Raw genomic sequence first — 52865 nt, 5'->3', positions numbered from 1 at the left:
GTTCTTAATTTTTTCAAGTCTCTTTTCTTATAATTCAAGAATATTATAGACTTCAAACTGTTCTATTTGTATTTTACTTTGAATAAAGATAAAATAACATATTCAGTATGTTTATATTATATGACGATAATAATGTTATATTAAATTTGAGAAATTTATAATTATAAAATATTATTTTCGATTTACTATGTTAAATTAAAATGTAAGCCCGTGCATCGCACAAATTTAACACTATATATATATATATATATACCAAAGATAGGGAGACTCGAATCCACGACTTTTTAGATGAATATGAAAAAAATTATGCCATTTGAGTTATAACTAATTGACTAACAATATATATATATATATATATATATATAAGCCAACTCTATTATAATCACATTTACTATTTTCCATTTCCATTTAGAAAAGTATAACTCTTCTACAAGTCAACATAAGCCAACTCTATTATAATTTAAACTTTATAAATAAATAAAAATTTAAAAATCAAAATTCAAAATTCAAAAAAATTCTTTCTTCATTTATTCTAATCACATTTATAATACACAATAAAAACAATCCGTAAAAAACTAATTTCTTTTTATTTATTTGGAAACAGTCAAATCCACTGTTAGCAAAACCGGACCGGACCAGCTGGTTCGACCGGAAAACCAGTGAACCAGATTCTAAATTGGTCCGGTCCGATGATCTGACCGGATGAGGCAATGAACCGATGCGAACCGGTCAAATCCGGAGTGAACCGGTCAAAATCGGTCAAACTCGGTAAGACCGGTTCGACCGAACCGCTTGAGTTTCAAGATTTTAAATCTTGAAGCTAGGGTTCGAACCCCCCTCATCCAGAAAAAACATGATACTCACAACCACCAGACTGTTGAGCTTGTTATCAATATATATGCAAATTAATATATATATATATATATATATCTTTCAGCAAATAATTTACTTCTATTTAATTTATTTTAATTTTAGTTATAAACTCATTCATTCTTAAATTAATTATATTTTTATTTAACAATAATTATAAACTCATTTATTTTTTTTATAATTATATAATATCTATTAATATTATTTTTCAATAAATATTTGTAGTATATAATAGTATAATAGATATAAAATAATTAATAAATTATTAAAATTCAAAAATAATCGTTATTTTAATATAAAAAATAAAAATATTTATGATAGAGTAAAATTAACAAAATACTTATTGTTCCTGTTTCATATTGTTTTAGAATAGCTAGATATTTTTAAAATGTTAGTGAAAATATGTATTTTAAATTTTAATTTTAAATTTTTTACTATATTTTATTTTTTATTTATATAGGACCGGGTCAATCGGTTCAACCAGTGACCCACCGGTTGAACCAATGACCCAGTGACCCAATGACCTGACCGGTTCGATCACCGGTTCGGTTCTGACAACTATGGTCAAATCTCTCCCTCCTCAAACCCGCCGTCTCCACGTATTTTCGACGCCGCCGCCCACCGACCACCGTCGCCTCTTTCACGCGCTGCGCGACCTCTTCCACATGTTCCGTCACCGTTCTTTTTTCGTCAACGTCGTTGCCCACCGACCTGTTGTGCCGTAGCCACCGCCGGTCCTTCATTCACGACGCGCGATCAACTACTCCGATCCATGGCAACTCCTCCACTCGCCATGTCCAGCCTCCGTGGCTTCCTCTTTGCAACATGCCACCACGAGTCTCCACCGTACACGCAACACCGTCTAAGATGTCATCGCCATTCATCATAAGGCTCTTCTTCTTCTCCTCTCCTATTTGGTTTTGAATGATTTTTTTAACTAGTTTTTTATGTTTCTTTTTTCTAAATTTCGGATGATTCTTTTTTTTATGTTTTGTATGTTTTTTTCTTAGGATGTAGATGATTTTTTTTCCTATGTTTTGTATATTTTTCTTAGAATTTGAGATAATTTTTTATCTTATATTTTGGTGTTTTTTTAGTTCCGACGTTTTTTTTAAGAGAAATTAGGATTTATATAATAAATAATAAAAAATAAATTAAAATAAAAAGAGGTAATTAATAATCATTAATTTTATATTTTTTAAAAATATAATTTATATAATTAATAATTAATGACAATTAATTAATATAGAATGTAGTTTAAATATATTTATTAGCTTGTTGTTGACTATATCCTCTTAATTCTCCAGCAGAATTCTTCTCATTTTATCTTTTTTTTCCCTTATATTTTCTTATTAAACAAATCTACAAACGTGTTAAATTGAAACTGAAGTGCGTTAACAAATAAAGAACACGCGTCTTTCAAATTTTTCCTTTTTGTTTCTTTTTTCTAATTTAGGGAAACTAAAAGAAACAAGCACCTTAAGGAAAGAAAAAATCAGTTTTCAAAATTTTAAATATATAAAAAAAAAAAAGAAAAAAAATGCTTAAAATGGAAGGAATCGTAGCTAAATTCTTAACTCCAGCAGCAATAAGCAGATAGAGCCTTCAAGTTCAGTCACATGTTGAGTAGTTTTAAAAATGTTCAAAATCAGTTATCATAATATATTTATGTATAAATTAATATATATATATATATATATATATATATATAATTTAACTTATTTTTAATAATTTTATATTTTAATATATATTTTATATTGATAATTATTTCAAATGACTATTTTAATATATACATAATATAATTGAATTAGTTTATATTAAAACTTGTGGTACATTATTAGATACCAAATAATAATAAATATTTTAACATAAAATATATGTCTGATTTAATTCAAATAACATGATATAGTATATAATTTTATATAAATAAATTGAGTTTAATTAATTTTGATGCACTAATAGTATAAACCGTTTTATACAGTGTAATTGTATTCGTTTTTTTGGATGATCATTCACACTGTCAATATAAAATGTAGTTATTTCTATCGTTACGTAATTAAATGCATGTATAAAACTACTTTACATTGACAGTGCATCGAAATTAAATTCTAAATAAATTATGACATATATTTAACTATGGATTATAGTTTATGTTTTTTCTCAAAATTATATATATAAAAAGATGACTATAGAATTTTATATAAAAATATTAATATATAGGTATATATGTTGTTCTTTTCTATCCTAAATAAATTAAGACTTATCACATTGTAGTTCATCCTGATTTATTCAACATATAATAAAATGAACAAAGATATTATAATTTTAATATGACAAATGTAACACCCTACCACACAAAGCTTTACGCTTAAGTCGTAAAATAGAGGTGATGTGGTATTACGACCTCTAAAATAAAATAAGTACATATAATAGCAGAAGAGTTATAATATGCTAGGAGCCTTGAAGAAAAGGGGGAAATAAAAATCGCACAATAAAGGCGCAACGCTCAAGGAACGAGTTAACTTACGTGCTAAGAAAACCATAACTATCAAACATAAGCTAACAGAAGTGGGAATAGAGTGCCAAAGATACAAAATATCAAGCTCCTAACTCAGCCTGCGAAGTCAAGACTGGCCGGAGAATATTTACACATATATATACATACATATCCAAAACCCAAAAGTACATATACACAATCCTGCCTCTCCATAAACCTCTAAGAGGATCAAAAAGAATAAGTCATGCGGAGAGAAAACTAAGTACATATATATACATCATAGCATAACAAAATATCCCAGTAACCACTCCGCTTCAAGAGTCCAGACGCCTAACGAGATGCCTCTCGACCTGCATCTGAAAAATAACAACATAGTATGGAATGAGAACCGGAGGTTCTCAGTATGGTAAAGGTGCCACACACATAATATATAAGGTCCTGGGAATGCCAGAGGCAATCCTAGAACGCCGACACTCAGATTGTAGAGCTTAAAGTATTAAACAGAAGCCATAAAAGGTGGTTTCCTAGAAATATTTAATCCTAACTTAACTTAACCTTAAATTTAAGTCCCATACTGCCATTCCTCCATACCTCCAATTCCATCATGCATTTTCACAGACAAATAAACAGATAAAGGCAAACACAAGAAAGTTACAACTACTGCAGGTAACAAATACACATTTAGCATGGCAAATACAGATAGGCACACCCAATTAGAGCACAAGCAAGTAATTCAAGTAATATGCATATGATGCATGCCTGTCCTATGGCTGATGAGGCTCATCTGTCGGTTATCCAGCCAACCCGACAAGTCTGAATTGTCCTTAGACTGTCCCCCGACGTGCATCCCCAAGAGTCTATGCATAGATTTTTCTCAAATAATCAATATTGCTCAATGGGGGTAACATTCCCGGGAATTTATATAGTGCCCGGTCACACTTACGTCGTAGGGTCAACAGAGTATCAAGTTTTCAACCTGGTACACGTGGTGGCAAGCCACGGCACTTAATCCAGGGAATCTCGTATCTCAGATTATTCAAATTCATAAGCCATATAAATAATTCAATTAAAATTCATCAACATCCACATCATTCTCAATCACATCTCATTCATCATTATATGTCAATCATATTCAATCATTATCCTTCATTATCACACCTCTCATTCCGTCCATCAATAGTTCCAATTCAAAACATAATTCATTCTTTTCCAAATGAACTAAACTTAAAACATGCTCATTTTCTTAATAACTCAAAATCAAACCATATAACCTTTAAATCTAAATCTTTTTAAATAATCATATAAACAAAATCTCTAATTTTTATAAAATTTCGGCAGCATCTCCTCTAAAACTCGGACTTTGCCACCCTGTTTGGGTCCAAACCTGTATTCTTTTCAATTCAACATACCCTTTCTCATCATCATAACAACCACCACAATAAATCTACCTCAAATCAACAATTAAACTCATACAATATTCAAATCCAACAACCAAAATTCAACTAAGAGTCATAGTTCACAAATCCTAGGCTTTTAACACAAAATACCTCAAATCAATAATTCATCGAATCATTAGTTAATCAACAAGCACCGAACCAACAATATTCATCAACAATAACATTCAACCATGATTCTCTCCAAATTAACATAACAACATTCACCATCCAAAATTAATAACTAATTATCCAATAAACTTCAACCAAATATATTCATCGACAAATTACTAAACATTAAACATACACCTGCATTCCAACTTATCCTATGGTCATCTAGCCTAAGTTTTCACAGAACATTATATATTAAATGTAAGAAACCTAAACCATACCTTAGCCGATTTTCACGTAACGACCAAAGCTATTTATTCAAAACCAAAATAGCCCCTCAAAACTCAACTAATCCGCTTCCTCCAAGTTCCAGTATTCACAATTTCAAGCTCCAATTATTTATTTTCAACCTAATACACATTCATAATACATATATACCCAATTTAATACTCAAAGCTCAAATTTAATGAAATTAAAATAGAATTATCGTATCCTCACCTTACCCAAGCTTCACATAAGCAAGAGTGAACGTTTCTCTCAAGCTAATTGGATCCTAAAACATCAGAAATCAAAGAAATTCAATATTCCCACTTAAAATTCGAAAATTGGGGGAAGATGAAGCTGAGAGTGATTAAACAAGTTACCTATGAAATTGTTCCGATAGAAATGTAGAGCTCGACGCGGTGAACGCGTGGCCGCAAACGGTGCAGCGATCGGAGCTCGGACGGAGAAGTTACGGGGATCGGAAGATTACCGTAAGGTTTCGGGAGCTTTCATTCTCCCTGGAGCTTTCACGTTGTTCATACGTGAAAATGAGGAAGAAAGGGCTTTCGGCTCATTTAAAGTGTTGGTCCGGTTGGACCGACGGCCCGGTTTGGGTCCGGTTCAACTGGTTCGGCTTATTTGGTCCAATCTTGGACCGATTTCTTCGAAATTAGTGTCAAAATTCTCGTTTCGATGAGCTCTACCCTATTTTGATATAATATTCGCATTTCTAATCCTCCTTATTAAAAAATAATTTATTAACTAATTATCTACTAATTTAACCGGGGTTTACATCCTACCCACCTAATAAAGAATTTTGCCCTCAAAATTCAAATATAGTTACCTGAAAAGAGATGTGGATAGTCCTTTCGCATATCTGATTCGAGTTCCCAGGTATGTTCCTCGATACCTGCTTGTCTCCAAGCTACTTTTACCAATGATACTTCCCTTCCTCGTAATCGTTTAACACTGGTGTCATCAATCCTCACCGGAATTACTGGGAGTGTTTGATCTTCTCTCACTTGGATTGGTTCTGGTTCTAGAACATGACTTGCATCAGGAGTATACTTCCGAAGCTGTGATACATGAAATACATCGTGCAAATTCGAAAGGTATGGCGGTAAGGCAATTCTATAAGCCACTGGTCCAATTCTTTTCAGAATCTCAAACGGTCCAATATAACGGGGATTCAGTTTCTTGGTCTTAATAGCTCTTCCCACTCCAGTGGTTGGTGTTACTTTCAGAAAAACATGTTCTCCTTCCTCAAATTCCAAAGGCTTTCGCCTCTGATCAGCATAACTTTTCTGGCGGCTCTGGGCTATAAGCATTCGATTACGAATCTTCTTTATCTGCTCAGTCGTTTCAGCTATCATCTCAGGCCCTAATAAACTCTTTTCTCCAGTTTCATACCAACACAACGGAGATTGACATTTCCTGCCATATAGAGCCTCATATGGAGCCATTTCGATGCTCGCATGATAGCTATTATTATAAGCAAACTCTACTAATGGCATATACCGGTCCCAGCTTACCGGCTGGTCCAAAACACAAGCCCTTAGCATATCCTCCAAGGTCTGAATAGTTCTTTCTGACTGACCATCTGTCTGAGGGTGATACGCAGTACTCAAGCTTAACTGAGTCCCAAATGCACGCTGAAAAGCTCCCCAGAACCTTGATGTAAAACGGGGATCTCTATCAGATATAATAGTAGAGGGCACACCATGTAACCTGACAATCTCTTTGATATACATTCGAGCCAATTCCTCCATTGTGCAACTTATTCGGATAGGAAGAAAGTGAGCTGATTTCGTCAATCGATCTACAACCACCCAAATAGCGTCATAACCTGATCGGGTTCTAGGCAACCCTATCACAAAATCCATTGCGATACTCTCCCATTTCCATTGTGGAATCTCTAAAGGCTGAAGGGTCCCTGATGGTCTCTGATGCTCAATCTTAACCTTCTGACACGTTAAACATTTAGATACATGCAATGCCACATCATTCTTCATACCTGGCCACCAGAACATCGCTTTCAAATCCTGATACATTTTAGTACTCCCTGGATGAATTGAGAATCCACTCTTATGAGCTTCCTTCAAGATACTTTGTCGCAGGTCTCCAACATCAGGCACAATAATCCGGTTCTTGAACCTCCATAAACCATCCTGACCTTCTGACACTCTCCACTGTTTTCCCTGTTCAACTGCTGGTAATACCTAACGTAACGCTTCACTATCTTGATGAGCCTTCAGAAGTTCTGATTTAAAATCACTTGAAATCTGTAACTGACTCAAACACAAAATTCCAGATTCTTCTCTAACTCCCAAATTCAAACCTTGAAATGCCTTCAGTAACTCTTCCTCCCGTAGCATCATCCAAGCTGCATATAAAGACTTCCGACTCAAAGCGTCCGCCACAACGTTCGCTTTTCCTGGATGATAATTCAATTCAAAATCATAATCTTTCAGAAGCTCCATCCACCTCCTCTGACGCATATTCAACTCTTTCTGCTCAAAAAGATACTTCAAACTCTTATGGTATGAGAAAACATGAAACTTAACGCCATAGAGGTAGTGCCTCCAAATCTTTAAAGCAAACACAACAGCAGCAAGTTCTAAATCATGTGTCGGGTAGTTCATCTCATGCGGCCTTAACTGCCGTGAGGCGTATGCTACAACATTCTGGTGCTGCATCAAAACACACCCCAACCCTTTCAGAGATGCATTACAATACACTTCAAACGATTCACTTGGTTCAGGTAATACCAATACAGGTGCAGTAGTCAACCTATGCTTCAATGCCTGGAAACTCTCTTCACATTCTGGAGTCCAGATAAAAGGTGTATCCTTCCTAGTCAACTTAGTTAAAGGTAAGGCGAGCTGTGAAAATCCCTTAATGAATCTGCGATAATACCCCGCCAAACCTAGGAAACTCCTGATTTCTGTCACTGAAGTTGGTCGCTCCCAATTCATCACTGCTTCCACCTTAGCAGGATCCATAGCTATCCCCTGCTTACTCACCACGTGGCCAAGAAACTTCACTTCACTCTTCCAGAACTCACATTTAGATAGCTTAGCATATAACTTCCTGTCTCTCAGAATTTGCAGCACAGTTCGCAAATGATCAGCATGTTCCTCTTCAGTCTTAGAATAAACAAGAATGTCATCAATGAAGACAATAACAAACTTGTCCAGATACGGTCGAAAAATCCTGTTCATATAATCCATAAATACTGCCGGGGCATTAGTTAACCCGAAAGACATCACTGTATACTCATAATGACCATAACAGGTTCTGAAAGCAGTTTTCGGAATATCCTCGTCTCTAACCCTTATCTGATGATATCCGGATCGCAAATCAATCTTAGAAAATACACCGGCACCCTGTAACTGATCCATTAGATCATCGATTCTAGGCAACGGATATTTATTCTTCACAGTGATCTTATTCAATTGCCGATAATCGACACACAGCCGCATACTCCCATCCTTCTTCTTTACCAGTAACACTGGCGCTCCCCACGGAGAAACACTTGGTCGGATAAAATGCTTACCCAACAGATCTTCCAGCTGAGCTTTCAGTTCAGCCATTTCTAAAGGCGACATCCTATAAGGAGTAATTGAAATCGGACCGGCTCCAGGCACCAACTCAATTGCGAATTCCACTTCCCGGTTAGGTGGAAATTCATTAATATCATCCGGAAACACATCTGGAAATTCACATACAACGGGAATCTGCTCTAAACTCTGATCATCACCTGATACTCCCGCAGTTAATAACATAGTACCCTGACATTCGGTTCCAGAACAGTTTACTATCATAGAATTCAAATAGTAACTATTCACCACAACCGGTGCTTCTGACCCTTCCGGCATAAACTGTACTGACTTTTCAGAACAATCAAGTAAAACATGATTCTTGGATAACCAATCCAATCCCAAAATGAGATCAAGACCAGTCATAGGCAAACAAATCAAATCATGCACAAATTCACGCTATTGCACTCAAAAAGGAACTTGTGGACATTCTATCCTAGTCACCATAGCTTCATGAGTAGCATTATATACTTTCAAATCATAACCTAGAACCACCATTCTCAATCCTAATTCATGGGCCTTTTCAAATGCAATAAATGAATGACTTGCTCCTGAATCAAATAAAGCATTTAAGATTTTACCAGCCATTTCACAATTACCTCTAATCAGTGTCTCAGATCCCTCAGCACCAATGGTAGAAGTGGTGTATACTCTCCCCGGCTGCTGCACTCTACCAGTCTCATACTTCTTCTTCTCAGGGCAATTACTGGCTATATGCCCGGGATGTCCACAGGAATAGCACACTCCAAGTCCTAGTCTGCACGGAACTCCAGGATGATACTTTCCGCACTTCTGACAATTCAGATCTTGCTGTGGCTGCTTCCCAAACCTTTTTCCTTGACTAGCATTGGTATTCGGCCTTCTGTAATTACCTTGACCCTGAGTCTGCTGCGAAACAAAACCTCCACGTTTGAAATTCCTACCTCTCGGAGCAAAGTTCCTCCCTGAAGGCCTCTGAAAAGGCATCCTCAAACTCCCTTTCTCTGCTGCCGCCTTCCTCACACAATCCTCAGCCACCCTACTCTTATTCACCAATTCAGAAAATACCCTGATCTCCATTGGGGCAACGAAGCTCAGAATATCGCTCCGAAGACCTACCTCATATTTAATACACTTCCATTCAGCAAAATCTTCAGGCGCACCTTGACAGATACGAGAAAAGCGACATAACTCCTCAAATTTGCTAGTATACTCAGCAATAGTCATCTGTCCCTGCTTTAACTGCATTAATTCAAGTTCCTTGGCATTTCTGGATGAATTAGGAAAATATTTCTTATAGAACTCTGTCCGAAAAACCTCCCAAGGAATCGCAGCACCATCAGGCTGCAGGATACGTCGTGTTCCCTGCCACCAATACTGAGCTTCACCTTGCAACTGATAAGTTCCAAATTCAACCCATTGCTCTTCAGGAACCTGTTGTGCCTGTAATGCCCTTTCCATAGCCTGAATCCAATTATCTGCATCAGTGGGATTTGAGGTTCCCCTAAAAGTCGGAGGGCGAACTTTCAGAAATGTAGCAAGTGTCATAGGACCGTCTCCATCATTATTGTTCCCATGATTACCCAGTGCTTCAGCTGTTGCCTGCATAGCTGCAGCCATATTTCCCAAGGCAGCCATAAAGTCTACTGGATCAGTCCCTGTGGGTACAGGAGTAACGGTGCCTGTCCTACCTCTACCTCGCCCGCGACCGCGTCCGCGAGTCGACATCTGGTCCCTATACACACCAAACAAGTGATATTAAGTTGATCAGTCTCAATATCGCAGGTCTAATGCTTTAAGTTCCAAATGCATGCTCACAAACGTTTATGCCATATATATCAATCAGATATCCTAATAGCACATAAACACATATACAGAGAATGCACAGAAGCACAATTAGTCCGTCTTTCAGGCTCTATAGGAACGAACTGCTCTGATACCATTAATGTAACACCCTACCACACAAAGCTTTACGCTTAAGTCGTAAAACAGAGGTGATGTGGTATTACGACCTCTAAAATAAAATAAGTACATATAATAGCAGAAGAGTTATAATATGCTAGGAGCCTTGAAGAAAAGTGGGAAATAAAAATCGCACAATAAAGGCGCAACGCTCAAGGAACGAGTTAACTTACGTGCTAAGAAAACCATAACTATCAAACATAAGCTAACAGAAGTGGGAATAGAGTGCCAAAGATACAAAATATCAAGCTCCTAACTCAGCCTGCGAAGTCAAGACTGGCTGGAGAATATTTACACATATATATACATACATATCCAAAACCCAAAAGTACATATACACAATCCTGCCTCTCCATAAACCTCTAAGAGGATCAAAAAGAATAAGTCATGCGGAGAGAAAACTAAGTACATATATATACATCATAGCATAACAAAATATCCCAGTAACCACTCCGCTTCAAGAGTCCAGACGCCTAACGAGATGCCTCTCGACCTGCATCTGAAAAATAACAACATAGTATGGAATGAGAACCGGAGGTTCTCAGTATGGTAAAGGTGCCACACACATAATATATAAGGTCCTGGGAATGCCAGAGGCAATCCTAGAACGCCGACACTCAGATTGTAGAGCTTAAAGTATTAAACAGAAGCCATAAAAGGTGGTTTCCTAGAAATATTTAATCCTAACTTAACTTAACCTTAAATCTAAGTCCCATACTGCCATTCCTCCATACCTCCAATTCCATCATGCATTTTCACAGACAAATAAACAGATAAAGGCAAACACAAGAAAGTTACAACTACTGTAGGTAACAAATACACATTTAGCATGGCAAATACAGATAGGCACACCCAATTAGAGCACAAGCAAGTAATTCAAGTAATATGCATATGATGCATGCCTGTCCTATGGCTGATGAGGCTCATCTGTCGGTTATCCAGCCAACCCGACAAGTCTGAATTGTCCTTAGACTGTCCCCCGACGTGCATCCCCAAGAGTCTATGCATAGATTTTTCTCAAATAATCAATATTGCTCAATGGGGGTAACATTCCCGGGAATTTATATAGAGCCCGGTCACACGTCGTAGGGTCAACAGAGTATCGAGTTTTCAACCTGGTACACGTGGTGGCAAGCCACGGCACTTAATCCAGGGAATCTCGTATCTCAGATTATTCAAATTCATAAGCCATATAAATAATTCAATTAAAATTCATCAACATCCACATCATTCTCAATCACATCTCATTCATCATTATATGTCAATCATATTCAATCATTATCCTTCATTATCACACCTCTCATTCCGTCCATCAATAGTTCCAATTCAAAACATAATTCATTCTTTTCCAAATGAACTAAACTTAAAACATGCTCATTTTCTTAATAACTCAAAATCAAACCATATAACCTTTAAATCTAAATCTTTTTAAATAATCATATAAACAAAATCTCTAATTTTTATAAAATTTCGGCAGCATCTCCTCTAAAACTCGGACTTTGCCACCCTGTTTGGGTCCAAACCTGTATTCTTTTCAATTCAACATACCCTTTCTCATCATCATAACAACCACCACAATAAATCTACCTCAAATCAACAATTAAACTCATACAATATTCAAATCCAACAACCAAAATTCAACTAAGAGTCATAGTTCACAAATCCTAGGCTTTTAACACAAAATACCTCAAATCAATAATTCATCGAATCATTAGTTAATCAACAAGCACCGAACCAACAATATTCATCAACAATAACATTCAACCATGATTCTCTCCAAATTAACATAACAACATTCACCATCCAAAATTAATAACTAATTATCCAATAAACTTCAACCAAATATATTCATCGACAAATTACTAAACATTAAACATACACCTGCATTCCAACTTATCCTATGGTCATCTAGCCTAAGTTTTCACAGAACATTATATATTAAATGTAAGAAACCTAAACCATACCTTAGCCGATTTTCACGTAACGACCAAAGCTATTTATTCAAAACCAAAACAGCCCCTCAAAACTCAACTAATCCGCTTCCTCCAAGTTCCAGTATTCACAATTTCAAGCTCCAATTATTTATTTTCAACCTAATACACATTCATAATACATATATACCCAATTTAATACTCAAAGCTCAAATTTAATGAAATTAAAATAGAATTATCGTATCCTCACCTTACCCAAGCTTCACATAAGCAAGAGTGAACGTTTCTCTCAAGCTAATTGGATCCTAAAACATCAGAAATCAAAGAAATTCAATATTCCCACTTAAAATTCGAAAATTGGGGGAAGATGAAGCTGAGAGTGATTAAACAAGTTACCTATGAAATTGTTCCGATAGAAATGTAGAGCTCGACGCGGTGAACGCGTGGCCGCAAACGGTGCAGCGATCGGAGCTCGGACGGAGAAGTTACGGGGATCGGAAGATTACCGTAAGGTTTCGGGAGCTTTCATTCTCCCCGGAGCTTTCACGTTGTTCATACGTGAAAATGAGGAAGAAAGGGCTTTCGGCTCATTTAAAGTGTTGGTCCGGTTGGACCGACGGCCCGGTTTGGGTCCGGTTCAACCGGTTCAGCTTATTTGGTCCAATCTTGGACCGATTTCTTCGAAATTAGTGTCAAAATTCTCGTTTCGATGAGCTCTACCCTATTTTGATATAATATTCGCATTTCTAATCCTCCTTATTAAAAAAATAATTTATTAACTAATTATCTACTAATTTAACCGGGGTTTACAACAAAAATAAAAAATAATACACTCCCGTATATTTAACAAGTATGAATGTTATCATTATGTATATGCATAAAATTATATGTTATTAATTATTGATAAATTAAAAATGTAAAATACATAATATGTAGATTAATTTAAATAATTATAATAAAATATATATTTCACGAGCTAATAATTTTAATTTATTCATGTTTGAATTCAACTTATTTAATATTTGAGTTCAAATTTAACTTCAAGTTTAATCTGGTCCATGAGATGATTTTATTCGCTTTTAATCCTAATAACAATTAACATGTATGTTGAATTGTAGCATTGATGCATAATGATTAGCATTTCAATTATAAGTTAGGATTATGTTCTTGTCAATTTATTGAGTTTCGTTTGCCACGTGCTTTAAATTGTAGTATACCCTTATTTCATAAATTGAATTATGTGTATTCTTTTACTTTAATTTTATTACTTGAATAATTAGAAAATGAAAAAAAAATCCACTTTTTGTATGCATAACTTAGAAATAATAATAATAATAATAATAATAATAATAATTACAATAAGGATGGAACAAAAAAAAGATAAGACAAAATAACATCTTAAGTAGGTCCGTTTTAATAATTACGTGTTTAAAAATAATTTTGATTATTACTATTTAAATATTATTAATTTGTCAAACTATGTTAATAACTTAATATTAATTTTTTTATAATAAACCTTATTATTCAATATCTTATAAAAAAGGAAATGGCTAAACCAAAATAAATAAATAAATAATCAAAACAAAATAAGAATAAAAAAATAATTAATATTTCAATAAGTAATTAACATAAAATGTTACACGAAGAGACTCGGACTACAAGCTTGCACTGAATGGTTTATATGTCTTAATGTCAAATAAGACACCAACTATGGACCCAACAAGTGCAGCAAGTGTTATCAGTAGACAGAATATACTCAAACTCTGTAAAAGAATCCAACTTCTACTCCATTTTGGAATCCTTTTCTGTTTGATATACATTTCTACTGGAAAATAAATTGATAAGGGCCAAAATCCTAATGCCCCAATAACTCCTAACATGTCATTGAAGAACGGAATAAGCATAGCTATAAGCGTGCTTACCACAACATACAGTGATCTCCAAACTATTCTAAATATGTTCAGATTGTATGAGGGTAAAAATGAGATTTGAACTTTATATTCTTTTCCAATTATTTCCCATTTTTTAGTTATCCGTTCTTCAACAAATGCAAAGAGGGGTTGGGAATAAATTTGATATGCCCCCACAAGTTGAATAACTAATGTTAAATTGGCAAGGTCAACAAGCCAAACTGGTTTGTGAAAGGCCGTGAGTAAGTTTCCTGGTGCTGAGTTTCCAAATGCACCATAACCTATGCACCCACAGACGACATAGAATATTGTGGAGGTTGTGATGCTCAAATTCGTAGCCCTCTTCATTGTTGTTACCTCCAGAGGAGATTTTATAGTATCCTGTTTAATCAGTTTATTATTATATACTAATTAATTTACATGTGAGAAAAAAAACAGGAAATCTTTTCTATTATTTTTTAAAATTAAATTTTTTGACAAGTTAGTATATTGAATAACAACCATATTAAATGTAAAAAAAACTAGTTATTCATATAAAATATATATTGAAATACAAAATATATTTTAAAAATAAGTTAAATAATACATCTATATATACAGAAACGGATCAAACTTATCCAAAGTGAAAAAATAATAAAATAATAAAATAAGACTCACATATAATGAGAGTTATAAATTAAATAGTAATTAACTCTTTCCTTTATTATTTTACCAATCTCTTTATTTTAGATGATCTAAATTTTACGCCAAAACTAATTTTGTGTACATAGTATTTTTTTTTTTTTTTGCATAACTAATATAGTAATATATTTAGAATACAGTTGTGTTTAAATACATACATTTATTTGGTTGATTACTATATTGGTTCCTTATATTTTTTTTTGTTTTTGTGTTTAAATACATTTTTTTCCCAATGTATTAATGGAGCGGCATTTATTTTAAAACTAATGATTAGGAAATAGAAAAAAGGGTATACCTGAATTTCAATGAGAATATCAGAAAAGGAATATGCAAAGGCTATGTTGCCAAGAGCTTGAAATATTGCCCACACTTTTTTGGCGTGTGTTTCTGCTTCAGCTCCTGCTATGGTACTCTTGAAAGCACGGTTTTCTGTTTTAAGATCCAAACAAACAAAATATTAGGCAACAATTATCAAATGTTTTCAGATCATAAATTATTTTTTATCTTCTATTATTATCATAATCAGTGATAAATCCAAAAATTTTATAAGAGATGAGTCAAATTAAATACAAAATAAATTAAAATATAACATAACAAAAAAATCAATAAAATATAATTTATAGTATATAAGTCAAAATTAATAATTATATTATATAGAAATCAACATTATTCAACTACATGCTTTAAGATTTTGGTATTTTTAAATTTGTTCTGCCATATTTCATATAACTAAAATTATCAATTTATCATCTAAAATAAAATTTGAAACATTTTCTTTTTCAACATATATAATTATATAATCTGCTAAAAATTCATCTTTCATCTTATTTCAAAATTTGGTTTTAATAATTTTTATTGTTAAAAAAGTCTATTCAATTGTTACTGTGGTCATTGAAAAAATCAAAACAAAATTTATTTTATAGTTGTTATTTTTCTACATTAATTCAAACCTATTTTTTTTCAATAACTTTTCAATTATTTATATGTTTATACACTTTTATTTTTTTAACCCTATTTTTTAGTTGCTATTAATTTATTATAATACACATTATTATACTACATATTAAGTTACTAACATATAATTTTTTTTTAGTATCTACTATACTAAAATATATTAATCCATAATATATATATTAATTATATAATAATAATAAACTAATAGTACTAATTTTTTCAAATAAATTTTGGAGGACTATAGCCACCTTAAACCCCTTAAATTCGCGGCTGATCATGTAGAGGTTTAATTTTATTTTTGAGATTGCACTTATGCTTTATTTTTAGTCCTAAAATTTTTAAAGTACTAATTTTAGTCTTTATGATCAATTTCATATTATTTTATTAATGTATCGCACAAAATGACATGTAAATATATCATGCAACATGTTAATAAAACAATAATAATTAACTAGTCAGATACTAAAATAATTTTTAGAATATTACAAAGACAAAAACTAAATTGATAATTTTTGAAATTTTAGTGACTAGAATATAAAATACCACCAAATTAAACCTTTACTCATTAATGCATATAATGATTTGTGTTTAACAATAGAGAGTGTTAGTTATATCAAGCAAATTAAAGTAAAAAAATAAGTTAAACATAACCTGAAATTTGAGCAATTCCAAGAGCTAGAGCAATTAATGAATATGTGAAGGACATGATCGTAGAAAGATTTGATAACCATTTCATCTTATGGATATTAGAAATCTGAGAAAATCCAAGTTGGATTGTCCCAAACCAAATTATATAATGGTTACCAGAGACATGACATGTTTTTGTTCCGTGAGAGAAATATATACAGTTCGTCTTTTTAATTGCCCTGCCAACCAAAGTCAATAAATTGTAATCAATTTTAAACATAATTGTCTTTTTATAACTTCAGAATAATTATGGTAAGATTTAAGTAATTTTAATAACAAGATAATACATGAATTTTCTTTTAACTAGATTATATTTATTTATTTTACTGGTATTATTCAAGAGTTTAATTTTTATATACTATTAGTATAAATGAGAATACTAGATTAGATATATATCATATTATTTACTAATAACAAATATAAATTAAGTTAAAGAAAAATATAGATAAATAATTTTTAATTAGTCAATTTTAAACAACTGTAATTAATAATTATTAATTAATAATAATTAATTATTATGGAGTACAATTTAAAAACTCTTATTGGCTTGTTGTTGGCTAAAGGTTATAGAAATTGTTAAGTTAATTATCTAAAATTTAGTAAAATATGATTAGTTGACTTGAGCTTAGCAAGTTAGTCTATTATGAGAAATTAGTTTCTTTTTTTATAGTAAAAAATAAAGCTCAACCTTCCAATTTTTATCCATAAAAATTTGAAATCCATTAAAAAAAATGGCAAATTATTTCAACTTACCGCTCATTGCTTTAAATCATTAGAATGGACTTCTTTATATAATTATCACTCAAAGTATATTATTATATATATACATACAAATTAACCAAATGAAATTAATTTCAAAATTTTAAAGATTTCAAAGATAAACGTAAGGATTAATTGAACTCACATCATACTCATGGCAGCCGCAATTGTATATCCTATTGAAGTTCCATAAAGATTTGCATATTGTATTATCCCACAAAAAATGGAATTTTTTCCTCCTGTAAAATAATAATGGCATATCCAATATTATTTATGAGAATATTTAATTTTCAATGGATTATACTTGTTATCATAACTTAGTTTTCTATTTTCCAAAACACTTTATAGTTTCCTATTTTTCAAAAAACTTTATAATGAAATATATATGACCACTAAATCATAGTACTTTATCAGTAAGTAATATTACTCTGTTTTATAAATACAACTACAACAACAACAAAACATCCTATATTTATTAATCATTAAATAAACTATCTAGTCACAGCAAGATTCACACTAATATCATCAAATTTAGAATAGTGTTATTTCTTTGAAATTGTCCTTGAGATAGACATTGTTTTAATTAATGTACAACCAAAATAAACACCTTAAATTACACCTATACAATTAAATCTATTATAAAAAAATACCAAATTAAATATACATTTTCAAGTTGCATGTGTCATTTTTAATATTACGTAAATATGTATTTGCAATTAACAAAAAGAACAAGAAACACATAAGATCATCTATATCTCTTCAAAATGCATCATCAGATTGAAAAAGATCTGCTTGTAAATGTAAAATTCATGTATAACTTAATTTTGTTTGTACTTACCTAAAATGTTTTCAACAGCTTCCATGTATGTGTAGTTCCTCTTGCCAGTAATAGGGTCCCCAGCACGATAACAATTGGCAAGAAAATGTGAAGTATATAACGTGAGGAGACCGAAGATCATGACAATAAGGCCGCCACTCCAACCTAACTGTGCTATGGACCATGCTAAGGACAAAGTTCCTGATCCAATTACTGCTGTTATTATATATGAACTTGTTGTCCACATGGTTCCTGCACCAAATATAATATATATCAAATATCATAAAAAATTATATCCATCTAAATAATTAATATGCAAGTTAAGAACGTTATTTAAAGCTTCTTATAATAAAACGCCATTGAAATTAAATCTCTTCGTATATAATCAATGATAGCTTCAATTATTTTTTTTTATGATTTTCTTATAAAAGAGAAAGAAGAAAAGGAAGAGATTGTAACAATAACATGCATGCATTAGTTTAATTTAATTAGTATTATTATTACCTGTTCGTTTTTGCCGGCCATCGTCGTCATATAGGGAGGCATCTTCATGGTGGCTAACTGAAGAGATTTCAATTTCTTCAATTTCTTCAATCCTGTCTTGTGTTGTGGCGGCTGAAGAGATTTCTTCAATTTCTTCAATCCTGTCTTGTGTAGTTGCGGCTGAAGAGATTTCTTCAATTATGTCTTGTGTGTTATGCATCTTGGAGACTTCGAATATGACTATTCCACTTTACAACTAATAAGTGTAAAAGAGAATTAAATAGGAAAGATACAGTGCAGGGTTTGGTGGTAATCAAGGGGAACAATAGTTATGGGGCTTCCAATGTTGCACAGGGGGCTGAACAACTATATATAAGGTTGGTGGTTAGACCCCAATTTATTCGATGTTTCTGCATGTTCTTGATTTCTGCAGAATCTCGGACACAGTTTACCATTTGGAACCATTTGCACGTCACCTATCAACTCAAAGAAAATGCCCGCGAAAAGAGCGGTAATAAATTGAAGAACAAGAAGCAGAACTTCCACTCACTCTCTTTATTTGCTAATTAAAATGCAGGTCACCTATCAACTCATCACACAAATAAAATGCCCGCGAAAAGAACGGTAACAAATCAAAGAACAAGAAGCAGAACTGCAACTCACTCTCTTTATATGCTAATTATCACAACTTCTGAACTACTGTATATACAAGCATGCAATTCAACTGAAAAATATAAAAAAATATAACTTTACTTTTAACAATATTCATAGTCTTTTTATATTTACTTAGAAATTACAAGTCTTATCCTTAACTTTCAATAGAAAAAATATATATATTTACAAACTACTGTAACATAATCATAGTAAAATTCATCATAAATACTATGTTTAAGGGAATGTCTGCACAGAGAGTACCTTAACTTGTAAAACCCTACCTCTCTCCTCTTCACTTTCCCTTCTCTGCCGGAATCTGACGCAGTACCTCTGTCACCCACCGCCTCTCTCCTCTTCTCGTAACCACTCCTCCGCTTTCACTATCACCACCACTTTTATGACCCCAATTACTACCATTATTATCATCTAAAAAACTCAATCCTCCCTATCCCTCTTTCTCTCTTTATCTATTTCGAGTCGGATTTCATTCTCATTATCGGATTTTTTCATTGACCGGTAGTAATATTCGTCACTCTTTTCGTTGAATAGTGATGGCGGCGATGCTGAAGAGCTATAGTAGCAGTGCGTGCTTCACTGCTTCTGGTTTTGCTGTTTTTCGCTCCAACAATGCCACCAACGCCAGTAACAAGAGGTTATAATAAAAAGTATCGATTTTTTATTTGCTTAATATGTCATTTCTTTTATAAAAATATCGTTTTTTTTTATCTTGTGTTTGTCACTCATACATGTGTTTGCTTATTCTAGTTCTCATTTCAATGTTGACTTGATCTTTACTTCTTTAGTTAATTGGCGGTTTTATATGTATGACGTAAGGGACTAAGTTGATAGGGAAAAAAGATCAATTTAAATATCTCACATTGGAGCAATTTGAGTATCTGTCTTTTACTTAATGCTCATGTCGATTGATTAATAGATACTGTTACTATAGTGGGGTTTGTCATGGTTGATGGATTATCTTATATATTGAGTATTTCCTTGTTTTGATTTGGGTTTTGTTTTGCTCTATTAGGTGTATATTTGCATTGCTACTTAATTTGTAACTAGAGACGGACTCAGATACATGAGAAGGGAGGTATTTACCCCTACTAAATTTTAAAAAAATAATTATAATTTTATATAATTATATTTTTTGCTCCTACAAAAATTTATAAAATTTTATTTTGAGATTTATGTTAAAAATAATTTTTTATTAAATTTAATATATAACAATATTTATTTTTTTAAATTTGATTTAATATAAAAATAAGAAATAAGTAAATAAATTAATTTAATAAAAAATTAATGAATAATGTTAATATAATTTTTAAAATTAATTAATTAGTTAATTATCAAACTAAAACTCAGTTTTTTAAATATAAGTAAAATTATCAATATTTTTTTGTCTTTAAAAATTAGTTGAAATAAAAAAATAGTATCTATTTATTAATAATTAATATTTTTTATTTTAAAATTATATAATACTTTTTAATTTTATCTCTTAAATAATCTTATTTATAATAATTATTTTGGATTAAAAGTATTTTATGTCATAAATATTTTAACAAATAAATTTTTTAAGTCAATAAATAATAATTAATATTTAAAAATTATAATGAGTAGTAGAATGCATGCAGTTACGATTAGGAATGATCATGCGGCGGCGGAAGAGTTTTGAGTCATCTTGATGGTGGTGGCCGTGTGTTATGCATTATCTTTTTCCGTGTTCAGTGTCTTTAAAATTTTTTAGATAAATACTTTTATGATATGATATTTTATCACTTCAAAAATGTTTTTGGATGGTAGTCCAAATAATTTCAGAATTAATATATGAGGCTTCTAATGTTGTACGGGACTGAAGAAAAATAATATATAAGTTAGAGATATTATATATAGAGTAATATACTTAATAATATTTTCTCACACACTTCAAATTCGATAAAACGTATTTAATATTTTTTATTTTTTTTATTATTAATTAAATTTTTTCATTACTTATATATTTGAACATTAACATTTTTAAAATTATTAAAATATATGTTTATAAATTTTTTTTTTTTCAATTATAATACATCTAAAATTATTAAGTTATATATAAAATATTTTAGAAACACATCCAAAATTATAAATCTAAACTTTAAATGTAAACATTAAAAATAAAATTATTTTTTTATATCTTATTCGATAAAAATGCATCTAATATTTTTATTTTTTATTATTAGTTGAATTGTTTTATTATTTATTTGAATATTAATATTTTTAAAATTTTTAAAATGTATGTTCATAAAAATTGTACGTTTTTTTTTCAATTATAACACATCTAAAATTATTAAGTTATATACACAATATTTTTTAAACACATCCAAAATTATAAATTTAAAATTTAAATTTAAACATTAAAAATAAAATTAATTTTTTTATATCCTTATTCGATAAAAACGTATCTAATATTTCTTATTTTTATTATTAATTAGATTTTTCATTACTTATTTGAATATTAACGTTTTTTAAATTATTAAAATGAATAATTAAGTTAAATTTTTTAGATCTTGTTCAATAAAAATATATCTAACATATTTTATCATAGTATTAGTTAAAATTTTTATTATTTATTTGAGCATTACTATTTTTTTATTTTAAAGCCTTTATTATTTTAAAATTAAAATTAAAATTAAAATTTTATTTAATTTGATTTTTAAATGTGTATTTAAATTATAATTTTTTAGTAATTAAAAATGTTAAAACTGAAATAAAAATTTTAAAATTTAAATTTTAAATTTCAATTTTATTTATTATGTATTTTGAATGTGTATTGATTTATTTGAAAATATTCAAAAAAATTTAACTACGTGACATTTGATAAAATTGTATTTTTATAAAAATAATTATTTAAAAAAATAATTTAATATATTTAATTAAACTATTTAATATAACATATATTCACATTTTAAATAAGACCATTCTAGTAGTGATTATTACGATATTTTAAAAAAATATTATTAAAATTAAAACAGTATTTATTTATTATTAAACAATATTTTTTAAAAAATATTACCTAAAAATATATTATTAAAGTATAAAAAAAATTATTGCAAGTTTCATCCCTAAAAATATTATTAAAAAGAAAGTAAAAAATAATTATAAATTAAGTTTCTATTATTTTATATAAACATACTTTTTATATATAAGTTTAGTTTTTTTTTGGTATTTATATATAATTTTAGTTTCAAATTATAAATACTAGTGTATCAATAAGCGCTGACGTGCTAATTAATTTACTCTTTTTATTATTAAATGTGCACAAAAGTAAATAAAAGTAAAATTAGTTAGGATGATAAGTTATTTATAATTTACGCAAATTCTTTGGTGCCTATAAATTTGGTGCCGAAATCGTTGAATTTGCCTTTTATAGTAAGTTTTAAATATTTAAAAATTATTTATTTTTATATTTTTTAAATTAAATATTAACTTTTATCTCCTTTTAGTAAATTATATATATATATATATATATATATATATAGGCACCATAGCATAGCATGCACCTATAATTTAATTAAGATGTTTTAAGTTCAAGTTTTAAAAATAATTTTTTTATAAATTATATATAATGAATAGTATTTTAAGAATGAAAATGTTCATTAACGCTTTTTAATTTTTATACCTACATTATATTTTTAGTATAATTAATAATGCTCAATAATATTTCTTTTAATATAAATATTTTTGTCCCATTTCTAAAATTTTCTGCATCTGTTTGTGACTTACTTTAAAAATGGGGTTTGCTAAATAAGTAAATAATATGATTTCGGTTGCTGAGGTTGTATTTATATTTATTTAATGTATCTAGAGGACTGTAGGTGTAAGTCATACATTTTTCGTTTTTCAAATCAAACGAACTCCTTGGTGAATTTGTGTATTGATTATTTTATCTCCTTCAACTCATTCACTTTTAGAAACACCATATTTTGTTTTTGGATACTTGTTTCTTTTCAGCATTTAGCCAAAGCCAATCCTAACATTGTAGCCAAATGAGTGTATGGAGCTAAATGAATTTAGAAGATTTATGATTATCTTATGTTTCGAGTCTTTTTGCCTTTGTTTTATGATCAAGAATGTCTTTTACTTGCTATAAGACAAGTAAAAATTATTTATTTGGTGAATCATGTGCATTCATCCAGCTACCTCTGTTTTCCTAGGTGAAACTCCTTAATTTGTTGTTAAGATGAAGGCATGTTTATGTAAAATGATGTCTTTGTTTCTTGTTTGTAATATTGTTCTGTCAGTGTCCTTTATACAATTATTTATTTGCAAAAGGTGATTGGCAACCAGCAAAAAAATGGGGTGTGTAGATAGAGTTTTAAAAGGGCTAAAGTCAAATAGAACTAAGGATTTTGTGAACCTTGGTCAGCACCCCTGTATGTATGTTTTCCATTTTAGAATTATTAGACTGGTGGTTGGTGCCAATTGCAATGAGACAGATACCAAGTTTTCTTGCCATAATGTCATTGATCTAAATGTCGATTCATTGATTATTTTAAATTTTAATGTTTATTTGTATGAACCAGGAGCTCAAACTGGAAGCCTCCACAGGCAGCTATCATACCCAATTTGCATCTCTCAATGCGCAGCTTTGAGGTGAAAAATAGGTGTGTTTGACTAATGAATTGTCAATGTGCTGTTCCAAATAGAATCATTCTCTTGTTAAATTCTATACTTAACATTGGGTTTTCATTTGCAGGTTATTTTATTTATGTATTATGTGTACAATTTGCAGAAATGGTTTGATTTGGAATCTTGCCTCGGTAGAATTTTAAAAGGCTGCTGGACTTGATATTTTTAATCTAACTAACATAAGTATCTTTAAACAATATTCTGTGTCTGATCTTCACAATAAGTATTTTACATGTACTGTATGTACAGGACATCAACCGAGGACATAAAGTGTCTGAGATTGATAACTGCGCTCAAAACTCCGTACCTACCTGATGGCCGATTTGATCTAGAAGCCTATGATGATTTGGTGAACAAGCAAATTGAAAACGGTGTAGAAGGTATTATTGTTGGTGGCACAACTGGTGAAGGCCAACTAATGAGCTGGGATGAACACCTCATGCTTATCGGGCACACGGTCAATTGTTTTGGCAGTAAAATCAAGGTTGTTGGTAACACCGGAAGTAACTCCACGAGGGAAGCAATCCATACCAGTGAGCAGGGTTTTGCAGTTGGAATGCATGCTGCCCTTCATATAAACCCTTACTACGGCAAAACCTCCTTGGACGGTATGATTTCTCACTTCGAAAGCGTGATTTCCATGGGCCCTACGATCATATATAATGTTCCTTCGAGGACTGGTCAAGATATTCCTCCTCATGTGATTCAAACCTTGGCTCAAAGTGCTAGCTTGGCCGGTGTCAAGGAGTGTGTTGGAAACGATCGGATCAAACAGTACACGGCTGATGGGATTGTTGTGTGGAGTGGCAACGACGATGGATGCCATGATGCTAGATGGGGCTATGGTGCCACCGGAGTGATATCTGTCACCAGCAACCTTGTTCCTGGTTTGATGCGAGACATCATGTTTGCAGGGAAGAATCCAACATTGAATTCAAAGCTCCTTCCTCTGATGGACTGGCTTTTCCAGGAGCCAAACCCGATCGGTTTGAACACAGCTCTTGCCCAACTCGGGGTTGTCAGACCGGTTTTCAGGCTGCCGTACGTGCCTCTCCCTGCGGAGAAAAGGATTGAGTTTGTGAACTTGGTGAAGCAAATAGGCCGAGAGCATTTTGTTGGAGACAAAGATGTTCAGGTTCTTGATGATGATGATTTTATCTTAGTTGGTCGATATTAGTTTATTCTGTTTCAGTTGCTCTTAGTTGAGTTTTGTATCCTTTTCCAGATTATGCCAAAGTTTTAAACCAATTAATGTACAATAGAGTCAGTTAAAATAAACCAATAATAATACAAGTTGGTGTTTCTTTCAGTAGCTATTTGTTGCTGTTAAGTGTTAACTGGTTCATGCTACTTACATGATAAAATGGACCTTGATTTCCTTTTTTTTGGGGGGTCATGATTCATATATTGCCAAACACTTATAGCAGACAAAACCAAAATGACATAATTGCATATTCAGAGCATCAAACAAAGATAGGAGTAGTTGGGCCATCAAAGTAATGAAGCATTGAAATGAATAGCAGAAACAGATTAACAGAGTGAATCTTGGGCCAACACTGAGGGATGATTCTCAATGCTAGAATTCAGAGAGAGAGGGATCATGCTTTCCAGTTTTAACAAGTGACATACACAGAATCGACATATAAATAAAATATATTAAATTAAAATAAATAAAAATAAAAATAAAAACCTTTTATTAATTAGTACTTGAAGAAACTAACGCTAAGTACTATCTATTTATTTTTTATTTTATTAGAAAAGTTATAATATTACAATCTCCTGTATGTATAAACGAATTGTCCCATATTGTTCTTTTGTGGTAGTAGACGAGGGGTGTTGTCCTCGTTTTGAGCTCCGAATGCAAAATTGCCAAGTGAATAAAAAACAGTTGGTTGTAAATTGGTACTTTTTAAATTACTAATTGAGCGTGGACCCACGAAGAAGTGTTTGTACAAAAAAAATGTATGATGAAATGCAAGGTTCTGAAAACCGGATTGATCATCAAACCGCTTTAGTCACTGGTTCACTGGTTTACTGATCCAACCGATAATTCAACCGAAAAACCGTTTTAGAATAAAATAATAAATAAATTATAATAAACATCCTAAAATATTTTCCAAATTTAAAACACTAAACAAAAAATCATCAACCAAATTCATATGATATTATCAAAATACAAACTCAAGTTAAATAGTAAAAAAAAATCTAAATATTAAATTTTGACTTTGAGGGTTAACAGGATCACTTAACACCTCAGATACTAATTTAGAAATGTCAGGAGACAAAGGATTATCAATTTCAAAAGAATGTTAAGCTAGTTCAATTAGAAAATGTTGATCATTCTGTGGTATTATGCTAACTGAACATGAACCTGAACCTTGCAAGATGACCTTTTCGGTTTAATCTTAGGCAGCGTTGCGTTCATCTGTTGTAAGAGAGCTCTCTTAGCAACAGATTCTTCTTGCTGAGCAAGCCATAAACGGATCTGGTGTTGTTTCCAAGTTGAGGTATCAACATAACAAATAGTCATTGAATAAGAAAGCATAACATATCACCAACTACCTATACACTTTGACTCTCCTTCCACTACCATCATCATCATTCATCAGTTTATTTATATATGGCATTGGCAGGTAGCTACCCTACTCATTCAGCAACAACCAGCATTTGATTTGATTTCTATTTTTAGCATTCAGCAACAACCATTACAAAATAGCAGCATAACAACAACAGCAGCAAAACAAGGGAAAAAAAAAACAATGAAAGTCACAAAAGAAATTAGCAATCCTAATCCTGTTTCGTGCATTTAATTACTCATAAACAAAACTCAACTCCACCTGAATTGTTAATTTAACCTTGGTCTTATGGAATCTTAAATAGGAATACATTACATTGCTCTTTCTTCTAAAATTCAAGCAAAAACAAAAAGGAATGGTTTTAGTAGTTTAGTACCTGTTTCAGCATTCGAACAGTGTACATTGATCCAAAACTCATGTTATTCTGTTGCTTTGTTCTCTAAGGAATCCAGTGAACTTTAGGGCTCCCAACCCCACAACATCCACACCCACTTTTCGCATCACTTTGCCATTTAAAACCGTAAAACAAACATTTCTGGTTGATACAAATGATCATATAACAGAGTAAGTTTATTTTAGTATACATGATTTAAGTATTTAACAGAGTAAGTGAGTAACAGAACAATCAGAAGTCAGAACCATACATACAAATACAAGACACTACCAAGACAGAGTGAGTAACAGAGCAACCAGCAAATACAAGACAGTACCAAACTTCAAAGTTCAAACCACGACTGAAGACCGAAGAAGAAGAATTGAAGAACCAAACTTCAGAACCAAACTTCAAACCAAGACCGAAGAAGAATTGAAGAAAAATAGAACAAAAATTGAAGAACAAGACCGAAGACGAGAAGCCACTAACCTGGGTTCCGTGCCGAGAAGCCAGCGAAGATGAAGAGGACCTGCCGATTTACTGGGTTCCGGACACGGGAAAGAGGAAGAAGCGGCGGTGCTGAGGAGCTGGGGACGGCGGCGACGATGGACTGATGGAGGGCTAGGGTTCCTTTGGTTCAGAGTTCTCCAGTGACAAATGAAATGAATGAACGATTGGGGGAAGAGGGGGGGGGGTGGGGCGGTGTTGATCACGAATGGAGTGGATCTGTTTCTTTTATTTTATTTTATTTTTTTTCAAAATAAAAAACAGCGTCGTTTGTTCCGAACTGGATGGTTATCGGTCCGATCTAACCGGTCGGTTCTCAACCGATTTGACAGTTTTTTAACAGTTTTTCTTCGGACGGTTATGGGTGAAGTGAAGGATCGGACTGCTTATATCGTCGGTTTCTAATTGAACCGACTGATTGGTCCAGTTTTTAAAACCATGTGAAATGTACCTTGACAAAAAAAAATGTAACTCTTCTTGTTGTGGATACAACAACCTATTCGGTAGCAACAAACTTTTAAATAAAATTTAAATGTACAGTTAATTAGTTCTCAACATATTAGGTTGGAGGTTATGGTGGAAAATCCAAAAAATAATTGCAACTTATGCTTGCATATATGCAAATTATCTTTTACCTTTCAACCAACTTGGGCTGGTATAGCCAATGAGTAATAACTCAAATGGCATAGTCTCCCCATACTCAATTAAGAGGTTGCGGGTTCGAGTCTCTTATCTTTGATAAAAAAAAAAAAAAAACTTGGGCTGGTATAGTGAATAACTCACTAGTTTACTTAAACAAGTATTGGATATTCGAATTTTATCTTATATATACAGCAATTCATTAGTCAACAATAAATTTTAATATTAATTAATTAAAATTTAATTTTTTATACTTATTTTATATCCAAACAAAGAGTTCTTCATCAATTATATACTTATTGATGATATTTAATTTCGATATAATCTAATGGTAATTTAATGGTTATTAAATCAATAAAATATATATCATATAAAAAAAAGTTATAAACATCATAAGTCATCACTTCACTTAAATTGATATCTATATCATTTCATCTTATGATCCCAGCCTGGAAGAGATTTTGCTTCGCATTTAGATCTATAGATCCCTCTTAGGGTTTTTCTTTTTTTCTTTCTTTTTTATAATTCTTTTAAGGATTTTTCAGATTGAATTGGCACATAATAAATGAATAAAAAAATATTTTTATCTTATTTTATCTAAATATAATTGATTGATAAAAAGATTTTTTTGTATAAGATATTTAAATATAAAATTATTTTTACTTTTCTATAAAATCTTTTAAAAAAAGATAACTCAAAAAAAAATTTTTTTTTAAAAATTCACCCAAACAAACCCTTAATTTACCAAACACAAAACGAAGTGCTTGTACTTTTAAAAAACACAAACTTTTTTCCAAAAATTTTATCAAATCAGGCCTTAATGTATAATGTCCAAAAAATTGTATATATTATAATGATAATAAGGAGAGTTATAAAACTCTTCTTTTACAATATATAATAGTGAACTTTAGAAATAATGAGTTATCTCAAAAAAAGTATACGCTTATAAATAAAGTATTATGAATAATCTTAAGTTATTATCTCTCAAATGTTTATGAAAATTACTTTAAAAACTTATAAAATTTGATCACCATAAACAAAAGTTGTGTACTGAAACAAAGGGCTAAGATTTATAGTCTCCATGCACCCATGAACATTAAGAGTAAGTAGATAGATCAAATGATTCAAGAACATACGCTCTTGGTAGGGTCTTGTATCCACAAGAACATATAGGATCAATTCTCAACGCTAAGGATATCTTCTAGGCTTAAATTTCAGCAAATTTAAATTTTAAATTATGGCGTCTTGTGCATGATTAGATTAGATCGTATTTCTCATAATCTATTATAAACATATTAAAATTATCATAACACCGACATATACTCTATTCCTCAATCATGAGTTTTATTTCGAAATCATTGGTTAAAAATAATTTTACTTTGATTAAAACGTGATTTTAATTTAAAAAATGAACTTAATTTATTCTTGACAAGTAAAAACTAAAATCCTACAATTAAATCTTGCTCGTTGGACTTCTCCTTATCGTATGATTCTCATTGGATGCATCATTGATTTCTTAACGAGCTTGTGTTTGAGTTTGATATAAGAATTCTCTTGTAAAAATCTATTTTTATCTATTGTAAGACGATAAAACTTTTTACGTTAAATTTTTGTCAAATTTTTTTAATCATTCATCAAATTTGATGTTATATCATATAACATATCTCATGCAATGATATTTTCATTTACCATATAATTAATCAACAAATTAAATTAAAGTCGAGTAAAATATTAAATTTATTACTTTTCAAAACGCTAATTATCTCACTAACTAAAATCACATATTGTCATTTATCAAAACACATAAACATACATGCATATAATGCAAGGTTAAAAATAATATGCACTCAATTAAGATGGTATTTTAACAAAATTTGTTTAGTACAAACATATAATCAAACTCTATTTAAGATATCTGCATAATTTTAATTTTTAATCAACTTATTAAGATCTACTCTCAATATAATATTTAGTTATAAAATATTCTATTTAATTGTTTAATCTGTAAATCAATGGATTAAAAGAATAACTGATACAAGATACATTAGAATTGACAATAAATTAGTGTTAAACCCGCGCAGTGCATGTGCTTATATTTAAATTTGATATGTTAAATTAAAAATAATATTTTATAATCGTAAATTTTTTTAGTTTAGTATAACACGATTATCGTCATTATATAATAAACGTACTGAATATGTTGTTTTATCTCTATTCAAAGTAAAAAGTAAATAGAAGAATTTGAAGTCTATAATATTCTTGAACCATAAGGAGGGAAACATGAAAAAAATAAGAACATATATAACTGTAATAATAACATGTCAATTTTACGCTAAAATTTATACAAAAAGGCTAATAAAAATTTATCGATAACCTAGTATCTTACTAACTTTATTAGAAAAGCAATTGGCATATGATGTTGTGCTCCTTGTTACACATTTCATCTCAAATCTGAAAACAGAGTTATAGATAAATTAGTTATATCTACAGTAAATATTTATACAAAAGTGTAAATCATAACATGCTATTAAAATGAAAATAATATTATTCTTACCTAAATATTATTAAAAACTTCTTTGAACACGACATTTGTTGTTGATGACTTTGGATTGCCGTCTTCGTCTAGAAATAAATCCCTGAGGCCACTGCGACCCTTAACTCTTGACAAAGCAAGATAAAGTTGTCCATAGGTGAACACTGATTTTGGCAAGTAAAGTCCTACATGTGATAATGATTGATCCTGATGACTCTTGTTAATGGTCATTACAAAGCATACTGTTAATGGAAATTGTCTCTGTTGGAACTTAAATGACAACCCTGAATCTGAAGGGATCAAGTTCATTCTTGGAATGTACACTTTATCTCTAATATTTCTACCGGTCACTACCGTCGCTCCAATTACGTTACTGCCAAGTTCGTTAACTATTAATCTTGTCCCGTTACATAAACCTGAAGTCTGGTCTATGTTTCGCAATAGCATTACAGCGATTCCTAGCTTCAAAATCAACTTATGATTGGGTAGCCCCGAACATTTGATATCATTTAGGAACTCTAGTGTGAACTACTCTTATTGTACATGTTCGTTCTCATCAGCTTGGCATGTTGTTTCAGAACTCAAATACTCATTTTCCATCCTTAAAAAGATTGTCAAGACAAAATTATTTACCTTGTCAACACTCTCAAGCGTGGGTGCAAGAATTACCCTACTATGAAAATACCTGTAATCTGACATGTTTTGCAACAAATTTGGAGAGAGAGGGTCATCAGTAGTTGTAATCAATAGATTATCTGAAATTTCAATTTCTGATTCATCACCAACAACAGAACCAATATTTCCATTTTCAATATCAAGTATCCAATTAGCAAGTCTCTTCATTTCACCTTCATCTTGATCTGAAGAAGATATTAGAAGCCTCATGTTCGTATGCAGTTTCAGAACCTTACAAAACGACCACAAATGAGATGAGTTAACAGTTGTTGTCAATATATCGTGTCTACTCCCTTTCGGAACCACCAGAAATATCTGTTTGAAATTACCTCCTAGAGCAACAACCTTACTACCAAATGGTTGATGTGTCTTATGTTGATTGGTAACTGACATAAGATCCCTGAGCGTCCGATCAAGTGCTTCAAAGCACATTTTATTGAGTATTGGAGTTTCATCCCAAATTATTAAGCTACTTTGGATGAGCAACTCAGCCTTCAAACTGCCATACTTGATGTTGCAAGTAGATTCATCAGTAATTGTAATGGGTATTGAAAATCTAAAATGAGTCATTCTGCCACTAGGTAGGAGTAAAGACGCAATTCCACTGGATGCGACATTTAAAACAATCTTTCCTATAGACCGAATAGCAGAAGAAAGTCCATTCCAAATAAATGTCTTACCACACCCACCATCCCCATAAACGAAGTAAAAACTACCAGAGTCTGTAATAACAGCATTGAGTATCTCATCGAATACTAATCTTTGCTCATGAGTCATCTTTTGTTCTGTATATAAGTTTGTATGAGTCAACTCTTTTGTGTCATATGCTAACTCCTCCTCTATTAGCTTATTCTAAAAAAGGCAAACATCAGACATCTCAGGATATGGCACTGATTGATAGTCTCTTAAAGATTTCGTATTGCTATTGAGTATCTTCTCAATCTCAATAAGAAAGAGGTTTTTCAATTCATCATCAGTCATGTTTAGTCCTAACAAAAATACATGGTGATTTTTATAAAATATTTAATAAGTAATTTCAAAATAAAACTATTAATATTATTAATAAAAATAAAAATAATAAGAGAATACAATTTTGATATAAAAAAGACATAGTAAAATATCTTAGTTTTTTAAAATTTTTCTCCTCTCATATAGTATTCCATCAGCTAATAATGTCCAAGTTGCATTTCAAACACACTCTGAGTTGCTAATACTATTAGATATCAGTAGTATCGCAAATAATTTTCTCAATTGATGACCAGATGCAAGTTCAGCTACCTCATTAATAGCTGTAATTAATTCCCTATCATCGCACAGTAGTCCCATGGAATAGCAAGTATCTTGGAAGCTAGAATATGTAATTCCATTAACTGTCCTAATAGACTCATATGTTATGCAACCTCTCTGAACAGCTAACAAAATTCTCATATAATAAATATCACCTGCACTCGGTGGAACATAGTTTAACTTCCCGATAGAATACTCTCTTTTGCGTAGATGCCATTCCCTTACTTTTCTATCATAAACAAATTGATTTGAAAACTCAGCATATGTCAAAATTTGACCTGATTCAAATTTTTTATTGGCCTCCATCCATATTAAGAACATCGTACATTTTTCTTCTTCTTCTTCCACAATTTTTTCAAGATCGTCATCGTTTTTAAAGATGATATTTTGCTCTCCATGCAAATAAAAGGTTAATCTCATCACTGAAGGCCACCTCTGATGAATATCATAAGCTAAAGTTCTCCATACAGCCTCACATGCAGACAAATATCTGCAATCATAAATTTGTTTGATCTCATCAATAACCTGAGCATCCTCTCCATTGGATTTACATTTTTTTTAAAATAAGCTAATGCAAATTTTAAATTTTTAAATAAAATCTTTTGATTAAATGTTCGTTGTTCATTAGGAATATAGGAATTTGTTAATTTAAAAATAATTTTTATTAGTTTCGTCATAAATAGTATCAATCCTATTATTTGTTGATAAAAATAAATAAAAGTAAATACAATATAAAAATTAATAACCTTATAAATTACGTAAATTTAGAAAAAATATTTAAAAAGAGAGAAAAAATAAAAGTATTTCTATTGTGCAGAAACAGTCTAAAAGATAACAATGTAAATTGAGTAAAGAGAATATTTATAAATGTGGCAAGTAAAAAAATTAAATTTTAAAATTGAAACCATTAAGAAGTCACTTAATTAAGAATTAGTATTAGAATTTCAAATTTCAAATTTTTAAATAAAGTTTCCTAATTAGCTAGTACAAATTTTAAATTTTTAAATAAAATTTCTTAAATTAATTCAATTTTGTTGAAACAACATTAGAAACATAATTAAGTATAGAAGAATGTCAAATTAAAATTTTTTTTTAAATAATATAAATAACCTCACATTTTAATAAGACTGGTAATTCTGTTTACTTTAATATAATCTTCTGTAATTAGCATAGTAGCTTATAAATTATATAAAATTTTAAAAAATATTCTCAAACTCAATTGCTTACTTAAAAGTAAAAAAAAAAAAGTATATTTGAATTTAAATTTAAAATTGTAAACATAATACTTTAATTGAAAATTATAATTAGATTTTTTTAAAAATAAGTACACACTAAAAATTAATAACTAACTTAATTGTATTAACAATAATTCATATGAGAAATTTATAACGTTATGATATTAAATATTAAATTAGAAATTAATAAAATATCAATGGTGTGAATTAAATTAAAAATAGAATCACAAGTAATAACCAAATAATTTCAATTTATATTTAAAAAAATTCTAAATTTCAAACATAAAAATCGAAAAGAACCAAAAGAAAAATAACAACTCAAGAAAAGACAATGTTTTCACCAAAACAAACATATGCTTGGCATTATTCTATTAGATAGACTCTAAAAGGGATTCCAAAATATGTACATCCAAATTCTCAAGTTTCATTCTCAATCTTGATCTTCTTGCAAGTTGAGGTATCTCCTTGCACCTTCAAATCTTCCGACTCCGAGGATAGTCGCTTAGTTAGTGTAATAGCATTTTCCAACACTTTGGACTCATCATTGTCCGCAACTTTATTGGAGAATTCAACCAACAAATTCTGTACAAAATACTACATTAAATTAAAGACTTCCTTCTCACCTTTGATTTTATCTCAATAATATTTTTTGAATAAAATAAGATATAATTTTGAGAAAACAAATAAACAAAAAATTCATTTTTTGAACAAATACCTTAACACCTTCTACTTTTTCCCCTTCAATGATTGAAGATGTCTTTGAAGTTGGAAGCAAACTATCGGTATAGTCAACATCCTAAAATTATAATTAGTTATTAATTATGATTTATAAATTAGATGCTACTAATGACCAAAAAAGAGAAAAATAAGCAAAATAAATAAAAAATAATTATATTTAAAAAAGTAGCTACCAATAAAATAATATCAAATTATATATATTTTTTATATTTTAAAATTTAAAAATTAATAATAAAATTAAAACGTCAAACACAATTTAAAAAAATTAATAATTAATTAATTAATTAATTATTTTAAACTCATAAAAAATTAACTACAGAAAGAATGCTTTCTATTAAAAATTTTTTAAAAAAAAAATTAAATACTTTTTTTCAAAATCAATCCGAATTGATTTTTCAAAAAATTTAAATATTATTAATAAAAAAATGTTGCCTTTGAATAAAAAGGTTTGTTACCTATTAATAATATTAATAAAAATATTCATAACAAAATAAGTTAAAGTAACAATTTAAAAAATAAAAATATCAAAATTTATAGATTTATAAAAATAAATATATGATTACCCATCATTAATCTTTAATTTAATAATAGAGTATTTAGTAGATTTGTCATCTTTTTCAAGAGTTCTCTCACTCTCAATTTCAGCAAGATATCCAACATCTGAAATGATTTAAAATAAAAAAAATTGTTGTCAATAAAATAAATAAATTTATAAATAAATTATACTTTTTTTAAAATAATAAACTTACCAACTAAATAGGTGTAATCGTACCTAAGAGTATTGAGAGTGTCAAAACTCACAAAATTAAATCCATATCGTGGGATACTTGACTACTTATTTGGTAAGATATTCTTTCCCTGAGCAAATTTACGAATCGAGACACAAGAACCCTCTTAACCGAGATGTGTATTTTTTCTCCCTAGAATTGATAAACAAAAATCAAAGAACAATTAGATGTGGATAAACAAACAAATTTAAAATAAAATAAGAAAATATTAATAGAAAATTCACGTCTTCATCGAGTCAAACCATCTCAATTGAGTATGGTAACGAAGAATTTTCGTAACTTGGTAGTGTCCATAACCGTATCACTCTTATACGTGCACAGAAATTGTTGATTGTAGGATTGATTTCTGCGATTTTGTGAATACCAGCCACTAGAGAAATTTTAGATGTTGGATGTATGTAAAGAAAGAGTTTGATATACTTTAAATTGTGGTATTATACATATCTCATAATTTATACTTTTATAGTTGTCTCATAGCTAAAATTTTTTAAATTTGATTGGCTTTAATTTAAATTTAAATTAAATTTACAGATAAAGTAAATAAATATATTAACAATTTTTAAAATTCTAAATTAACGTAATTTACGTATGTAGCTGCAATTTTTTGAAAAAAATTTACAAAAATTTAAAAAATAGTGCTAAAAGAATCAACACATTTTTTAAAAATAGTGTTAAAATTAAAAAATAATAACCTAAGTAAATCAATTTAAAATTTAAAAAATAACAACCTAAGTACAATAACCTGAGATTTAAATTAAAATAACAACTTAAATAAAATAATTTAAAATTTAAAAAATAACAACCTAAGTATAACAATTTAAACGAATAATTTAAAATTTGAACATAACAACCTAAGCAAATAATAATTTATAATTTATAAATATAAAAATTTCTAATGACAATACCTAAACAAATAAACTCTCTAAGTCAGCATATGAGCTCTCATATTATTATAAATATAAAGATAAAGATAAAGATAAAGTAGAATTTTAAATTTTACCCTAATTTTCCTTATCTAACAAAGACTATTTTAAAAGAAATTCACTCTATGCCCAAGAAGCTAAAGCTAAGATAGATAGATTCAGCTAAGAATTACCTGCGTTTCTCTAACTACTTTTCCTTCGAAATATCTATCCACATTCAGCTTCTTCCCCCAATAACTTTTTCCCTCCCATAACTAAATTGCCATTTTTTTTCCACACACGTTTTATTTAATTCTACAAAAGTGTTTTTGGATGATATAGCATCACCAGTGCGCATCGTCCCCAACTCCTTCATCAGCTGTAATTTGTTTGCCGTGGGTCGCGTCCCTACCTCCTGGCGTCAAAGCCCTTCCAGCGTCTTCTCCCCCAACCCAGTCCAATAAGGCCTCCTCTATATGCATTTGATTTTTTCCTGTTAAACTCATCAATCATCATAACTGCATGATATTGTGCATTCCGAATCTTCCTCGCGAGAAACAACCCATCCCACAAAATTCTCACTCCCCTTTATGACCGCAACATTACAAGCGCCATAGCTAGAATTTTCGGCAAGTTTGAGCGAATCAAATTTGGAAAATACTTCTGTAGTGCGGAGACAATCGACACGGAAAAAGATAACGTATAACACACAAACCCTTGATTACCACCAAACCCTGCACTGTATCTCTTTCCTATTTAATTCCCTTTTACACTTATTAATTATTAGTTCTAAGGTAGAATAGTTATATTTAAAGTCTCCAACATGCATAACACACAAGACATGATTACTGAAATCTCTTCCGCCGCCACAACAATCACCGTTAGCCACCATCAAGATGGCTCACTTTATGATGACGACGGCCGCCCAAAACGAACAGGTAATAATAATACAAATCAAATTAAACCAATCCATGTATGTTGTTATTATCATCTCTTCCTTTTCTTTTTTTTTTTTAATAAGAAAATCATAGAAGAATAATCGAAGCTGTTATTGATTATATACGAAGAGGTTTAATTTCAATGGTGTTTTATTTTAAAAAGCTGTAAATAATGTTATTAACTTACATATTAATTATTCAAATGGATATAATTTTTTATGATATTTGATCTATATTATATTTGGTGCAGGAACCATATGGATGACAAGCTCATATATAATAACAGCAGTAATTGGATCTGGAACTTTATCCTTAGCATGGTCCATAGCACAACTAGGTTGGAGTGGTGGCCTTGTTGTTATGATCTTCGGTCTCGTCACCTTGTACACTTCACATTTTCTTGCCAATAGTTATCGTGCTGGGGACCCCATCACTGGCAAAAGGAACTACACGTACATGGAAGCGGTTGAAAACATTCTAGGTAAGTACAAACAAAATTAAATTATACATGGATTTTATATTTACAAGCAGATCTTTTTCAATCTGAGGATGCATTTTGAGGAGATATAGATGAACTTATGTGTTTTTTGTTAATTGCAATCACATATTCACGTAATATTAAAAATGACACATGCAACATGAAAATGTATATTTAATTTGGTATTTTCTTATGATAGATTTAATTGTATAAGTGTAATTTAAGGTGTTTATTTTGATTGTACATTGATTGAAACAATGTCTATCTTGACACAATTACAAAGAAATATAAGGATGTTCTAAATTTGATGATATTAGTATGAATTTTGCTGTGACTAGATAATTTATTTAATGATTAAAAAGCATAGTGATATTTTGTTGTTGTAGTTGTATTTAAAAAATAGAATAATATTAACTACGGATAAAGTATTATGATTTAGTGATCATATATATTTCATTATAAAGTGTTTTGAAAAATAGGAAACTAATTTATGATAGCAAATATAATACATTGAAAATTAAATATTCCCATAAATAATATTAGATATGTCATAATTATTCTACAGGAGGAAAAAATTCCATTTTTTGTGGAATAATACAGTATGCAAATCTTTATGGAACTTCAATAGGATATACAATTGCGGCCGCCATCAGTATGATGTGAGTTCAGTTAACCCTTACGTTTATTTTTGAAATCTTTAAAACTTTGAAATTAATTTCATTTGGTCAATTTGTATGTATATATATACTAATATACTTTGAATGATAATTATTAAAAAAAAAAAGTCCATTTTAATGATTTAAAACGATGAGCCATAAGTTGAAGTAATTTGGCACTTTTTCTTCTAATGGATTTTAAATTTTATGGATAAAAATTGGAAGGTTGAGCTTTATTTTTTTCGTAAAAAAAAAAACTAATTTCTCATAGTAGATTAATTTGCTAAGCTCAAATCAATTAGTCATATTTCACTAGATTTTAGATAAATCTCTGCTAATTTTTAGCCACAACAAGTCAATAAGAATTTTTAAATTGCACTCCATACTAATTAATTATCATTAATTAGTAATTATTTAAATTTTATTTTTAAAAAAATACAAAATTAATGATTATTAATTGCAATTATTTAAAATTAGCTAATTAAAAGATATTTTACCTATATTTTTTTAGCCTAATTTATATTTGTTGTTAGTAAATAATGATACATATCTAATCCAGTATTCTCATTTATACTAATAGTAAATTAAACTCTTAGATAATATTAGTAAAATAAATAAATATAATCTAGTTAAAAGAAAATTCATGTATTGTCTTTTATTAAAATTACTTGAATCTTAACATAACTATTCAGAAGTTATAAAAAAGACGGTTATAGTTGAAATTGATTACAATTTATTGGCTTTGATTGGCAGGGCAATCACAAAGACAAATTGCATACATTTCTCACATGCAAAAAAAACATGCCATGTTTTTGGCAATCGTTATATAATATGGTTTGGGGTAATCCAACTTGGATTTTCTCAAATTCCTAATTTTCACAAAATGAGATGGCTTTCAATACTTTCGTCAATTATGTCCTTCACTTATTCCTTAATTGGTCTGGCTCTTGGAATTGCTCAAGTTTCAGGTTATATTTAACTTCTTTCTCTATTTGAATTTGCTTAATACAACTAACACTCTCTATTGTTGAACACAAAATCATTATATGCATTAATGAATAAAGGTTTAATTTGGTGGTATTTTATATTCTAGTCACTAAAATTTAAAAAATTATCAATTTTATTTTTATTTTTGTAATATTCTATAAATGGTTTTAGTATGTGACTAGTTAACTATTATTGTTTTATGGGAAGTGCTAGGTAAATAATGACTTTCTTGAATAATATGAACAACTACCAATCAAATAAAAATATACTATACCTCCAAATTACTCACCTAAATCTTAATATTAAAATAATAATTCATACACCTAGTAAAATGAACATCCGATATATCTATTGTTCACATTGTTTAATATTTTTATTGTCTACCTATACTTTTCCTTGTTTTATTTACATGTTGAGTGATATATTTACATGTTATTTTTTGCTATACATTAATAAAATAATATAAAATTGATCATAAAGACTAAAATTAGTACTTTAAAAAATTTGGGACTAAAAATAAAGCACAAATGCAATCTCAAAAATCAAGGTGTTGTTAAGGTGGCTATAATCCCTCTAAATTTATTTAAAAAAATTAGTACTATTAGTTTATTATTATTATACTCTATATATATATATATATATATATATATATATATATATATATATATATATATATATATATATATATATATATATATATATATATACTGAATTTCCCACTCCATCCTGTGCTACATCGAATCAAAAGATTAATCCAGTTGGAGCCTGACAGGCCATAACCCAGAGAAAAGATTCTTACTCCGAAGCGAGATGAGAATCCCACTTCTGTGTCGTGGGACTTGTAGCTCGCTTACACGAACTTAATTTCGTTTCCGGGTTTTTGAAAAAAGTCGACTGGATAGAGTCGAAGACGGGATCCCACCTTATTCTCAAACCTGGTGGCTCGGTGTTCCTTCGCGCCACCTGTAGTGGGTAGAGAAAAGGATGAAGCTGCTTTTTTTAGGGCAGAAAGATGCTAACTCGGTTTCGCGAAGGACCTAGCAACCTCTATTTAGTTACGGAAATCAGTCTTAGGATTGAGACCGATAGGAAGAGGTATGAGATCACTCTTTCCTTGGGATCGAGCTCCATAAAAATGGTCCCGAGGTCCCGAGCTCACATTAGTTCTTCAGTGGGTGAGTTTTACATTTATCATAGCTCTATCTATATATGTATGTTATAGATTAAATATATTTTAGTATAGTAGACACTAAAAAATATTTATATATTAATAACTTAATATATATAAATAATAATGTGTATTATAATATATTAGTAGTAGTTAACAAATAAGATTAAAAAAATAAAAGCATATAAATATATAAATAATTAAAAAATTATTGGAAAAAAATAGGTTTGGATTAACGTAGAAAAACAACAATAAATTTTTTTTTTGATTTTTTCTATGACAACCATAACAATTGAATAGAGTTTTTTAACAATAAGAATTATTAAAACCACACTTTGAAATAAGATGAAAGACGAATTTTTAGCAAATTATATAATTATATATGTTAAAAAAGAGAATGCTTCAAATTTTATTTTAGATGATAAATTGATAATTTTAGTTATATGAAATATCACAGAACAAATTTAAAATTACTAAAATTCTAAAGTATGTAGTTAAATGTTAATTTTTATACAATATAATTATTAATTTTGATCTATATACTATAAATTATATTTTATTAATTTTTTATTATGTTATATTTTAATTTATTTTGTATTTAATTTGCCTTCTTTTCGTATAAAATTTTTGAACGCATCACTAGTTATGATAATAATAGAAGATAAAAAGTAATTTATGATTTGAAAACATTTGATAATTTTGTTGCCTAATATTTTGTTTGTTTGGATCTTAAAACAGAAAACCGTGCTTTCAAGGGTACCATAGCAGGAGCTGAAGCAGAAACACACGCCAAAAAAGTGTGGGCAATATTTCAAGCTCTTGGCAACATAGCCTTTGCATATTCCTTTTCTGATATTCTCATTGAAATTCAGGTATACTCTTTTTTCTATTTCCTAATCATTAGTTTTAAAATAAATGCCGCTCCATTAATACATTGGGAAAAAAATGTATTTAAACACAAAAACAAAAAAAAAATATAAGGAACCAATATAGTAATCAACCAAATAAATGTATGTATTTAAACACAACTGTATTCTAAATATATTAGTTATACAAAAAATGCTATGTACACAAAAAATTAGTTTTGGTGTAGAATTTAGATCATTTAAAATAAAGAGATTAATAAAATATTAAAATAATAAAGTAAAGAGTTAATTACTATTTAATTTATAACTCTCATTATATGTGAGTCTTATTTTATTATTTTATCATTTTTTTATTTTGGATAAATTTAATCTTTTTTTATATAAATACATGTATTGAAAATATGTATTGTTTAACTTATCTTTAAAGTATATTTTATATTTTAATATATATTTTATACAAATAACTAATTTTTTTATACATCTAATATTATTGTTATTCAATATACTAACTTGGTTAAAAGATTTAATTTTAAAAAATAATAATTTTTTTTTCTCACATGTAAATTAATGACTGACTAAACAGGATACCATAAAATCTCCATTGGAAGTAAGAACAATGAAGAGGGCCACAAATTTAAGTATTGCAACGACCACAACATTCTATGTCCTTTGTGGGTGCATAGGTTATGGTGCATTTGGAAATTCAACACCAGGAAACTTACTCACAGCATTTGATAAACCATTTTGGCTTGTTGATATTGCAAATTTAGCACTAATCATTCAACTGGTGGGAGCATACCAAGTTTATTCCCAACCCCTCTTTGCATTTGTTGAAGAACGGACAACTAAAAAATGGGAAATAATTGGAAAAGAACACAAAGTTCAAATCCCATTTTTACCCTCATACAACCTAAACATATTTAGAATAATTTGGAGATCATTGTATGTTGTGGTAAGCACTCTTATAGCTATGTTAATTCCGTTCTTTAATGACATATTAGGAGTGATTGGGGCATTAGGGTTTTGGCCCTTATCAGTTTATTTTCCAGTGGAAATGTATATCAAACAGAAAAAGATTCCAAAATGGAGTGGGAGTTGGATTCTTTTGCAAAGTTTGAGTATATTCTGTCTCCTGGTAACATTTGCTGCACTTGTTGGGTCTATAGTTGGTGTCTTACTTGACCTTAAGACATATAAACCATTCAGTGCTAGCTTGTAGATCAAATCTCTTCATCCAACATTCTATATTAATTACTTTCTAGTTGTATTTTTTATTAACTAATTTTTATTATTACTGGACTGTAATTCTATTAAAATATTAATCATTTTCTTGATCACTTCTCATTCTTATTTTGTTTTGATTATTTATTTATTTACTTTAGTTTAATAATTTTTTTCTTTTATAAGATACTAAATAATAAGGTCTATTATAAAAAAATTAATATTGACATAGTTTGACAAATTAATAATATTTAAATAGTAATAATCAAAATTATTTTTAAACATGTAAGCTAGTGCACTCCAGACAAATTATTTTTAAAAGTTAACCTACTATCAAAAGTGATAAGGTAAATTAACTTTATTTATTATTGTTATTATTTTTTTTTTGTCATGCGCTGAACAAACAAACCGGCACTAACAAAAAAAACTAATTCGCTCGTTTAACAAAGGACTATCTTTACACCAGAAAAGTACTCAGATTTGATCGAATTTTTTCATTATTCTGTTATTGTTAATGTGATGTCTTCAAGCATTTTCACTGTTTTGTTTGCTAGCAGGTGCTTCCACTATTGTTCTGTCTAGCCACAGGTTTTGACGCTCTTGAACCCACCCTATTCCACCTCTACCATAAATGGACCTTCAAGCCCGAAAAATTGCTGCCATAGAAAAGGAAGAGGCTGTCTATCGTCGCTGCTGGTTGGCTAACTCCAAACGTAAAACTGATTCTGTAGAAGAACCCGGTCTCTATGAAGGCGCCATGAGATGACGAAGCAGTCAAAGCATAAAATACATGACAGTTACAACAAGTCCATTATCTTTTATTTCAAATTATACTCAACGTGTACGTAATAGAATAAAAAATTAAAATACAATTATATTTAAACAATTATTGGTATTATTTTTTATTAATTTATTCAAAAAATAATTAAATTTTAAAGTTAATTGGTATAAAATATTACAGATATAAAACTAAGAAAAATTTTTATTTGTATAAAAATGAGCCTAATAAATAATTATTCTATTTAATATATAATTAAGAGTATTTCTTTTTTTGCCAACAAATTATAGTTCAAATGACATAGTCTCTATATTCACCTAAGAGTTGGTAAAAAAAAAAAAGAATACTTCTTTTTTATATTAATTTTTTTAAATTATTTTACATACAATATAAAAATAAATAAATATAATATTTATTGAGTAGACGCAGTTACGTAAAAAAATTTTATTGTCATAATATTTGAACCAAAGAAAAGAAAGTATTATTTTAAGAAAAACTAATAATATATTTTTAATAATATTCTTAATACAAAATATTAAATTTTAAATATTTTTTAAATAATATATATTAACTAAAATAATATAATTATCCCAAATAATATATTATAAATATAGTAAAATGACATATTTCAATAAAAAAATTGTTAATAAAAAATTATATGAATTTTTGTTTCGCACAAAATAAAATTGTTATATGTTTGTTTGCATTTTACGTTGTATATATATTTTTTTAATTAAATTAGTATAATACAAAATCTTTTATCATTTTATTCATATTTAATGTTTTAATTTTATTTCTCACAAAATAAAATTATATATATATAACATAAAATTTTGTATCATTGTATTTATATTTAATATTATAATTTTATTCACATAAAATAAAATTTATTTAAATTTTAATATTATATACATAATATATATATAACACAAATTTTTTTATTATTGTGTTTATATTTAATATTATAATTTTATTTTACACAAAATAAAATTTATTTAAATTTTAATATTATATACATAATATATATTTAATATTATTTTTTTAAGATTTTAATATATCTTTTTTTCTAGATTTAGTACATGAATTTTTAACTTATTTTTTATGTATTATTTATTTTAATTCTAAAGTCCAATAATTTTTTTTGTGTACAGACATGTTGTTTTTAATATTTATATAGTATTTTTTATTTTGAATTTCAGTCTAATATTTTAGATTTACAACAAAAATATAAAATTTGTAAAAAAATAATTAACCTGATTAACAGGTTACCTTTTTAAATTCAGACCATTCAAATAAAATATAATAAATAAAGAGTTCAGATTTAACGAATTCACAAGGTGTGCAACACTCCATACTTAACAAGGAGCGTTTAAGGATGAGCCATTACTAAAACGGCCTACTTAAAATATTATTTTGTTTTATTTTTTCTATTTTATTCTATTATTATAATAATAATAATAATAATAATAATAATAATAATAATAATAATAATAATAATAATAATAATATATTATTATTATTATTATTATTATTATTATTATTATTATTATTATTATTATTATTATTATTATGCATACAAAAAGTGATTTTTTTTTATTTTCTAATTTTTCAAGTAATAAAATTAAAATAAAAGAACACATAATTCAATTTATGAAATGACATTGAAACTCAATAAATTGACAAGAACATAATCCATTAATCCTAACTTATAATTGAAATGCTAATCATTATACATCAATGCTACAATTCAACATGTTAATTGTTATTCGGATTAGAAGCAAATAAAGCCATCTCATGGACCAGATTAAACTTGAAGTTAAATTTGAACTCAAATATTAAATAAGTTGAATTCAAACATGGATAAAGTTAAATTATTAGCTCGTGAAAAATATATTTTATTATAATTATTTAAATTAATCTACATATTATGTATTTTATATTTTTAATTTATCAATAATTAATAACATATAATTTTATGCATATACATAATGATAACGTTCATAATTGTTAAATATACGGGAGTGTATCATTTTTTATTTTTGTCATATTAAAATTATAATATCTTTGTTCATTTTATTATATGTTGAATAAATGACGATGAATTACAATGTGATAAGTCTTAATTTATTTAGGATAGAAAAGAACAACATATATACCTATATATTAATATTTTTATATAAAATTTTATAGTCATCTTTTTATATATATAATTTTGAGAAAAAATATAAACTATAATCCATAATTAAAAATATGTCATAATTTATTTAAAATTTAATTTTGATACATTGTCAGTGTAAAGTGTTTTTGTACGTGTATTTAATGACGTAACGTGTAACAACCCAAGTTTTCAAAAAATTAAATGATGAGTTATTTATAATTTATTATAATTATTGAGAATTTTATTTTTTTTAAAAAAAATATTTTTACTGATGATAATTAAATAGAATTTCATGATAATTAAATAGAATTTCATGATAATTGAAATGTAAATTAATTAGAATTTATTATAATTTTTATTATAATTGAATGTTTCACATAATTTCAGTAATTGAAAAATAAGAAGGAATTGTATAATTTAATCTAAGTTATTTTTATTACGAATAATTTATAATTTAATTTGAGTTCCTTATTTTAAGAAAATAATATGTTAAGAATGATTAAATTGATTTATAAATATTGAGTTTAAGCTAATTAATATTCTTGTGTAATTTTATTACAATTAGTTATTTTATAAATTGAAATTAAAATTTCGGTGATAGAAGAATGATGAAAACCTATATCATTTAATTTGAATAATTATATTAAATTTAAACTATATTTTATAAAATTATAATTAATATGTTTATTTTATAATTTAAACTAAAAAAAATTAATTGAACTTAGTAATATGTTGATAAATAGTGTTCTTAAATATTTTTTTGGACAATTTACAGAAATAAAATGATTGAAGAAAAACTTTACGCAAATATAACATTGGCAATTTCCAGACGCAAATGCAACAAAAGCAACTGTATATAATCCGCTACACCCTGTAGCGGAACTCAATTGCACGTAATCCGCTATAAGGTATTGCGGATTATGTTGAAGGCTGCATTACTCATAAACTGCTACACCATGTAGCGGTTTATGACCAAAAGGCGTTTGTGCATAATCCGCTACACCCTGTAGCGGATTATGAGTATAGTGGTGATTATATGTTAATAGTAACAACCCATGATGCAAAATGCACGAATTGATACAAAATGTAATCGTCGTTTAATTTGCAATAAGTCGTACAAAAATAATAGCCACCAAGCATTAAGAATAACACATAATAAGTTAACTACATAACTCATACAGATATAACTGTCACAAGTCGTTAACCCTAATAGAAAATAAATAAGTCATAATTCATACAAGGATAATGGTCGGAAATAAGACAATCGGCGCTACTACTGGTCACCATCAACATCATGGTCGCCTCCGAATGGACCAAGTAGGTGTGAGCCTGTGCCACATCGAGTCGAACGCCTAACCTTAGCCGCTCGCCGATCTCCCAGTGGAGCCTCCTGTGGCCCAACTCCAAATGCAGATGGTGGCGTCCCCCCATGCCGAACCAAGTGTCGTACGGGCTGCCTGCTGGCTCATTCAGGTCGACCAGGAGCTGGGTCTCAGGAACCTGGGACGGCACATCCGCTGGCTATGGCCTATACTCCGGAGGGTCGGAAGGGCCGCCTGGAATCGGGCTCTGGTACTGATGAACGTCGTCACCCCGTATGATCTCAGCAAAATTCGCATAGAACTAGGGTCCAGCCAACTGATCGTCCAAATCCATGGTAAAAGAAGTGGTAGCAAGATTGGCTAACAGCTGTGTGCTACACTCATGTAGTACCTGAGAGCTAGATACGTGAGTAAAAGGTTTACCACCCATACTAGCCTCCGTAGTGCCACCAACATGAGTGTCTGTAGGTGCCGACAGGACGATCCAGCCTCGTCATCATGGTGGACGGGAGGTGCTCGTCCACCACGAGCAGCCCGTCGTCTAGCAGTAGATCGACGAAGACGATGATCTGCCTGGCCTCCGTCATCACCACCAACCTGCTCCTCCTGCATCATGTCGTCGAGCCAGTGCCACTCGCGATCAGTGGCACGTGTACCGATGCATCGTCTCCGCTCTACGCGTCTGTTATTCGGCATATCAGATGCTGGAACTCTAGTCGTCGCCTACGACGACCCTCTGAGTATAGCATCATCTGGAACCTAGGTCGGCCTGGGGTTGGCGAAAGCAATCCCTAGTGACAGAATTCTATGTGCAACACGGTGCCACTAGTCCAGGTACTCAGCGATGGACCAGGATCAGAAACTCTCTGAATACTCAACACAGAGCGAACTCGCTCGTCCTAATGCTGATGCCATGTCCTATAGTAAGTGGGAAACCATCTATCTCCACCCCTGCCGTCCTTACTATGAAGATACTCTATGTTGAGCGCTGGCTCAGGCAGATGCTGTACGCCCCCTAGCTGTGGGAAGACCCTGTCTACCTGATGCCACTCAATCACTGCAAAGTATATCAGGCTAGTGATGACCCGCCATAACTGGCTGTGCTCCTCAGTCAGTATCGCCGGATGGATGACTGCCAGTACGTCCAGAGAACCATAAGGCTCCCACACAATCTGATAGATAGGAGGCAAATCAGCATTGTACCAATGTATACATATAAGTGTGGAAAAACAATTAAAATAATGACGAACAAAAACAAAATACTTACATCTCGATGAGTCAGTCAATCCAATGCCAGACGATACTGAATAATCCGCTGTTCCTTCCCATCAGAAGTGGGGAAATATGTGGCTCATCTGAGTTGCAGAAATAGCACGTAAGTATGTAATTTCATATATAGAACGTAATGAACTTGAAAGAATAAGTGAATTAAATTATACCTGGATGCCAGTGAAAAAGAGAAAGCATCAAAACCTGCGGCCTCAGCATGGGGAACCGCCAAAAGATCCATGACTGTAGCAACTGTAGGGGTCCAGCCAAGTTGGTGACGTTTCTGTTCGCCACCCTGCACATGCATCGGTACAGCCACGCCAATGCAGCGGTGCCCCAGCTATAGCTGCCCATGTCGTCAAGTCTCACCACAAAAGGCAACCAGCGAAGGTGGACTCGATTAGCACTCTTGTCTATGAACAGCTGTGTCGACAGAAGCATCATAATATTCGCACGTGCATATATGCGCACGGTCTCCTTCAAAGCATCCGCTGGTAACACACTGAACTGCTCATGAAACCATGTGAACTGGACTGTGTATAACTTTCTCTTATTTGGTGGCGGAAGCTCACCAAATAAGTCCTTGAACCACTCCTATGCCAGTCTGGCCCCCTTGATGTGCAGGTGGAAGTCTGTCATGCACCCGGAAACAGCCTGGCCATCCACGGGCAGCCCGAGCTGGTATGCCACATCCTGGAGCGTGATAGTACACTCTCCGAATGGCATATGAAAAGTGTGGGTCTCAAGCCGCCACCTCTCGATAAATGCGCTTACCAGAGGCTCATCCAACCAGAACCAATGCGTGTCCAGCCTAGCCAGGTGGTACAACCCAGCCCTCTCCAAGTAAGGTATGATCCTATCATGTAACAGCATATTCTTTTGCCTACGGACGCTATACACACATCGAGTTGACTGCATTTTCAAAATAAAGAACACTGGCGTAATTTCTAACAATGACATCACCAACCTATAGCTTATGTTTCTATTCTTAAGCTACTTGGGTTTTAAAATTACTAATTTACCTCTCTACCTTGACTATTAAATGTTAAATGTTAAAGTTTAAATTTCAAATTCTCATTTTCAAACCAAAAGCTAAACCAAGTCTCTATCTAAATAATTAATGAATTACTTCCTTAATATTGAATAAAATATACATTTATTAAAATATTGAAGGAAAATAGAGACGCTTACCTCTTCATCGATGGTTCCGGCTACGTGAGCAACGCTGTCGAGTCGGTACAACTGCCATTCATCCTCCATTCTTCCAAACAACTCAAGAATTTGAATTTTCTCTCCCTTATCTCTACTTTCTCTCTCTAACTTTCTTTCCAAAATCCTTCAAATGATTTCCACTACAGCCTCACGCTGTATATATAATCACCACTATACTCATAATCCGCTACAGAGTGTAGCGAATTATGCACAAACGTCTTTTGGTCATAAACCGCTACAGGGTATAGCGGTTTATGAGTAATGCAGCCCTCAACGTAATCCGCGATACCCTGTAGCGGATTACGTGCAATTGAGTTCCGCTACAGGGTGTAGCGGATTATATACAGTTGCGTTTGTTGCATTTGTGTCTAGAAATTGCCAATGTCATATTTATGTAAAATTTTTTTCAATAATTTTATTTCTATAAATTGTCCTTTTTTTAATAAAATATATTTAATTTTAAAATTATTCTATCCTTCAATTTTATCAAAATATTTATTCATATCTATCATTATCTTTTTATAAAATCTTTAATTTCTAACCTGAATTCAAAAATCCCCAAATTAATTCAGAAACTCTATTTTTTCCAATTCACTAACCCTAACCCCTTATCCCCTTTCCTTTCCTAAATGTAACAATCACACAGAGAGTAGAGAAAGAGATCTGCGAGAAGAAGAGGAAGAAGACGCGCTACTAGTTGCGCCACACCCAGCCGCGTTCAGCCCGCCGTCGCGTCTCCACCGCACCGTGTCGCCCTTGTGCCTTGCCTTCGTCGCCGCTAATCCACCGCCGCTGCTGCCAGGGCCCGTCGCCATCACCGTCGCAGGCAGGAAAGAAGGAAACAGAAATGGGGAAAGAGAGTGAAGAAAGAGCTGCGAATGGAGGAAGAAGAAAAGAGAGGGAGGAGCCGTGCCCTGTTGTCGCTGCCGCAACGCCACTGCGCCGTTGCCCCGTTCCATGGGGTCACCGTTGTCGTCATCCTCGTGGGCTACCTCTGCATGCGTCGTCCTCGCCATCCCATCCATAGAGCCAAGCCCGCGTTGCCGTCGTTCATCCATATCCTGTCGCTGCTGCTACAAGAGTCTGTCGCCGTCGCAAATGAAGAGGACGCTGCCAGCTCTGTCGCGCTTGGTCGTTGTCGAGCTCGCCATCACAGTTCAATCACCATAGAGCTTGAAGAGAAGCGCCACTAATATTACCCGACAGCACCTTCTCCTGCGTTCCCAATTCCATTCTTGAAACTGTAACACTCTAACTCGTGCTCTGCTTCCCGATTTTATTTCTCTACTATATTTTTGTTCCGAATACAATAATATATGTTTCTATTTAGTACTGCCGTCTGTATCCGGAACCATTGATGCACCGCTACAAAGGTAATTGGAATGGGCACGGTTGTCGCTGTTGTTGCTGCCCGGAGGGAGTTGAGGCTACTGTTGCTGTGAACTCAGAATAAGTGGATTTGTCGTGTTTGATTCCCGAGTTCGGTTAATCAAGGTAGGGAATTTATTTTAAAATCAATTGTTTTAATCTATGAATGCCAATAAAGTTTAATGAGTAATTGCAAATAATTTAAAAATATTTTAGGTGACTAATTGATAGGAATAAGCTTGGTTTGAGGTTGTAAAATTGTGGTTTGTTTGGTATTGAGATCAAGTTTTGGTGATATAATTAGTTTATTGAGTTTGGTCATGGCTGAGAATATGATTGGTTTTGTTGTTATAAGTGATTAATTGATAGGATTAATTTTGGTTTAAGGCTATGATTGATATTGGTTTTTTGATTTTGATGGAGTTGTTGAAATCCTGATTTTGTGTGATTGTGATGAATTGGTTGAGTTGTGGCTGTGAAAGGTGATTAAATTAGTGTTGTTAAATTGAAATATGATGAGTTAATTATTGAAGAAATTGTCGTATTGATAATTGTTGAATGGAGTTGGACTTGAGTTTGGTTTCGGATGTTATGAATCTGAGGGAACCCGCATGGGTGGTGAAATCCAATTTTAAGGGTAGATGCTGTCCAATTTTTTGTAAAAATACACGAAAAGTAATTTCAATTTAAAAATCCGATTTATAAGCTTATTTTGAGAAATTATTGACTTGATTTATTAATAATGATTGGTTTGACTCAATAATACAAGATTTGAAAGGTCTGAATTTTATTAAAATAGAAAGTGGTTTAGTTTCAAAGAAAACATTTTAATTACTAAAAATTATTTGATTTCAATTTATTACAGAAAGTCTTGTTTTCAGCTTGATTTATTAGGAAAGTATAAAGTTTTACATTCAGTTTTTTTGACAATAGATTTCGTTTCAAGTTATGATTTGAGTTTGGTTTGTTAAGAGAAAGAAGGAAAGAGGAAAAAGAACACGGCACATGTGATTATGAAATGAATAAAAGGTCACGAGAGGGGTGCTGATGTGAAAATGTTAAGCCGTAGGCTTTATGTGTGAATGATTGTGTATGGAATGGCTTCAGGAGAAAGGGGCACATACTTCAGCTAAAGAATCTGTGTCTGCAAGTACTTGCAGAGGTCATGTTTGGCATACTTTCTCTCAGCATCTGCAAGAAGTAGAAACTTGTAGAGGTTATGCCGCTGGAATGTCTTATCTAACTGGCGAGGTTTATACCGTCCATTTTTTTCTGACGATAATTTAGTTACTATTGGATTCTTTTATTTTTCTAACAATAAATCTAATGGTACTCAATATTTTTCTTGTAGTGACGCCTTTGCCTTTAATTTTCTTTCTTAACCTGCCTATGTTTTCTTTCTTAACAAGGCATTATTCATGCTAAGTATTGATGGATTGTCAATCACAGTTTCATAGAAAAATTGCAGGAGTAGACTTTTAATTTAATTTCTCTAATCCTTTTTAAATTAGATCTAACAGTTTTTTTTCCCTTATACTCGAAATGTCTAAACTTGTAAATTGAAGAATAAAAAACTCTTTCAAGGTATAAGCCTTTTGCATTGCTACACTCCCTTGCCTTGTGAAATTCAAGATATGGTTTATTGAAGATGAAACTAGAGTTAAAATTTACATAAATTGCTACAGTATTTGTTACGGACTGGCAGTCCAGCCCAAGAAGACGTCGGGTCGGGGCACTACCCCACCCAGACCCAAAACCTCCAAAGGACCTCCACGTGTCAGTCTCATGCACCCGACCCGGTGTCCGACCAACTTACCTCCCCAGGTATGCCACCATTCGGGTCGCAGCCCCCAGGGTCAGTACCCGGCGTACCGACCCCAAGTACAGACGACCCGCTCACGTAGAAGGTGACAGCTCTGTCCCCCAACCAAT

The 52865-nt window shown here is 30.7% G+C and overlaps 6 protein-coding genes and 1 long non-coding RNA gene across 14 annotated transcripts; 2 read left to right on the top strand and 5 right to left on the bottom strand.

The window, feature by feature from the left end:
* Nucleotides 1-3425: 3425 nt before the first annotated feature.
* On the bottom strand, nucleotides 3426-13212 carry LOC112773177 (uncharacterized). Of its 8 annotated transcripts, XR_011876077.1 has the most exons (7): nucleotides 13043-13212; nucleotides 12897-12951; nucleotides 12680-12808; nucleotides 9374-10488; nucleotides 5410-5464; nucleotides 5193-5321; nucleotides 3426-3723 (listed from the first exon to the last, which is right to left on the bottom strand). XR_011876077.1 is itself a non-coding variant. In XM_072224562.1 (5 exons), exons 4-5 carry the CDS (start codon nucleotides 10479-10481, stop codon nucleotides 3698-3700), a joined length of 1134 nt encoding a protein of 377 aa, XP_072080663.1. In that variant the 5' UTR covers nucleotides 10482-10488; nucleotides 12680-12808; nucleotides 12897-12951; nucleotides 13043-13212; the 3' UTR covers nucleotides 3426-3697. The 8 variants fall into 8 exon arrangements, 4 of the variants coding, with proteins under 4 accessions (XP_072080663.1, XP_072080664.1, XP_072080665.1 ...); XR_011876078.1 differs by lacking the exon at nucleotides 12680-12808 and having other exon boundaries at nucleotides 5415-5464; nucleotides 13043-13206; XM_072224562.1 differs by lacking the exons at nucleotides 5193-5321; nucleotides 5410-5464.
* Nucleotides 13213-14233: 1021 nt separating this feature from the next.
* On the bottom strand, nucleotides 14234-19413 carry LOC112771805 (amino acid permease 4). The gene is made up of 6 exons (XM_025816623.3): nucleotides 18959-19413; nucleotides 18476-18706; nucleotides 17783-17876; nucleotides 16843-17057; nucleotides 15533-15666; nucleotides 14234-14937 (listed from the first exon to the last, which is right to left on the bottom strand). Exons 1-6 carry the CDS (start codon nucleotides 19155-19157, stop codon nucleotides 14302-14304), a joined length of 1509 nt encoding a protein of 502 aa, XP_025672408.1. The 5' UTR covers nucleotides 19158-19413; the 3' UTR covers nucleotides 14234-14301.
* Nucleotides 19414-24390: 4977 nt separating this feature from the next.
* LOC112772353 (4-hydroxy-tetrahydrodipicolinate synthase, chloroplastic) lies at nucleotides 24391-25558 on the top strand. The gene has a single exon (XM_029295292.2). It carries the CDS (start codon nucleotides 24492-24494, stop codon nucleotides 25434-25436), a length of 945 nt encoding a protein of 314 aa, XP_029151125.1. The 5' UTR covers nucleotides 24391-24491; the 3' UTR covers nucleotides 25437-25558.
* Nucleotides 25559-26401: 843 nt separating this feature from the next.
* Nucleotides 26402-27987, bottom strand: LOC112772355 (uncharacterized). The gene is made up of 3 exons (XR_003187475.3): nucleotides 27698-27987; nucleotides 27212-27370; nucleotides 26402-26744 (listed from the first exon to the last, which is right to left on the bottom strand). It is a non-coding gene; the product is annotated as an uncharacterized lncRNA (long non-coding RNA).
* A 3434-nt stretch (nucleotides 27988-31421) lies between these two features.
* Nucleotides 31422-37025, bottom strand: LOC140181501 (uncharacterized). Its single transcript, XM_072225128.1, has 5 exons — nucleotides 36925-37025; nucleotides 32841-33339; nucleotides 31670-32414; nucleotides 31573-31579; nucleotides 31422-31488 (listed from the first exon to the last, which is right to left on the bottom strand). The coding sequence occupies exons 1-5, from the start codon at nucleotides 37023-37025 to the stop codon at nucleotides 31422-31424; spliced, it is 1419 nt and encodes a 472-aa protein (XP_072081229.1).
* A 328-nt stretch (nucleotides 37026-37353) lies between these two features.
* On the top strand, nucleotides 37354-42824 carry LOC112770578 (amino acid permease 3-like). The gene is made up of 6 exons (XM_025814915.1): nucleotides 37354-37450; nucleotides 37701-37931; nucleotides 38494-38587; nucleotides 39338-39552; nucleotides 41478-41611; nucleotides 42189-42824. Exons 1-6 carry the CDS (start codon nucleotides 37354-37356, stop codon nucleotides 42822-42824), a joined length of 1407 nt encoding a protein of 468 aa, XP_025670700.1.
* Nucleotides 42825-47983: 5159 nt separating this feature from the next.
* On the bottom strand, nucleotides 47984-50380 carry LOC140181500 (serine/threonine-protein phosphatase 7 long form homolog). Its single transcript, XM_072225126.1, has 6 exons — nucleotides 50312-50380; nucleotides 49782-49855; nucleotides 49545-49689; nucleotides 48954-49265; nucleotides 48558-48860; nucleotides 47984-48256 (listed from the first exon to the last, which is right to left on the bottom strand). The coding sequence occupies exons 1-6, from the start codon at nucleotides 50378-50380 to the stop codon at nucleotides 47984-47986; spliced, it is 1176 nt and encodes a 391-aa protein (XP_072081227.1).
* Nucleotides 50381-52865: the final 2485 nt, after the last annotated feature.

The sequence above is a fragment of the Arachis hypogaea genome, chromosome 18, assembly GCF_003086295.3.
Source record: "Arachis hypogaea cultivar Tifrunner chromosome 18, arahy.Tifrunner.gnm2.J5K5, whole genome shotgun sequence".
Lineage (NCBI taxonomy): Eukaryota > Viridiplantae > Streptophyta > Magnoliopsida > Fabales > Fabaceae > Arachis > Arachis hypogaea.
This window is presented reverse-complemented; position numbering and strand designations above follow the sequence as displayed.

What these genes read in the sequence shown, in the direction of transcription:
- LOC112773177 (XM_072224562.1), bottom strand. Translation starts at nt 10,481, where the DNA reads ATGTCGACTCGCGGACGCGGTCGCGGGCGAGGTAGAGGTAGGACAGGC. An exon ending in ATCTGAGACACTGATTAGAG is followed by an intron (nt 3,724 to 9,373) that starts GTAATTGTGAAA and finishes GTTATTTTTCAG; the next exon opens with ATGCAGGTCGAGAGGCATCT.
- LOC112771805 (XM_025816623.3), bottom strand. Translation starts at nt 19,157, where the DNA reads ATGCATAACACACAAGACATAATTGAAGAAATCTCTTCAGCCGCAACT. An exon ending in GCGGCTGCCATGAGTATGAT is followed by an intron (nt 17,058 to 17,782) that starts GTGAGTTCAATT and finishes TTTGGTTGGCAG; the next exon opens with GGCAATTAAAAAGACGAACT. An exon ending in ATATTCTCATTGAAATTCAG is followed by an intron (nt 14,938 to 15,532) that starts GTATACCCTTTT and finishes CTGATTAAACAG; the next exon opens with GATACTATAAAATCTCCTCT.
- LOC112772353 (XM_029295292.2), top strand. Translation starts at nt 24,492, where the DNA reads ATGTACTGTATGTACAGGACATCAACCGAGGACATAAAGTGTCTGAGA.
- LOC140181501 (XM_072225128.1), bottom strand. Translation starts at nt 37,025, where the DNA reads ATGATTGATGAGTTTAACAGGAAAAAATCAAATGCATATAGAGGAGGC. An exon ending in AAGGGCTTTGACGCCAGGAG is followed by an intron (nt 33,340 to 36,924) that starts GTAGGGACGCGA and finishes TTATGATTGCAG; the next exon opens with ATATTTGTCTGCATGTGAGG. An exon ending in TAATTACAGCTATTAATGAG is followed by an intron (nt 32,415 to 32,840) that starts GTAGCTGAACTT and finishes TGCCTTTTTTAG; the next exon opens with AATAAGCTAATAGAGGAGGA.
- LOC112770578 (XM_025814915.1), top strand. Translation starts at nt 37,354, where the DNA reads ATGATTACTGAAATCTCTTCCGCCGCCACAACAATCACCGTTAGCCAC. An exon ending in CGGCCGCCCAAAACGAACAG is followed by an intron (nt 37,451 to 37,700) that starts GTAATAATAATA and finishes TATTTGGTGCAG; the next exon opens with GAACCATATGGATGACAAGC. An exon ending in TGGAATTGCTCAAGTTTCAG is followed by an intron (nt 39,553 to 41,477) that starts GTTATATTTAAC and finishes ATCTTAAAACAG; the next exon opens with AAAACCGTGCTTTCAAGGGT.
- LOC140181500 (XM_072225126.1), bottom strand. Translation starts at nt 50,380, where the DNA reads ATGGCGACGGGCCCTGGCAGCAGCGGCGGTGGATTAGCGGCGACGAAG. An exon ending in ACATCAAGGGGGCCAGACTG is followed by an intron (nt 48,861 to 48,953) that starts GCATAGGAGTGG and finishes TTTCATGAGCAG; the next exon opens with TTCAGTGTGTTACCAGCGGA. An exon ending in TCCCCATGCTGAGGCCGCAG is followed by an intron (nt 48,257 to 48,557) that starts GTTTTGATGCTT and finishes CCTATCTATCAG; the next exon opens with ATTGTGTGGGAGCCTTATGG.